Below are 56,185 nucleotides of genomic sequence, written 5' to 3' on the forward strand. Positions count from 1 at the left end.
TTTGAGGTTACCCCGAGAGGTCAAACTGACTTTCACACCCCCCGCCATGTAAAAAGCCCAGGGTCAAATGCTGATAAAGGGGAAGAGGAGGATGGACAACAACCCTGGATAAGCGCTTTAAGAGATAAGTGATGAATCTGCTTGTAAATATGCGGCTTCTTGGGCTTTTGTTTTTTTGAGGGGGGGTGCAGTCGCAGATATGGACAGATGAAAGTGTCAATGCCCCGGCAGATTCAGCGTACGCAGCTTGTTGTCTTATCAAGCCCACGATTAGAGATTTTAAAAGGAATTTTTCTTCCCCAACTGGGCAATTTTACGACATTCCTTAATCCAAGCCCATCCTTACCTCCCTCCCTCCCTCCCTCCCCCTCAGGAGAACACAAAGTGTATTTTGTGAGACAGGGACACATTGTCCCGACCATTGTGCCTCTAATGGGTCATCAGAGGGTTGTGTGAGAGAGAGTGTGTGTTAATTTGAATGAAAGTCCCTTTAATTAGGCCTCTGTGTCTGTTTATTGTCACTTCTCGTGTCGGCAAAGATTAGGCTTGTCAAATAAAGGGTGCTTGTAAAGGACTGTGTGTGGAAGAAGATGAGATATCCAACTGGGCCGTTAATCAATACTTTTGTGTTTCGACAACCTTAAATTCACACAATCCCCTCCATCACTTGTTTAGTTTTAGTACAGATACAGTCAAGTGGAACAGTTCTATTTTATTTTCTTTTGTTTATGTACCCCAAATACAAGATGTTAAGGTTGTTGTGTGTGTGTGTGCATGTGTCATGTTGTATTATAGTCTGTCATGAAATGGTGCCAACATTATCTTTGTCCAGAGGCCACATACAAGCCCAATCTCATCTCAGGCTGGCAGCACAAGTAAAGTGATGATATACAAACCTTAAATGACTTTGAATACATCCATTTGCAGGTCACAAAGTCTCTTATTTAATCCTCGCTTTTCAAAACCTAAACTGGTTGACATTTTTAAAGAACAATAACAGCAAAAAGCCTGTTCCTCCTCAGACAGCATGGATCCTGCAACTTTCAGCAGGCATGCTTACACAGTATCTCACAGCATAGCCGCTAATCCTCATACCACGAAGTAAAATAACCTCTCACTACGGTATTCAAATGCTGATTTATTTGACTGTGGTTTGTGTGATGCACAGTGACGATTCCAGTAACAACAGCGAGTTTTGGAAAAGTCTTTTGTGATTTTTGTAAGACCATCTCATGGGCCAGAACACCCTCAGGTGTGACCATATGTTTGATACCCCTGCAATAAGGGTTTGACTGTGTCAAAACGCATTTTAGTAGAAATTGCTTTACTCTAACTACTTGCAATTCTACATTCACCCCACATCCACTTTGTAAGACAGTAGATGACATCATACAGTTTGTGCAGTAGCCAATCAAGCAGTTATTTTACCTTCATTACATGGTAGAGGCCAAAAAAAACCCACAAGATTCACAGTTTAGTTGTAATTTAGATAACTAGTTGGCATGCGTCAGCCGGGGGGAAGTGTGTGTGTGTGACTCCCTTTTTACTTTAACAAGTTTGATAAAAAAAAAAAAAATGTAAAAAACAGATGCTTTGCATGCCTTCTGTGTCCACTTCATTGTGCATGTCTGTTTTTGTGGTACTGTCGGGGGCAGGAGTGATGTGACCTTTGACTTAACAGTCAGGAATGTGGTCACTCCCATCGAGAACTCCAGAAATGCAAGCGCGGCAAAAAATGCCTGTCAAACTGCCACTCTCACAGTTTAATATCACACATACACCAATACAGAAAGCAGTAAAGTGCAGCAATGTAGCGGCAAGTTGGCGCTCAGACAAAGTGTCCAATACTACAACATCAAAGTACTCACTACCCTTGAGTGTCGCCTGAGGTTTATTAACAATCTGGAGAAAATGGGTCCCCTTTGTTATGTTTTTTTTGTTGTTTTTTAGAAAGACACAACTGGCCGTAGCTTTGCAGCTTCTCCCGTAGTCAGCTGGGATCAGCTTCACCACTAAATGTTCCGATAGAGATTCTCAGTTCATTAATGAATGAGGTTTGTTTGAAACGATTGTAGGACAACTGGTCCACGGACGAGATTTCAGAATTTTTTGCGAGAAAATAAATCCTGTACACTGTATTTTTACATATAGATATATATATATATATATATATATTTTCAATTTTCTTTTTATTTGAAAAGCAAAACATCACAACTTTCATTGCTTCTTTATTTATTTATTTGTTTTACAACAAAGAGACTATATGTATGAAATAAAAACTGGAGCAAATCCTTATCTCTCTTGCCTTTCGAGTGTTTTAACATAAGTCACTAATTTATGAACACAAGAACAACCAAACAAAGGGAGCTTAACATTTGTGATTCTAGCTTCATTATAGAATGCAGATAAAGAGACTGGATTACATTTTTTTTGGTGGGTGGTTCTACTTTCAACCATTTCCTTTTTTTTACTTGTTGTCAAAAGTACAGCAAGTAGTTTTTTTTGTCATTGTTGTTCCAATTTTCCAGTATTATGTCCCTCAAAATAAATAGTTTCACACCGATAAAGGGATGTTTCCACCAAATACATTTACTTAAATGGTCATGAACCTGTTCCCAATCATTTCGGATGACCTGGCAAACCCAGAGTACATGACAGTGGTTAGCTTCATTATTCCCACAAAGTCTCCAACAACCATCACTGGAACCTTGGTTGTGATGTTTCTTCTGAGATGGTGTTTACATAATTGTAATTGATATTGTATATATGTTTCATACATCTAGTATATGTCCATATATATTTAGTAGAGTATCAAATGGCTTTGTTTCTCGCAAAGAATGGTCTTCTTTGCGCACGTGACCCCCCCCCCCCCCCCCGACCTGAAACTTCGGCACTTCCGTGTGCTGCACATGCACGTTCCACCTCGCTAATGACGTTATCAGTCATATTCTAATCGTGTTTATCCAGTGACGTTGCTACTGTGTGAGCCCCGCAGCTCGTTAATATGTTGGAGGGTGCACTTACGTGATGCACCTGAACGCATCACTCAAAGTTGGCAGCTACGTAAATCAGTCCGTTGTCCGCGTTCGGCAGGTTGTCCGCTCATTAAGGTGCGTTAACAGTTAAATACCTCTCAGTGACTGTACTTTGAAATCCAAGCCTTCAAATCAACAATGCTGAAAAAGCCATGTGACGTCACTACTGTATGAGCCCCGCTGGTTAACGTGTGGGAAGGCGGGCTTCCGACACGTTAACGAGCACCTGAACGCATCACTCAAAGCCGTCATCTATTATGCGGCGTTTTAACATTACGGCTTATTTGTTTTCAGAAATACATTTCTGAAAGTCGTATTTGTGAAGACCGCAACTGAGCCGGTGCACGGTGCGCCCCTGTTGAGTCTGCGCTCTGGGCAGCTGCCAATGTTTATGTTTTTGTGTCAAATACACTTAAATAATCCTTTCCAAATGTGTCAAATATACTTTGAAATCCAATCCTTCAAATCAATAATGCTGAAAAAAATAGTCGTGGACGAGTTGCTGCAGTTTTGGGGACGACTTGTCCGTTCACCGTTTGAAACAGAGACATCTGAAACATGCTGCGCTCTCCGAGACCAGGATGGAGGAAAAACTGGCCTGTGCACCTAAATCAATGAAAGTCAAGAGAAGATGGGGAGAAGTGTGTCGTAAATCTGTGAATACAATCTGCAAAGTTTACTGGGACCTGGTGTGGCTTTCTCTTTGTTTTGAATACGGCAATCATTGGCTTATCTTATTATGCTTAAACAAGCATGTTGAGTTCATGTAACACCAACAAATGGGAATAACAAAACAATGTTCACATCACAAGATATGCATGTACACGATGGTTTGTCAATGTGTGTGCGTTTTTCTTTTAGTTTACCAAAATGACATTCTTCTTCAGCAATCTGTAGCCAGCAGCTGGTGGATCTACAGTGTGATGGACTTGAAACACACAACATAACCGCAAAAGCTTGTCATTGACCTAAAGGTGCATCTTTGTTCAGCTGGCTGCGTCGCACTTTATTGGGGTGAGAGGTCTCCAAGTTGGTTGTGGATCAGGAGAACATACTTACCAGGCCGTGGCTGTAATTTGAAACCTTTCTTTTGAGGCTGAGCGTGCCCGATTGGGATTGTTGCACGTGAACTACAGCTCCGTGGAAGTTGGAGAACGTATTGGTTATGATTTGTTTCGAATGCGAAAATGGTGACGCGGAAGATGCAAAACAGTTTTTAATTTATGACTTCATGTTTTCAAATGTCATATCCCCATGTATCTTCAAATATGTGACCTTAATCCTAAGATTATTTATTTCCCGTAGCTTAAGCTTCCCGAACGTCTCAACAAGTACTTGTCCCCCTTTGGAGATCAGAGCAGATTCAAGGTTCTACTAGTTATCAACATTCTTCAGTCATCTTTAAGCAATAATTGCCAGAGGTTTCTTAAGCTTTGCAGGCTGTCCATCCCATTCAGAATCCTGTCCGTCAGAGTCTGAATCATCCGAAGATTTCTCTCCAGGTCAAACTGTCAGTCTGTGATTGCAGGATGAGTTGTTGAACCCATCATATTGGTATCATTAGACGGGGCCAAACATGAATCACACAGCTATTGATTCAGTTACCATTTCAACTACTCGAGTTAACCTTTAATGCCTAACGTTAGTCCGGTTCTCCCCCAGAGGCTGTAATTCAATCTCAGGGTGTTAGCCGTGTGCGCTCAACTGCATCAGCATATGGAAAGTAGGTCTTTGCTTGAAGACCTGAGGCGCCGGCGCAGTCTTCTCGCGAGTGCCGCGTTTTCATCACGCTCCGACGGCCGTCAAATGTTTAGACTTGCGGTGACAGCTTCACCCTGAGACCAGGGTGACCTGTGACCTCTGAGGAATGGACAAGCCTGGTAACAAAAACAGAGGCCTTTTGTGCGGGTCAAAGGAAAAACATCTGCTGTGTTGAAGACACAGAGAGAAGAGGGGGATTAACTCTTGGGTATTCATCATTTGGTCTTTTCAGCCACCTTCAGATGAGAGGTGGCCTGGTGGGAACGTGCAGAAAGCCACTGTACGTGACATCATTACAGCCACAATCCACCTTATTTTACTGAGTAATGCCCGTAGCTGCTTCTTGGCTCTGCAGGAAAAAATGATTAAAGAAAACACGGATAAATACAATATGGGGGTGGGGGTGGGGGTGGGGGTTCTTTGATATGAATGCTGCAGTCTCTCTTATCACATCTCTGCAGGAGATACTAACCGCAGCTCGCCTCTCATTTTTAAATTAAATTTGAGTTGGAATAAATGATCTGAGAGGATTGCAAATTCATTTGAACACTTGAGTCGTTTGATATCATCGTGCATTGTCATGATAAATGAGCATCTGAATTTCTTAACCCCGCTGGAGAAGGACTGTGTCTTTTCGATTCAGCCTGAGCTGGGACTACAGACAAAAGAAAGCCTGGGTTAACTCACTGTGCACGTGCTGTTATGTAGCGCCTTATTGTTTATTTGTCTTTGTTCCGTGGTGGCTGAGTAAGATATTTACCACTTCACATTGCTCTCCTCTGTGTCCCTCAGCACAGAGACCTCTTTCTTCAGCCCAGCCACCTGATACAGCGCACGGCCGTTATATGAGTAACCGGATCCTTCAAAGCAAATGACCTATTAGCCAAACATCTCTGGAGGGAAACCTCATGGTGTCATTCTGTTTATTGTCATGCAGAATCTTGCTCTTTTGTAAAAGCACACGAAACGGTAAACTGCGATCAACACTGGGGTAAACATTAAACACCAAGATGGAATTCTTCCCTAAATATTTGCTATTAAGGGGAGCCTTAGACATTTTAGGAAGTGCACTTATTGACCAGTTGCCAGGCAACAAGCAGATACTCAAGTATGTTACTGCTCCCAGCTGACACATAGTCTGACATAGAAGCCACACCACCACCCCCAGAAAACTGCAAATACTTTCACAACTTGGCATCACTTGGATTCAAAACCTTTGCGATGTGATAATGCAAAACTGACAAACTTTTGTTCATCCGCACCAAAATATTGGTCCAATGTGGATCTTAGTTGTGGAGAGGTTAAAGCAAACGGAGATGCCAGCCTGGATTTGACTTCATCACATGTTTCCCTGTTCATACAAACGAGAGCACAAATTTTCAAGTGAATTCAATCAATTTATTTTCCCCTAAGGAGCAATTCAAGGCACAATGAGCAGCAGAAAACATGCTAGACATACTGGATACATAACAAACCCAACATATATTCATAAGAAACAATCAAACCACCATATAAAGTGTATATAAATGATAATATATAAATATGGAAAATAAAAAATACCTATGCATAATTTTCTCATCCATTCTGTCGACAGTAGCTGTCTACTTTGATTATCCAGGACATCAGTCCATCTTCTACAACTCTTTCTCTAATTCAGGGTGACAGGGTTTAGATACAATATTTAAAAAATGGCCTTTTGTACAACATCATAATGACTTTGAAATGAATCATTAAAGATGTTCTCAGTGCAGCCTGTCAGTTATGGTTCAGAATACCATATTAGAAATTGATCAATACGGGCTGCCACTTTCTTGCTCAGTTTGTGCTTTCACAGGCCAAGCGTACATGAAGAGGATGTAGAATAAAACAGAACTACTTGATCAATCCCTGGGGAAATTCTTTGTTGCATTGCCCCATACACAGTATGAATGTATAGTATATTAAGTGTGAACTGCTATGTGGTATCATCAAGGACACAAATTAGCAGCTTGCGTGCCATATGTGTTCTCTGTCTGCAGTTTCTGTGGACCACTACATCTCATTGACATTACACAAACTGCTGAATGTATTTTGAGGTGAAAACTATGAAAGCCTTGCATGTTGATAACATAAACTAAAGACATTTGTTTTGATGAGCTTAGTACCTATAAATCACCTCTTCACTTGGTCCATCGGGTTAAGTCTTGAGTGGTGGTCGACTCGTGTTTGAATACCAGTTGTGGCAGGAAGGACATTTGCTGTAAAAAAAATGATAAATCTTCAGTGTTTGTTTCTATGACTTTATGTGGCGACCCCTGTGAAAAGGGCGCAGCTGAATACACTCATCAGCAGCAGCGATAAATCACACAAAATATTTTTGTGGTTGAAGTGTTCGGGTACAATTGAACCTTGTGGTAGTGAGCAGGGGAGGGGTTTTTTTTTTACTCCCCCCCCAATGATAATCAACATTACCTATCCATGCTGCAAGGTGAAAACTATGATTCAGCAAATCACAAATACATTTAATTAGCACTTTTGAATACAATCCACAACACCTCAAAGTACCAGAGTGTGCCAAGCTGCTATAATTATGATAATAATACCAAACACATCACTGACGTGGCATCATGTCTGTAGCTGGACTGAGATAAGTTTCAAAGAAGTGTAAGATGAACAGCGATCTGACTGTGGCACTAACCTCTGAGGTGCCTCCTGATATGAACATTCAGTCTGCTCATGATCTATAAAACGAAAACACTTTTTAAAGGAGGTATTGATAAACAAATGTACAGAAAACAATCCACTAGGATAATATTTTCCAATGTTTGAAGCATTATCCAGCGGCTACTCCGGGGTAACCGGAGAGTAATTACCACAAGCCAACGAGATGATTTAAATAGTTTTTCTTGTCTTTTCACCAAGTTACTTAATCATTCTTCTGTCATCTAAAGGTGCTTTTTAAAGTTTTCTAAAAAATATTGCTCAGCCTTCCCAAAGGGGTGTCCCAGTGTGCAACCAGGAAAAATTTAGCTTAACTTAACTAATCACAACATGCCCTTCATGCACAGCGGAGACCAATTCAATGTGATTTGAATCAAAGCCCGGTATTTAAAGGTTCAAAACTCACTTCCCTCGGTCATCGCTGCCCCTGTCACAGAAAGCTTTCTAAATTATTTTAGAGTTTGTAATTTTGGGATTTGATTTCTTTCCCACAGGTCACCATACTCTTAACAATCCCACCGACAAACTATTCAGCGTCACCTTTTACCTTCATAAATGGAAATAAACTGGAATACCCAGTAGAACAGAAAGGATCCCAACTCTGGACAAATGTGTGGCCCCTACCTAACTACCATATATCCAAATCTCCGCTGGAAAGTGAACCCGTGGCTCCCAACATGTTAAACTCTTTCTTTAAGAAACAGAATAGGTCCTTTGTGTACCTTGACCTACAAGAAGAAACAACACACATGAACAAACCAAGAAGGTTACATTACTGTGTGACGGTTACATGATAGCATGTATTAGTGAAGCTCAGTTGAATTCAACCAATCTAAATGCACATTTCAGCCTGGCTGAAGGTTAGTTTACATTTTTCATACTTTGGTTGTTTAAAAATTCAAGATCACAGACGATGTAAGAAGCAGTCCATCAAACATTGACTAACCTGATCAAAAGAACAGAAGCTATGAATAAGTAAAATACCAGTTTTTGACATGATTCGTGCTGCTCATCCCCAGCAGCAGTAATTATTTTCACAGCTGTTTATCATGTCCTTCATGTGCTTTCATAGGATTATTGCAATATGTAAAGATCACTTTCCTTTCATATTATTCTCATATAGTCATTCTCTGCAATCGTCAATGGCTTTGTGGCTGCAGTGGTACTCATTTTCCACTAAGTGGCACTGTGCTCCATGATTATTGCTGTGTGTGTGTGTGTGTGTGTGTGTGTGTGTGTGTGTGTGTGTGTGTGTGTGTGTGTGTGTGTGTGTGTGTGTGTGTGTGTGTGTGTGTGTGTGTGTGTGTGTGTGTGTGTGTGTGCGCGCCTGCGCCTCAAGCGTTGCACTGACGTTGTCCTCTCACCTTGCTGGGGGTAAAAACGATCCCTTAGATGGTTATTTCGTTGTTTAAAATATGACTACAGGTACTTTATTTTACATGATGAAGGCATCAATTTTACGAGCTGCATTTAACGTTAAACTCAAGGTTGCAGATCAGCAATTCCTCCTATGCAAAATCTGTCCATATACATACGTGCATATTTCAGTTGACTACACCTGCTGCTCATTCAAATTCGAATTCTTGTGTTTTTGGCAACCAGGTAGTAGATCTCAGTAGGAGTTTTTAGGATTCTGCTGTGTGGGTGTGTGCAGTAGTCTGTTTCAAGGAACATAAGCAGGTTCTAAGGTCTCAAACAAAACTGAAAGAAAGAAGCACACATCTTCTTTCTCACTTTAAAAGGCAATCAGTCATATTTTAGCTTCACTTTTTGTAGTTCTTGTAAAACCGTATAATTTTCTAGCTGCACATAAACAACGAACTAAATGCAGGGAATATACAGTTAATTTTCAAATAAACCCAAAGCAAAAAAGAATCTCAGTGGAGTCTTTGAAGTGACAGGAAACTGTCTCTCAATACACGTTTTGGTTTGTTTTGTGTGTGAACTCATTCATTCGTCTGTCATCATAGGTGACCAGCAGTGCTTTCCCTGAAACCGGCCCCCTCTGTTAGACCTGCATAACCTCGCTTACAAGAGAAGATGCTGCTCCCTTACAGTAGTCGCTGGCGTGTGGAAGCTGATGGCTAAGAGTCTGTTACACACCCATGTGGGCAGCCATTATTAATACAGTATAAAGGTGATGTTGTCATAAACAGCCTGTTAAAATGAGCTTTAGTAAAGTGGCACAAGAAGTATATCACATGGATGTTTCATATTATTTTGGGCCATCCTCACCCTGCCGAAACCACATCATGAAACTTAAACTCACACACTGCCTTATAACTGACGTGAATTATTATGTGTAATCCTTTATTGGATTGTGGATTTCTTAATATTTCATACAATATAAATAATAATAGCTATAGACTGGTAAGAGCCATACGACATCATTTCTTCTGCTGCTTTTTTCCCCGCTGCTTTTTGAAAGGCTCAACTTCTCTTTATATACATACGGTGTGTTACAGAGTGCGACATATATATTTACATATCTTATCATTTTGATGAATCTGAAGTTAAAAAGATTTAATAGTTTTACTATACACTTATTTCTTTTATGACTTCTCCAAACGTAAAGGGAAAAATATCCTGCTGGAAAAACAGTCAAGACACCCCCCGTGACCCAAAGATCTTGTTTTCTGTTTTGTTTTCCCTCCCTGAAGCTCTCTGTTGTGAATCACTCGCATGAAACACAGATAAGTGTCGTGGAAAAACTTACACTTACAAGGAAATAATCCAACTTTTTTTTTTTTTTTTTTTTTTAAATCTCAGCAGACATTTCCAAACCTTCCATACATTTCATTTTGAGATTTATTCCTGTAGAACGTTTTAATAATTGACATGGATTACCTACTTCTGAATTGAAAAATCATCTGCCTGCAATTTTGTGTATCCGTCCCAATATGACGTGACGCATACAAACCAATAGAAGCCATTAAAATGGACTGACAGCATCTTTTACATTTGATTTGTTTATTGATTTAATCATTCATTGAAAACCATCTTCCCCTCAGCCATCGGCCCCAAACGCAAGCTTTTATTTATTTTTAAGTCTTTGTAAATCATTTTGCTATTACATCTGCATCAATCTGAAGTTTTTAAACAGGTGAGTAGATTTTTTTCAATATATCTCTAGTTGGGTTTTGTTTCACCTAAAGGACCTCACCGAAGGATTTTCTCATGTACCACAAAGGGGAAGGTGGAGCATTAGATATCTATTGTTATTCCCTATCTCAAGGATCTGCAACCTTTATGACCAAAAGAGCCGTTTTTGTCACTTTCCATTAAATCAAGTTTAACTGGAGCCACAAAACATCTTTAACCTTCAAAATGAGGCTGACACAGCTCAAGTTTCATACATAATTTTGATATAAGAACACAAACTGTGTCTTATGTTGCATTTATGAAGTGTCAATTACAATTTAGAATGGTAAATATGCAAAAACAAATAAATATAAATTAAGCTTTTTGTTTTGGAAAGTCTTGTCATTTTTGGTATATTTTGTTGTGGTTTTTCTCCCCCACCCCCACCCTTTTTTCCCTTTTCTTTTCTATTTTAGGTTTGCCTTTTAATAAAGGCCTTTTTTAGCCAAGCGTTAAAAGTAATTCTTAAAATGACTTTGTGCCCATAAATAAAATGAAAACAAGATCAAATGTTTATTTAGATATCATTTTGCGAAAGGTTCAGGGAGCTGCAACAGAAAGGCCAAAGAGCTACATGTGGCTGCAGGTTGCAGACCTCTGCCTTACCTCTTTGTATATGTTGATCATCATCAAGAGTACATAACTGATACTAGATATTATTGAGGTACAAAATATGCATCTCATTGGATAAGATTGCTTTTTGAGATAGTTAACATCATTGTTCCTGCAGGAAATAGACCCGGTGTCTTAGCATGAAGATTACAAGAATCCACTTTAGGATTAAGTGATTCAACAGTGGGATTGCTTATCTGTACTATTTGCCTCTGATATCCTGTGTTTGTTGGTGTTTTTTTATCAAGAAATCTTGTCCACAGAGTTGCGACTGGTGTGGCCACCAACAATACCTCTATGAATTGTTACTTCCTCTCATGATGAGGCTCAGCATGTCAACAATGCCTGGCAGGAAAAAGATGCGAATGATGCTGTCAGGCGGTAATTTCACATGGTGTGTGTGTGTGTGTGTGTGTGTGTGTGTGTGTGTGTGTGTGTGTGTGTGTGTGTGTGTGTGTGTGTGTGTGTGTGTGTGTGTGTGTGTGTGTGTGTGTGTGTGTGTGTGTGTGTGTGTGTGTGTGTGTGTGTGTGTGTGTTTGCGTAGTGGCACAGAGGGAGGCTCACTGACGTCATCGTGTTGGACTGAGAGTCGGGGCATCAAAGAGCCACTGACTGACAATTTCTGAAGAATAACATGAGCCATTGTCCTCCCGGCCTGCTGCGTACCGGAAAATCCCATTCATGATCCCATAAAAAATGTTTTTGGCAAGTTTATGGAGGAGCTGCTCAAGGGGGGGTCTGGTGAGGCCTTTATGACTCACAGGGATCAACAAAGAAAACACAAGTTTTTCTGGGTCTGAATGTGACTTTTTCATGACAAAACTGTTCAGCAATAACTACATGAAACTACTTTTATGAATAATTAACTTTCCTAACTTTACACTTTAGCCAAACAACTACGACATGGACCTTTCTTTTTTACAAATGGGTATAAATGCTGAAATCTCATGCTCAGATTATCATTATATTTTATAATAATATCTCTACGAGTGTGTGTATGTGAGAGTAATTGAACTGTACATTCAGGCATGCCCGTTGGCTTGGTTTACATTAATCAACTTGGGAGGGAAACCAGTGGAGACAGCCGATGAAGGGAGGAGACTAAAACTAGGACCACTTCCCATCATGGGAAATGTGTGGCCAAAGGAGTTTATAAACTCCTGCCCATGTTTATAACGAATCCACAATTTTATCAATTCTCACGTTATCAGTGCTGCAGAGAGGAAACGTCTGGCCCGTGGCTGTGGTGTTTTATGAGAGGAAGGGGCAGAAGCTTTTCAAGAAATGGACTGTGAAGTCTGCTGGCTGGTCTGAAAACATCCAGCATTGTTTTATTTGCTCATTGAGCTTGCACACCTCCAGTGTCTTTGTTCTGGTTCAGAGATGAACTTGGTTTGAACTTGACTGACAGCTTGTAGTATTTCGTAAACTTTGGATTCTACTGTAAACCTTCTCCCTCCACCTGCATCATGTACAGCAGTGGCTATTCGCAAGTCTCCCGATACAGCCCTCCATCCCAGAAGAAGATGCAGTACCGCTCAAAAGGCAAGAGTTGTGGCTACTACATGCGGATCGTCTTCTTCTTCTCTTCGCTCATACAGTCCCTCATCATAGTTAGCCTCGTGCTCTTTCTGGTCTATGGTAAGACGCAGGACTCGGCATCCACGTCACGCATCCAGGACCTGGAGGAGAGCTTCAGCCGACTGTCCATAGAGAACGTCGCCCTGAAGCAGCAAAGGACAAACCTGACCAACCTACTCAACGCCACCTTAACTGAGAAGGCTCGTAATGACTTTGACCTGGTCAAGCTGCGCTTTGTGAGCAACATGTCCATTCTCTTTTTCGAAGAGTATGAGAGAAAGCTGGTAAGAAGCACCTTTGTTCTTTTTTTTTTTCTTTTTTTTTTTAAACACATTTATTATGAATTACATTGACTGTAATCCTTTTAAATTGAATTACTCACCTTCCACCAGCAGTTGAAAATTATATTTATTAATAATGTGCTAAAATGGTTCATTAGCCTGTTCTAGGTCAGCGGTCTGCAACACGTTGCTCTTCAGCCCCTTTAGTGACTCTCTGCAGCATTCAAGAAGCAGTTATTTAATTTTTTTTTTTATTATGTTGCACTGCAAGGTACTTTTCAGAGACACTGTTATTTGATCAACTAAGATAAATAAAGTAACCTTCCTGCCACCTTTTTATACAAAGAGTTTTTAATCCAATGTGAATGCTCACAGACGGGTTTTCTTGATTTCTCCTTACCAAGTTCTTTATTTTTATTCATAAAACATACGAGATTGTTTTTTTTTTTGGCTCAATAGCAAAGCTACATATTAATGTTTACATATTTGTCTTTTTCATTTTGTATCTTCATTTTGAACTTTAGATCCAGACGAGTTAGATTTGATTAGTAGAAAGCAAAAACGCCTATCTTGGTAAGAAAGCTTGTAGACCCCTGTTCTAAGGGAAACGTTGACATATTTGTGATGATTTGGTCAAACTGATTTGTTATAGATTTTGCTGTAATGGTGTCAGAGTGTTCATAAACTGAATCATTTCATAAATGACTGATCACTGACAATGTATTTCAACACCAGACGTAATTTGACCACGTTATGAAGTTTTTATAGATGGTTCAAAACAACATTGTAGATTTTTACTGAATGATTCTTTGTGTCTAATACAGGGAAAAATATTGATACTTTATTTGCTCTTTGTTAATCTGAACAGCAACAGTGCAAGGGCGAGTTGTTGGTCTCTCAGATGGGAGGCTATAATAAATGCCCACAAATAGGTGAGTATATTTCTTCATTCCAACTGAAGACAGTAACCAGTGACAATGAATTCAATATTTTGGCTACAACTGACACTTTTATGTTAAACTTTGACAAAAACAGCATCAATGCCCGGTAACTGCAACTGCGGACTGCTGGCTCAACAAATGCAAGCCAATCTGGCGCTTGCTCAGTCTAACTTCACCCAAACAGTGCAGAGGATGAGGATGGACATGGACCGGACAGCCAAAGAGAGAGACAGCCTGAGCTTGGAGACTATTCGTCTGAGGAGAGAGAAATCCAAGTTTGAAAAGGAGCTGGAGATTTATAGGCAACACTCAAAAGATGGGTTTACTCACTCCTTGAGATCTGTCTCCAATGTCTCCCGGGCTTTTCTACTGAAGATCGAGTCCCTCTTCCCTTCTCACATTGCCTTCCAGATCACCTGCCCAAAACAGAGAGAACACCTGGAGCAGATTCGCAACAACTGCACCAGCCTTTCCCGAGAAGTTGAAGACAAGCTCCAGCGTTACCTGGATGTCGTGGGAGACCACGTAACGGGTATCCAGGCTGAGAACATTCGTCTGAAGGCAGAAAACTGGCGACTGTCCGAGGACTACCGCTGGTGTGGCCAAAACCGCACGGGAATGATTGTGCAGCACAAACAGAACATGGACAGGCTTCAGCAGAAGCATGACAATGACAAGGAGACACTCCTGACCGAGAAGATGAACCTGATTGGAGAAATTAAGGTCCTGGAAAACAATGTCATATATAAAAGTAAAACGGTTGATCATCTGACAGAGCAAATTAAGCATCTCAACATGTCATGCATGGCAAAGGTGAGAAGAAACTTTCTTGTCTAAGCTCTTTAGTAAGTTTTTTTTTGTAGCTTATGATTAGGTAAAATTTTATTTATTCTGAATAAATATGAAATACTTCAAAAAATGCAGTTAAAGAAAGAAATGATGCAGATAACGGTAAATGGGGTTTTTGCCCTTTGTCAGAGTCGTTGTATTATGATCTGCATATGCTTGTGCAAAAGTCTGTTAATTTTGTGTGCAGATTTTCAAATTCTTTTGTAAATTATATTTTCTGCAATTGTTTATTTTACTCTAACAACAGAAAAAAAAACCTCAAACAGAGCAAAGCCTGTGTGTTTTTGTTTTGACATAATGTGGTCCTACACAAGATATACAAGGTGAAAACAGCCTCAATCAAGTGCGCAGGAGGAGATGAGAAAAACGTATGCCAGTAACCAACAAGAGGGCAAAAAGGTTAAAGCTGGTAGATACTTTTTGTATCTGTTATTCGTTAGGTGTTGGCTTATCAATTTTAAAACAAAATGTGAGCTTCTACAATGTTCTTCTAATTAAGAAAATATATTTCAGTGTCTATATGTGTTCTATTAATTCTAAAAGGCTGTAAAAAAAAATAAAAAAATTTTTTTTTTCTTATATTTCAGGCAGGACCAGGTGGAAGTGGATTTCCTGGTCTTGTGCCCTCGCGATCAGGCACACAGAGTCAGCCTGCTTGGGACTCGATTGGCAGAGGTGGATCCAACTCCTTAGGTCGGGCAAGCACAGGTGGATTTGGGTCAAACTCGGGTTCTTCCGGGTCATCATTCAATAAGCCTTCAACAACAGGAACTGGAACTGGCTCATCTTTCTCATCCTCTGGCTCAAGCACAAGCCTCGGCGCCTCCGTGCCGGGGCTCAATAAGCCAGCGTCATCCGGTGGAGCATTCTCAGGTTTTGGCTCATCATCCTCAAGTACAAGCCATAGCACAAGTGTGTTTGGCGCAAACAAGCCAGCAGTGGTTCCGAAGAGCTCTACATCATTTGGGTCAACCTATGGGTCAACAGGGTCAGGTACAAGTCTGAGCTCGAGCAACACAGGTTCAAATAAGCAGACGTCTAGTTCCGCCAGTTCCTCTGGATCCTCTGTGTCAGGTACAGGTTATGGTTCTACTGGATATGGCTCAAATAAGCAGACATCAAGTAGTGGAAAAAGCAGCTCACCATTCGGGTATGGGTCATCATCTTCTGGGTCAAGTGTATCATCTTCATCAAGTGGGTCACCCTCATCAAGTGGTTCAAGTGGGACATCAGTTGGGTCAACCAACAAAGGTGGATCAAGCAGTACGAATTGGTTTGGGTTTGGGAGCAGTAACTCAGGACAAAGCAAACCAGGAAGTGTACCAGGGAGATCGCCATCAAGCAGTGGAGCTGGTACATTCAGTGGAGGAAGGACAAATGAAATGGAAGGTGGAGGTGAGTAAAAATAACTGAAGTAGTTATTTATGATGATGTGTGGTTTTTGCTCTTCTTGTTTGGACGTTTTTGAAAAATTCCTTCAGATGTCGCTGACAGGTTCCATCCATGCACACAATTTAATTTTACATGTCAATGTTTCGGATCTCTGATTTATTGTTTATCATCAGATTTATTGTTGCGTTTTAAAAGGTTTTAAAGCTACTGTTAAGGGTTAAGGGAGTAACATATAAAAAATACAATCAAATAGTACATTTTCGCCTTAGTTTTCTCACAGCCGATTGGCATGGTGGTGCAGTGGTTGGCGGGTTGAATCCGGGGCATTGCCCGGAGCTCAGTCTTCATTCTACTGTGAAGAACGACATGCTTTGATAGGTTGATTTGTGACTCAAAATTGTTGTGTAGTCTGGATGTTGGTGTCTTTCTATGTTGGCTCATTGATCCATCATTTTCATGGTGAACCCTGGACTTTTAACAATGTTTTCTGGTATTGGTGCCAACTGTTCACTGTCTTAGTCTGGATAAAGCAGGCGTAAAATATGTTTGGAGGGAGAGATGTTGCAGCTTAAATTGCATTCACTTTGTGAGCAGCTTATAGTTCAGTACCTTTCTTCCAAGGACAGTTGGACATCAGGCACCGCACTCCCAAGATTACTAACTCGCCGACTTGAGCCACCTTAATCTCTGCTTAGAGATGCGTTTTAGTGTTAATCAGTTGAAATCTAAGAAATTTTACAGCACTCACAGGCAAACCAATGAACCAGACTCATGGAAAAAGCAATAATGCCAATTATGTTTTCTCATGTTTTATCCACCGTAGGACTCACTCGTCACATTCAAGAAATAAAGCTTCTGATCAGCCCCCCTGGCCCAGAGTAAGTACATACTACTGTATCGTCAAGATGAGAAAATGCATGTATTTTCTGAACAGTAATGTGTGCACAAAAGAAATGTGCTCTTTTCGTGTTGCAATAAAAAACTTGAAAAAACACTACATCCACAAATATTATCAATTATTATCGATAAATCTATATATTTAATGAAGAAAATGGAAAATTTACTATTACTGGATTAGATAGATGTAAGATTTGTCAAGCTAAGGTTAAATGTAGTGGTAACAGTGGATGATCAATTGATCACCCCCCCCCCCCCCCCCCCCCCCCCCCCCACACACACACACTGACACACAAAAATGTTCCAAAAATGAGTAAGAATCCTATTTTTTTTGTATTCTTTCTTTCTCTTTTTCTTTTTCTTTGTGTCTTTCTGCAGCAGCAACAAGCAAGATGTCTCCTTCATGCTTGGATAGTCGATCTTCTGAGGGGGAAAACACACACTTTTATATTACGCCGTATCTTTTACACAAACGTGACTGAAAGTTAATGTGTTAAGTTCACATGTTTATCAAAAAAGACACTGTATAACATATACTGGTTTTAAACGCAATAGTAATTCTACTAACTTTTGCACTTTTGAATGTAAAATGTATGTGTCTTATGCATGCACAAATGTCAATATTTTGACCCTCCAAATACATGAAATAAAAGTTTTTAAACTTTAGCACAGTAGCAATACATCTCATTTGTTGTTTTGGTTCTTTATAAACAAAGCTATTTAAAATATAACCCCATTCAGACCCGGAAAGGACTGTTTGTCCCAGTGTGCGTCACCTATTGTGTGGCTAATTGTCGACAGATGACTTTCCAGCCCCTCCAGCAACAATTTACTGGTGACACAGTTTTAATCCTTCTAACATGTTTATGTTTACCCGCCAACCTGTCAGTAGGCCGGCAGGGACAGAATGGAGCAGCCTGTGATAAAGCGCGTGTGTCCACCCTGTTCTTAAACTGTGTGGATCAGTCTTCACCGCAAAAGAACACGGATATCCATAATCTAAATACAACCTTAAAATATCTTTGATGAAGAGTACTTGAAAGGAGGGAAGTTGCGGCTGGAGTATCTGATGACAATTGCCCAAATAAAACAATAGCAACCACATTTCATCTCCAAACTTTGGTAAACATAATAGAAATAAAATTGTTGGGGGGGGGGGGGGGGGGATCTCCAATGTTATGAGCAAAGAATAGAACCTTCCTCTCATGTCATTGCTCCATATTATCACATTGCCTGATGTTATTGACAACTTCAGGACTGCTTCAACATGGAGCCAGAATGGTGGGAGAAGGATAAAAAACCTCTGTCATGAGATATGACAAACATCCTGTCCACTGCACTGAGAAAGGATGGGTGAGCACAGTTGAATGAAGAATCTGAAGTGTAGTTGTACTGATGCCAATTAATAAATAAATACAGCACTTAGACTCAAGTGAAGTGATAGCCCCTTCCTGTCTAAAGGATATCCTTTGTTTAACACCAAGTGTTTTTCCACATCTGGAATGTGTGGCTGCACTGCAGGAGTAGCTGTGAGGATATAAAAGGTCAGGTGGTTGGATGCTTCTGGGAGTTGCTTTATTAGTCGGCCTGAGACACAGGATGCGTTAAAACTACTTTACTGGAAAAGTCATCTAGATGATACTGGTGTTTCCTGTCCTCCAGGCTCATTTTTCTGTCAGCTCGCGCAGTTTCTGTATCCCTCCCCCACATACACACACACTCACATGCATAAGTGGCACAGTTCACCACTAAACCAGGGTGAAAACCTGCACAGTGGACAATAATGATCAAATTTATAGAGAAAGTGAGTTGAATTTAGGGGGTTTCTCTGAGTGGTTTAGGCGTTCAACAAGAAAAGCAAGATCACTACAATATGATCATTCTATCCAACCTGAAAAATCAAGTTTAAAACAAATTAAAGACGTTTTCTTTTTAAAAAAAAAAAAAAGATATTTTCCTGAATTTCTTTCAGCGAAGCTATCAACCGCATAAAGTTATACTGAATTGAACTGTATCCATGAAACAATACATTTCTCATTTATTTTAATGGGCAGGCTTTTGTTTTGAACATCAAACACATCAGAAGTGATAAGCAAAAGTCTGAAGAATGTGTGCACTTGAAACATACACGTAACGTGTAAGTGATGGGTTTCTGGGAGCAGTGACACCAGGCTAGCCTTATTTTCATCATTCGTCTCAACTTTAATGATTTTGATATAAAGGGGTCACATAAGTCTTTTGGAGCAAAAAGTTGAGCTTACTAAAAGGTTTAAAATAGAACTTAATATTGCAAGCTTCCTTATAGAACTGTTGACAGTCATTTTTGATGTCTCTATGCTTGATTGATTTGTCTACTTTTTTATTTTAAAATAGGTCAGTATTTAGGCCATACAGCCACTGGGATCAAACTCTTCTACTACATGGTCACGCCAAGGATAAATGACTTCCATGCATGATTTAAGCCATTACTCAGAGTTCTTTGGGGATCTCAATCCTTGGCATTGTAAAGACCACATGCGACAAGTTGGGGCCATTGGCCTATAGTTTGTCCTGCCTCCTCTCTCGACCTCCCAGGGCAGGAAATCGAAAGGGTGGTTATGATTACAACCTCCTTCCTTGGCTGGAGCCACGGGACTGTGACCCCTTTTGTCTGTTGTCACTAATGTTCCTGCTTTAAAGTGGCTTCTAATTGCGTTTCCTATCTGTGGGGCCTCCCTCATGGTCACATCGCTGCCCAGGCTGGTGAAACCATCATGGGGCAAACCCCGCTCCCTTCATTGTGCTGAGTCCGAAGGCGGGTAAAAGTGCTGGAAACAGCCGGAAGATAAAATGTCCCCAAACACTTGGCATCCTTTTGTTTTGAAGTCAGAGTGCAGCATTGACTTTCACCTTGACCTCTCTCAGAATTGCTGTCTAAAGGAAAGCATGGATCATTTTAAATGCTAAAACAATATGTGTTTGACTTTGTGTAACCTGCGTTTGACTAGCCAGGCCTGTTAAAAACAAGCCCGTCGTGTTTATGTGAGCAAAGCAAAACACTGTAGAATCACAAAGACGGCTTGGTTAAATCGTGATTCCTGAACCTTTATACTTTCTGAACTTGAGTCCCGCCGCCGCCCTAAAAAAAAAAAAAAAAAGGTATTTGTAGATAAAGATGATTCACTCAATCATCACAAAGCTTTTCATTTATGTCCTCCCTTGGCATCAGAGCCGAGCTCTGCTTATTTTAAGATATCATCTTGTCCATTTTTGCATCATTGTTCATCCGTCTCTGATAGGTACTTGTCAGAATTCTTGGATGAGTCCTTTATGTAAAATTCCTTTAGTGGAAGATATTCACTGACATGTACTTCATGTTAATTCTCCCCACAACATTGCATGACTGACACCAAACAGTAGCAGGATCTGCCGGCAGTGAATAAATATGAAGGCGTATGAAGGTTTCTCAACCTCTCTGCTCTCACCAGAAATAAATCCCTGTTCTTTCAAAATAATTTCCAATAACTTTTTTTTATATCTTTATTGTTATCCCTAATTGCAAGAAGGAGACGAGGAGGTTTGACTTTCAATGGTCCCTTAAGGGTCAACACAGTGGATCATGTCGTCCATGTTTGATTCTGGGTGCGCCCAATGACTCAACCTGAGCCTCTTCAGTGACCCACAGGTATGAACTGTCATCAGCGTCATTCAGACCAGCAGACTTCCGGTAGCAGGTTTCCCATCACTGCCCCACTGCCAACATTTCAAGCAGAGATTTTTTTCTAAACCTGTGGCATTGATGTGCCACCACCAATCCAAGGTAAATTCAGACTTGGTGAAAAGTGAAGAGCAGGTAAACCAGTTTTGTTGACCGCGGTCACTCTCTAATGTCAGGCAGAAATACACTATGTGTCACACAAATTTGTCTGAAAAACTATTGAAACATAATGCCAGATTCTCCAAATGTGTATATATATATATATATATATATATATACCTACCATGGGGTCAAATGTAAAACTATCCTAATTACACACAAAATCCAAACCTTCTGACAAAAGTATTGACTTTATCATTGTCATTGATTAACCATCGCCTGCTGAGTCTCCCACAGGCAGGGATATTGGGAGATTACCAATCATTAAGTCTGCTAAGATGGGGAAACGGAGTTAAAGCCAGTGTCGCTACAGTATCTGACCTGTTCATTCACACAAATAGACACCACTCCTCTGCTGCGTGAGCATATCGAGAGCGCTTATGGTGTGTTTTTCCATTCTTTTCACATGAAACAGAAAGTAGAATCAAAAGAAGATAACTGCGTGTTTTAAGTGCTTTAATGATTTATAGGGTGCCTTCAAAAGGTCATCCAGCTGCTTCCTGTAGAAATGATAAAAACAGCATAAGTCCACTGATTTGAAACAATCCAAACGTTAATAAAAATCTTGCTTTTGACTCATTGATGTATCAATAAGTCTTATTTTATTCTGCATTCATATTTTTCTTATTCATTTTCATTTTTATTTTTTTTGCCTTCAAATGTTTTGCTAATGGAACAACAGTTTTGGGGGAAAAAAGAATCCCTATCTGGCCAGTTCACATTCATTTGTAAATACCTGACCTGAATCTGAAAACCGTAATAAAATGTGACTCACACAATGAAGCCTGTGTGACTAAATGTGGTTTATTTGCCATATTTTGGTAAGAATGATTTAATCTAACATTAAAAAAGTAACTGGTTTGACTGGTACCAATGCTCTTTATGCAACATGGAAAATGTATTATTTATAGTAAGAAGCTTGTTTTAAATGTGAGGGACTCTTCACAAAGTGTTTGCTTGTATGGGCTCCAGTCATTTGTATTGTTGGTCTGGATAAAGTGTGTACTGAAGGTGGGTGGATTCATGGGTGTGGATGAACAGTTGAAATGAAGAAACAATTTTTGGTTCATATCTGAAAAGGAAACCTGAACACTGAATCCTTGATGATGTGAAACATTAGACTGTGTGCTGCTTCCATCTAGTGTCCAGAGTTATGTATTGCCCCCGCGGTGGGAAGGAACAACATGTACCCTGAAACACACACACACACACACACACACACACACACACACACACACACACACACACACACACACACACACACACACACACACACACACACACACACACACACACACACACACATATTTAAGACACTGTTTGCTAACATCATATGTTGTAAATGAGACTCAATGAGAGTGTCACAACAGTGAGAAATGTATCTAAACGTATCTAATGTATCTTTAACCTAGAAATTGTAAGATATGTCGGATTTTTGGTGAGTTTTCCAGCTGAGTGTAGGATATATAATTAAGACAAAAAAGAAAACTCAAGAAGGAAAAAGGTGTAAAAAAAAAAAAAGGGGGGGGGGGGGGGTCAGTGGAACTGAACCAGAGTACCCACTAGGCACTACCTAGTGAAATCCACACATGAACAATGAGAACATGCAACCTCCAAGCAGAAAGATCCCAGAGCACAACATAGATTAGAACTGGGGATCATCTTGCTATGGGGTGAGAGAAGTGAACACCTATACCACTGTGCTTATCGAATGCACTGTTGGTACAGTTAAAACTGTCTGATCAACAGCAAAATAATACATTTCAGTCAGCCTTGCTTTTGGCTTTGTCATAAAAAGAAAGGTCATCTGCAGTCATTATTTATAAAAAAAAAAAATTTGCTTTTATTCTTCAGGTTCAGTGGACAACCACAGCCTACGACCACCACTATCTGCCTCTTAGTCTGACAGAGACCATCAATGACTTGTTTAACCATTAATGCTTGTCAGTCTTTTGTTTCACATTCAGATGATATAGCTGGTAATCATCTTTAGAGGTTTAGCTCCCTGTGATGAATAACAGGGTCATATTTTATTCTCTGCAGATTTGTGGACTGCACGGCCACAATTGAAATCTCCCGTTCCACCATTTCTCAAAGATCTCTGTTGGATTGGAATCTTGTGTCTGTGGAGGCCATTTTGAGTCCAGTGAAGTCACTTTGAAGAACCCAGTTTGAGGTGAGCTCACCCCTGTTAGATGGCGCAGGTGCTGGAAGTGGCCGTCTGAAGACAGACCCAATGTGCTCATAAAAGGATGCACATGGCCGTCAACAAAAAAAAAAACAAGTAAACAACACTGGCCTCTTACAAAAGCCCAAACTGTACCAAGAAAATATCCTTAACTCTGTGTTGTCACATGAAGAATTGATGCTCACACAATGAATAGATGTGTTCATGTTAATAACAAATCTTGAACCAATAATCTAACCGATCTGTTAGATCAGGATCCATTTATCCTACTCAATTTGTCAATTTTGATAAACCTGTATACAATGTGTTCTCTCCTCTCTCTGATTTTCTGTATCTGTGGTTTGTGCCGCCTCTCCCCAGAATGTTGGCTTTGTTGGGATTACTTTATTATCTGATATTGCCTCTGAACGTGATTCTGCTGGAGGAGTTTTTCATCATTCTTCAGGCACTATTAAGCATCTAGGTATTTAACCAGACTGGTGCTTTGCTGCTGCTCACAAACAGAAGGAGCAGAGGTCAGAGCAGCATTGTTTCTAATCTGTCCACAACATTTTGGGTAAATTAGTGTCTGTGTGAGGTTTGTGTGTAATTGTTTACACTATTACATTTAAAAAAAAAAAAAACAGTGAGAAACATTTTCATTCATCATTTTTCTAAAACAGAAGAGCCATTCATTAAATTATTTTATGTTTATATTTCAATTTTATTATTCATATGTCCAGTAAGAGAATAATTATTTTTGTGGTTGTATTTCGATTTTTACATACATGAATGGATTGTTTTCTTTAAAGATGTCATTACTGAAATATATATTATTTCTTTACCACTGATTTTAAAATAGATTTTTTTTTTTTTTGGTCTTAAACAAGAATTATTGACTGGGGAAGCTATCTGAATAAAGCTCTGGTTTTAGAGTGATAATTTGTTAATAAACTGATTTTTTTAAGCATACCTATGTGTGTAACAACCAATAATGTAATAACAAAAGTAACATAATAACTGTCAGTAATAATTTTGGCCATTCTGAATGTACAAAAGCTGATCATGTAAGACGCTGCCAGTAATGTAATAACATAATAAAATATTTCTTAAAATCATGATTAAGTCAATGTTGCAGAGTCTGATAAGCTAAGAGATTAGATAAAATAATCCTTTATGTGTTCCACAATGGGTTTATTGGCATTGTTGCAGCAGCAAGTGGTCAGTAATGAGGGTAGCAAAAGAATATGAACAATAATAATAAATATTAAAAAACAATAGCAACAGTAACAATAATGTAAAAACAATATCGTAACCGATATTATTTTACATTCTTGCATGATAATGTTGGGGATTGGAAATGTACCATAAATTATGTTATTATTGCACAGAATAAATAGATTAATAATTTATACTGCACACGAGGGAACTATCCACGTTCACTTTTACTTATAGACAAACTACACAAACCTGTATAAAAAGGCAATAAATATGTGTCTACCTGTGTATTATTTCAATACTGGCTAAAGTTTTTACATTTAGAGAGGACTTTTTGTTGCTTCACTCATGCAATGATTTAATAATAATAATTTGGCAAAATGTATTTTGTAACAATGGATTAAATATGTTATAACACGACTTTAATACTTTAGAAAAAAAAATCCCAAATTATAAAATGATTGGTTGTTACAAGGACGCATACTTGGCATAGGAATAGATTATAAAACAGCTGAGCTCTACATGTGAAGCTGTCATGCACGTGCGTGTCATCTCGGAGCTGTGGCCCCCGCGCGCGGTGTTTCCCTCCACTCTGTCGTCACGCAGTCACGACTGGTGTGCGTAGCGTGTAGATGCCATGATCAACATGATCCTCCTCCTCCTCCTCTTCCTCCTCCACTCCCTCCTCCTCCTCTTCCTCCCCAATTTTCAGATACAGTAAGGTGATCCGTGTATGTTTGTGTGTGCGCGCGTGCACGCCACGGCCATGAAATAAACGCAGGCTGCTCGTGCAGCGTGCGGTTCCACCTGGTTTCTCGGTGCGTGGCAGCAGCATGCAGCAGCAGCAGCAGCAGCAGCAGGCGGCCACCGCAGCAGCGGGTACCGACGGTGGCAGCAGCGGCACCGCAGACGTCGACTACAGAGACGGGACAGCGGGGGAGAGGATGGAGAGGACGGTGCCGAGCGAGCAGGACCGGACCCGCAACCAGCAGCAGCAGAAGCAGACGTCTTTATCACCGTCCGCAGTGCTCGGTGAGTTATCCCGGTGAGATGTTATGATTGCAGTTTTTATTATTTGAGTATTTATGCACTGGACCCCCCCCCCAAAAAAAAAGGATGATGGAGATGAAGGGGCTGTGCACGTACAATATGGTGCAGTAACTGATGCTTCATAGACCTCCGGGAATGAGTCACGGGAGATCGGACGGGTCCGTGATGATTGGGGTTTTTTTTTGGTGCCGGTGCGTCTTTCCTTCACGGTGCACGCATGAGGCCCGGGAAGAGTCAGGCTCTGTGGTCCACAGGTGCATCCTGCAGGAAGGTGGACGTTCCGGTGGGCTCTGCTCTGCTCTGCTGTGCCACGCTGGACCTGGAGAGATGAGGTGATGTGGTGCAGGCTGGGTTTGTTTGGTCTCAGGTCTTCAGAGGAGCTGGCTGCTTGGAGAAATCCTTCAGTGGTGAGGAAGGACATTTCTCCATTTCTGGAACTGCATGGTTTAAAGCAGCGTTGAGAAGAGTTTCTTGTGCAGTTTTACCTAAGATGTGTGCACGCTAAAATGAATGCGTTATATAATGGTCGGTTTCAGGACCCAGTCAGCCACTTAGGTCCTGGTCTTGTTTGTTCCCCCACCTGCTGAAGACTGAAGGGACGGTCAGGCCTTCTCGTCATACAGTTGTTTGCTGGACTAATGTCACTGCAGGTATTGCTTTGATTTACACTGCTGTCAAGCCAAGCAATGTCAAAACTATTGAAGAAAACCTCCCAGATTCTGTAATAATCAAATCAGGTGCCATATGGTCACTAGATACCAAAATGAGCTTCAAACAAAATCCTTCACATATCTGAACTAGTGATGTACAAAGTGATACCAAAATAGTGGCTCGTCAGGGTGTCACTTTTTTTGTTTTTGTTAAAAGATAGATATTTACTTTGTAGTTAGATAAATGTGTGTTTTTCCATCAAACTGTACCGTGATTATGCTAATCAGGTCATATTTCCTGCTGGTTGGCATAACTTCTTCTTCCATGTGTTATTAATGATGATAATATGGCCCCACACATGCTGGAGCTCATGTCAGAGACTGCGATGTGTTCAGATGAAGTCTTTGCTCAATCGCAGTCTTGTTTGAAGCTGAAATAATTGATAACAAAGAACACCGTTTGTGTGTGTTTCTTAATAGATATAAATAGAAAGAAAAGACTTTCAACTCCTTTCTCTTGGCATAAGCCTCACACGTTAGGCTTCTTGACAAAACATTGGTAGAGCATCAGTATTGGCAATACGGCTTTGGTTTTCTGAAGAGCAACAATCTTTTTATCCTCTTGATGCATTTTGACACCACTTTATATCAGTTGATAGGAGGCATAGTTGTTTTATTTTGAAGGTTGCCAGATGTGTTTTGGGGGAGTCCCACAGTTTTTACTGTGCAGCTGGAGTTACCTGTATTTGTTGGAGAACTGGGCCTTATGGCTGCCTGCCATTACCTGACGCATACACGGAGGTGAACTTTGTATCAAGATGAAGGTTTGTTTGCTGTGTTACCTTGCTCTTGAAGGTTGTAAAAGATTTGAACCTTGCACAGAGATGGATTAGATTGATGGCCTTATTCAACCATCCGTGGACGGTGTCGCCAGTCCATCACAGAGCCAACACAGACAGTCTCACACACACACTATGAGTCATTAAGAGCCGTCCAATTAACTTCTGTTTCACCCGGATCAGGGGTGGAGGGAGCTGGAACAGATAGCGGCTGGAATTGGTACAATTAAAGTAGGAAAGTTGGCGAAAACATTTTATCAGTCGTGGGATATATTCATGACGGCGGCGCATCATGGGATCAACACAAAGAAAAACATTTTAATGTACAACTTGTAATATCACCTCATTATTTCATGTAAGTGTTGCTGAATACATTCATCTGGACTTGTGGAAGAGATTTCCATATCAGAAGATCTCCAACATGGAAGATGTTTCACATATTTAATGAGCAGTGAAGTCACTGAGAACCAGGGGAACAATTAGTCTGAAGGACTTGGACGATGCGCGCAGGACAAAGAAGGAGCAGCCAGCGTCTGGGATGTCGCTTGGCTTGCGTCATTTGTGCTACCCTCAAAGTCAAACACGGTCTCATCTGCAAAATCACCTCGACATCCCATCATATTAAAAAAAACAAAAAAAAACAACAACATCTGAAGATAAACTCACTCTTTGATGTGCAGGGCTGCCTCACTGACGAACAACGCTGTTTGCCTACGCTTTAAGTGCTCATACCAGCCGCAGTTGGTGATAAGGCTGTAGCACTGCTGGCTCTCGGCACTGAAAGGATGCGATGTGATAATGCAGCCACTCTGCAGAATGTGATTTCCTCATCACAGACATTGACTGGGAGAGTGTCACAGTATAATTCAGTGAACAATGAGGAGAGCAGTCAGTCACTGCACGGCTGAGAGTGGAAGGCCAGGAAAAGCAAAGTGTGAAAAAGAAGCAGCAAAAGTGATGAGTTCAGACTTCACCGTTTTTTGTGTAATAATGCACAGTGAGATGACACGACTGGGTTGAGTTCAGTGGCTGAACAAGACGTGCTCCAGGTCGTAGTTTGTTTTGTGGGTGTAAATGCACACCAGCCATGATCTCATTGTTTGCTGTTTAGAATGTTTACTCAGAGTCAAATGACCCTCCGCTGCAGAGCAGAAAACCTTCATGCTGGCTGAATCATTATTTTGGACATTTGTCTTATTTTGACAGGATGACAGAGCAAAAAATAAACAAATAAAAAATGGGGGAAGCAGAATTCGCTGATGAGTAGCAGAGCGATACTAATGACTAACCTGTCATCTGCATCCAAGATCACACACAAGACAAAATACGACCATCTGTCTATCTGCCTTTTTTATTTCCTCTTAACATGCTGGCACACGCTCTTTTACTTTAAATTTGAACTAACACACCCAATGTTACTGACTCAGTCTCACTTTTTCCTCTTGTCACCCTTCTCCCCTTCATAGATAAGCTGTTCGGGAAGCGTCTTTTGCAGGCCCGACACTACATCATGTCTCGGAAGTCCTGGTTAAAGATGGTTCCTACTGAGAACTGTGATATCCTGATGACATTTCCAGGTACCGAAGGCTCACACCTGTCTTTGTTTGCCTAAAGAATAAGCCCTCGCTGCAGCGAAAACTGCTCTGTCAATGTCTTTGGAAACCGTCCAACCACTTCAGCTATCTTTTTCCGACTTATTGTCTCTGTGGACTATTTCATACTATTCAGTAATTCTACCGACCATTTTGATCTGCAATGTCTTGTGATGGTGCTGTATGTGTGCAAAAGCTGCTTATGAAACAAAGCTAAACAAATGCAGTTTAAAAAGTATCATTCTCTACATTGATTGGCCACAATAAAATACTACCTGCCTCCTTGTGAAGCCAAAACATTGCTGACACATCAACTATGGAGCAGATTCTAAAGGGGTGAAGTCTCTGTGGATTAGACTTGTTTCAACAGCACATCCTATTTAAGCTTTTTTTTGTAATTTGTATTTGGAGACCAAGTCAACATTATAAGCTCTTTTATCATGTTACCTGTTAATGGCTTTTATAAGGTATATAAGGCAGTATAAATAGCTTTAATATTCAAAAGAGTGCACCTTGTTGTTCAGATTCGCGTTCACATTTTACATAATCTAGTCCAGCTTTTGTAGCGGCATGAATGTAATGTTAATGGAGGTAATGGCATAATTTAAACTCCAATGCACGCGTTCTAACTAAATGATGTCAAGCGCTTTCAGCTTTACGTAAGTGATGGTTTCATTTGTGTAAGAGGCCAGAGATAAATTGGTTAATTAGGACATGATAATAAGTAAGCAGTCAGCAGCCGGATTCAGGCTGGAAATAGGTCACAGTCGGCTCTGTTGACCAGCAGAAAATGTTTATGATATACATCAACAGGAGTTATTGCCCGTGACCTTTTACTGTCGCCATCTCCCAACCGCTTCACGGTAATGACTTTATGTGGAGAGTAGCTCTCGTTCAGGCCGGACGTGCGGCAGCGCAGGTTACTTCCTCTCTCGTGAATTAACAAAAAGTCAGTGTCTACCTTTAATAGCAATAGCCTATAATAAACAGATCACCATTAATTCTGGATATCTTTTCTCCGCTTCAGATGCAATAGACGACCACACTCTGCTGTGGCTCCTCAATCAGATCCGTGTTGGCATTCCCCAAGTCAGCATCCAGGTCCGACAGCATAAACACACCCAGGCAAACGCCTTCTTCATCACGACGACCTTTGAGAAGTAAGACACAAAACTCATTCGCACTCTTTTAATTTTGTATTTTACCAGCTGTCTTTATTTCAATACTTGGGAATACTTCATTCATGTTTGGTACAGCATATTTAAAGGTACAATATGTACTTCACATAGTACTTCAGCCTAAAATCGATAATGTCAAGAGTCAAAACAACAATGATGATTTGATTTCAAGAGGCGATTTTTAGATGTGTTGCTGATATACTTTAAAAAGTCATGACGTTATCCAACTTACCCTGACCTGTTGAGTCTTGCGATACAATTTTATACCACAATGCCGGTGCATTGAGTCACACAAATGTCACGGCAGTATAGTGAGAATGATGCAAATCTCTGAAAGCCAATTAACTCCACAATCCTATCTATTGTTTGACAAAATAATGACTCAAATTTTACACAAGGATAGGATGTATTTGTAGGGATATCACAATTTAACTCAAGGTTGTTTTGTATTTTTTTTATATTTCTTATTTCTGTCTGTTAAAAGGTTTAGCAAGGTAATATATATATATATATAACAGTTGCAAGATACTAATATATTTAAAAACACATTGACGAATAAACCTCAGTGCAGTATTTACAGAAAATCGTGAATTCGAGGCAAAAATCCAGCATATCTGTCCAACTTTGAACAGAACTCTTACAGATGGCTAACGAACACATGTCCGTTGGGTTTTCTCTGTAAAGCTGCCCTGAAATGACATTGTTGTATTCGGCGCTATATGAATAAAGTTGATGAAATTGAATCGATCGTTTGGTGATGTGAAATGCACACTTCTCATGTGTCATCAATATGACTGTTCCGTATCTTAGAATAGGCTCCAAGTCTTCATATCCCCGCCTGAAATAAGCATTTTGATATAAAAGGCAAAGGATCATTGCACACATCCGTCATTGTCCAGTTTTGCGTGAGACTTGCTCATTAGTGAGATATAAGCAACTTTGCAGTTTTTTTTTTTTTTATTCTTCAGACATTTTGCTAAGCTCAGATAAGCTAATTAACCTCTGGCACCGACTCAAGCAAACGCACACACGCTCATTTTTGACTTGTGTTATTCCCCTAAAATATTTAAATATTTCTTTGAGAGTGTCTGTCATTGCAGATTTGAAGTGTTAGTTAGCGTTGGCGCTCTCCCGGGTTTATTGCCGCTCGTTCACACTCTCTCCTCCCCGCCAGCTTACTGCGAGGAGCCGAGCAGATGGGCATGCACAAAACTGTCAAGCCACAGTTCGGTGGCGGGATGCGGCGCTTTTGCTGCGAGGAGGACAACATCTACGAGAACATCGAGAGCGAGCTCTGCTTTTTCACTTCGCAGGTTGGAAGATGTGATATGAGTGCATGTCAGTGTTGTTTACGTCGATTGATGAATCATGTCCGAGCAGGTGACCCGTCGTCTCGCGCTGTTGTATATTATTACTGCTTTGGTTCTGTATCTGCTCTCCAGGAGCGTCAGAGCATCATCAAGTACTGGCTGGACAACCTGCGGGCCAAACAGGGGGAGGTGCTTCACAACATTCACTTCCTGGAAGGACAGCCAATCAGTATGCGGCTTTTTATATGCAAACGCTTTTCAGAGTGTCAGACATTTTTACCTCTTCTTCTCTTTTTTCTCCAAAATCGATTCTCTGGAAGTCTTTTAAAATGGCTTTTGTTTTATATCATTAATTCTTGTGTCGGATCGTAAAGACAGCGCTTAATTTCAAATATTTTATGCTTTCTAAAGGGCCTCCATTGGTTTCATATTGTCGCGGTATATAAGTTTCACCACCATGTGTCTTCTTTAGTTCCAGAGTTGGTAGCTCGAGGGGTCATCCTCCAAATGTTTCCCCTTCATGAACAGAGGATACTTAACCAGCTGATGACGTCTTGGGTCCAGGCTGTGTGTGAGAGCCAGCCCCTTGGTAGGAAACGTCACCGCTCACAAGTTTGCAAAATAACAGTAACTGACTGCAATAAAAAACCCTTTTATGGACTTTTTAATCTGTGTTTGTCAGTATTGTAAATTAAGTCTTCTTAACTGAAGCCTGAAGTGAGTTGTTCACGGTTTTGTCCATTTTGCAGACGATATCTGTGACTACTTTGGAGTGAAGATCGGCATGTATTTTGCCTGGCTGGGTTTTTACACCAACTCCATGCTTTACCCTGCAGTCATTGGCTTTCTGCTGTGGATACTTGCAGAGGCGGATCAGGTACATGAAGTCTTTCATCCAACTCTCCATGTTGTTTATATCATTGTATCCAGTGTGGGATTGCTCGGAGCCGCAGCCGATCATTGCTGGCTCTTGGTGATGAAAGCAGGATATATACACCCTGGAGAAGTTTTAATGACTTTATTAAAAAACAAATTTTTACACCTGAATTTGTTGAAAGTGCAATGGGAGCAAGTTAAAATATTAAGTTTGAGTGTGCGCTACCAGATTTTTCATCATTTTGGGGAGTGCTTTAATTTAAATAAGGCGAACTCGTCCTCCCACACCTTGAAACTCCCTGTATCATTTGTAGATTAATGGGTATTTACGCATGAATTTTTGTTTCTTTTCTGTTATTTATACTACAACTGCCATGTTGATTTGACTCTTTTCCATTATACCTGCTTACAAATGTTTAAGTACCTCACACAGCAAATCATAGTATCTTAACACTGTGAATATAAGTGAATAAAACTCAACTCTGACGCAGATAATCTTGTTTTCAGATTCAGATGTAATGATGATCCCATTCACTCTTTTCCTCTCCTCACCAGACCAGTCAGGATATCTGCTGTGTGGTTTTTGCTCTCTTCAATGTTGTGTGGGCCACGTTGTTCCTGGAGCGCTGGAAGAGGCGAGAGGCCGAGCTGGCTTACCGCTGGGGCACTCTGGACACACCGGCAGAGTCTCTGGAGGAGCCCAGGCCCCAGTTCAGGGTAACCATTGTTTCTATTGCACAAATGACACATTTACACAGAATAATAAGGTACGCTGACAGAGTGGGATTTAGTTTGTTTTTTTCTGAGGCACTTGTTGACAGCAGTTAATCCAAGCTCAAAGGAAAGTGAATTTTACCAACAGTCACGTTATTTCATCTCAGTGCATCGTTTCCGCGGTTTTCCGGTTTGTGGTTTAGTGCTCTCAGCAATCACTTGCACAAGCACCCGAGCAACTGCAATGACACACAATACCAGGAAATGTGATCTGCTTTACACAAGCGTGTCTTTCAAACCCCACGTGGTCTGAGAGGAGGGGGAAGTGCCCCCCCCCCCCCTCCCCCTCTCCACCAACTCCTCCTCTTCCTGTTGTGATGAATAGAGGCCTGGGGGGGATGGACATGTTGTAAACGGCATGCCAGGAGGTGGAGACCAAGCCCGGCTAGCTCAGTCGGTAGAGCATGAGACTCTTAATCTCAGGGTCGTGGGTTCGAGCCCCACGTTGGGCGCAAATCTTTTTGAACAGAAACATATCATGTTTACCGACGATAACGTTTCACAACCCCGTGATTCTCAACCAAGGGGGCCCAACACCCGTCAGAGTTTGCAAAGCCGTCTACTTTTTAAGCGGTGTTATAAGTTGGGGTTTTTTTTGTCTTAGATGAGTCAGCATTTAATTAATTTATGTAAAAAAAAAAAAAAAATACATTTAAGTGTTAGATTACAAGTGGATTTTTTTTTTTAAGTCAAAAATATACAATTTCAGAATAGCACAAGGATATGAACTTCCTCTCTGCATTGTACGGGGAGAAGAAATGGCGGTCAGGCTGAATTGAAAAGTAAATCTATCAAAAAGAAAAGGTAATACTGAGAGAGTTACATAGAATATGGCGACATAGGAGAGATTGACAAAATCACAGTTGAATGCATCTTTTGCGCTGATAAACGGACACATGAAAGTTTGAAACTGTGCAGGAAGAAGCAACGCCAGTCCACCAAACACCCAGAGACAGCATGCAAACCCAAACTGTTCATCGTCAGAATAAAAGGTACTCATCAGTGCAAGATTTAATAACAAAACTGAATTTCACATAGAGTTGTTATGAGGTTGCTTCAGTGTTTTTTTTATAACTGTACAGAAGGGTGGGGAGGAGGTCACCTCGATCTATAACAGTGAAATTTGGGATCCTCAAGAAAAAAAGTCTGAGAACCTCTGCCATAACCTAAAGCGATGGTTTATACATTCTTCTTGACCTCCCTGTTTCCTCACCTTCTGTTACCGCTGCAGGGTGTGAAGCGCTGCAGTCCCATAACAGGCTGTGAGGAGTTTTACTACCCGCCGTGGAAAAGAGCTCTGTTCAGGTGGCTGGTCAGCCTGCCCATCTGCCTCCTCTGCCTCTGCTTCGTCTTCCTTGCGATGCTCCTCTGCCTGGAACTGCAGGTTAGGTGTAATCAAAGCAGGGATTTATAAAATCCAATGGAAATGGGACCTGTTGTGTGTAACACATGTGTCAAAAAAGATCTCCACCACTTTTATTGTCCAGATTTGCTGTATTTTATAGATATAAATCTTGTTTAATAACCAATTGTTTTTTTTAGTATTTGTTTCAAACTGGTCTTCAATAGCACTTACTTCTTAGAAAGAGCAGCATTGTCTTTTTCACAGAATGAAAAATTCAGATATAACCTTCCTTAGTTCAGAGTCACTCAGTGGCCCTATAAAAATAGCCATGGGACTTGAAATGTGAATGAATAGGACTTATTAAAAATGGATGATGCATCTCATTCACCTTGCAGGAGTTGGTGATGGAGATTCAGGAGCTACCTGGTATCACCAGATTCATTCCTAAGATACTACTGGCAGTCACTGTAACCGTTTGTGATGAGGTATATAAGAAGATTGCCTATTGGCTTAATGACATGGGTAAGAGACACAAATATGCTCAAGACTGTGAATTATTAGCTGTGCGATGCACAATTGCAAGCTTACTGTTTTAGAAATAAATTCTGTTGATGGAAGAAGATTCTTATTCCAATATTGAGTAGAGAGGTGATGCGCTCTGATGCTGTGGTGCTTTTAGCCACGCTGAGTAATACTGTGGTCTTTTCTGTGTCTTTATCCAGAGAACTATAGACTTCAGAGTGCCTATGAGAACAATCTCATCATCAAGATGGTTTTTGTAAGTCATTCTTCTGCTTTTGTTTGGAGTGAAACAGCAAGTTTGTATTTAAATGTCTTGTCATGTCATGTGTTTTCCAGTTTGAATTCATCAACTCTTACCTGAGCCTTTTCTACATTGGATTCTACCTCAAAGACATGGAGCGGCTGAAGGAGGTGAACGAGGTTTTTAAAGGAATAGCCAGGGAGATTGCCGGGCTATAGAATGAGAAAATGTACATTTTGCTTTTTTGATTGGCCTCTCTGAGTGAAAGTCAAATCGCACTGTTCTCTGAAGGCCTGTCAGACTTTCCACTCATGGCACATAATGCTGGTGAAGCCGAAGTTGGCATGTTTCTAGACTAAAAGACATGAAAAGGTCATCGGCCACAAGTTAAATGTAGAATTTAGATCAACAAGACGTGGACATTTAGGACTGATTTACACAGCTTAAAGGTAACATTATGGGCATAGTTTGTACTGGAAATTGCTGCATTCAAGGATTAAAATTTAAATGACTCTGAGAAATTAAGAACTGATGCAGAGCAGGAACAGCAGCTCCTCTGAAACCATATATCAAACTCCTTATTGTTAAAAATGTTCACATGGAGCAAAACTGAAGTGAATTTGTGGCTCAGCCTTCAACATTAGTCCAAGCATTTCACGCAGCCCACCCCAGCTCTATATGTACATTGTACCTAATGAGTGCTTGTTGAATAACATCCACCTATGTTACAAAATATTGAAATGCAGATTATTGATACAGTCTCATGCTCACTGCTTCAATGTGTAAAACATCTCAAGTTTGGCTTCTCTGCTGTTCAAGTATAACAGCCTATTCATTTCTCTTTTAATCTACCTTACATCGTATTATTCTCAGCTCCAAAAGATGAATAGTCTTGGTTTGATTCTTGTTTTGTTCTTTGTTAACACACAGAGTAATAAAGTAATCTCTTTCTCCCGACAGATGCTAGCTACCCTGCTGATTTTCCGTCAGTTCCTCCAGAACATCAAAGAGGTCCTCCAGCCTTATCTGTATGAGCAAAACAAGCTGGGTGTCTTCACCCCAAAGGTGCTGTGGGAGCTGCTCCAAGCCATCATACTCAAGTACGGCCGCCTTGCTTTGGGAAAGGCCCAAGCCTCAATGACATCCTATTCCTTTCTCAGTCCCAGAGGAGTCCCTGTCAGTCGCACTGCGAATGCCCACCAAGAGACAAAGAGAAGAGGGGATTTGAAGGCAGGATTCAGACTGTCAGAGGAGGAATGGGACATGAGTGACAGTGCCTTGAAGCAACGAAAAGTCAGCTTCACTGAGAAGGTCGACTACCAGGACGTCACGGCGGAAACGCAGGCGGCGGACGACAGCTTCCTAGAGGACAGTCCCACGCTGGTAGAGGACGGGATGGATCCATCCTCTATTTTTGACAGCTGCGATGAGGATAGTGATTGTGATTCGCTGGCTCAAGTATGTTCTGTGCCCGTTTCTCATTGTTCTCTCCCCTTTGTGGTGGTATGATTGTGGCCTCTTCATAAAAACCTCAATGTCACTTTTGCTTTGTTAATCAAGTAGCTACAATCTGGCATTTTGCATATTCAATGTCATTTTTCTTTCAACAATTTTAAAATGTGCGCATAGATTATTTCATCCACATAGTTCACTAACAGGTCACTACACTTTCCACTGCAATGTTAAGTAACTTAAGTACTTAGTACTCAGGTTTCCTACCAAAGTTCAAAAACACGACTTTGAGGTTAACTTGTGACTCTGAAGCCTGGAGATGTTGAGGTGCCTGTGTACTCTAGCTCCTCCCACACTCAGCTCGGAGCCCGCCACCCTGAGAGGAGTTACTTCAACATAGAAGATTGAACATATAATCCAACTGACATTCATACAGCTGCTCTTAAATGTCACTCACTTTGATCCTGACAAAAAAACACCTATGAAAGAATAGTAAAACTGTTCAACGGTGTAACTCTGAAACTACGAATGTTCATCACAAACTGATAAGGTTAAGGTTAACACTTATTTAATGTCGTGGGAGACAAACCTCTGAATTGACTCAGCTTTAATAAACATCTCAACAGGAGACCAAGGACAATGCCTCTCTCTCCTCTGCAAAGGAATCCGACGCTCTCTGCCTTCGAAGGAGAAATGTCGAAGGAAGAGAGGACAAGAAGTCCTGGATAGATCCTCCAGAAGAACCCAAAACTGTCAGTCTGACGCAGGCTGAGATTGAGAGCTGCATGCAAACATACGAGGTGGGACTCCTGATACTTCCCCCGTACTCAAACGCACAGCAGTGTGCATGAGTATAATATTGTTGGTTGTTGATATTTGACCCAACAGGACACACTGCAGGACTACCAGGAGATGTTCATTCAGTTTGGCTACGTGGTGCTCTTCTCCTCTGCGTTCCCCCTGGCCGCCATGTGTGCCCTTATCAACAACATCATCGAGATTCGCAGCGACGCCCTGAAGCTATGCACCGGCCTGCAGCGGCCTTTTGGTCAAAGGGTGGAGAACATTGGGCAGTGGCAGGTGAGTGTCGGCAAGTCTTTCCTGTTTGACTGCAGCGAATGCAGCATCTGGTGACACCGAATTCTCTCTGTCTGGCTGTTTCTGTTAACATCAGACTGCAATGGAGGCCATGGGCTTGATAGCCATTATAGTTAACTGTTACCTGATTGGTCAGTGTGGGCAGCTGCAGCGCTTGTTCCCGTGGCTGAGTCCTGAGATGACCATCATCTCCATCGTCTTACTGGAGGTATGCAGCACAGACCGCATGTATCCCCAATATACATTTGTCTTTTCTTTTTTTGTCCTATACTCCCAAATCCATAATGTAAAGTCACAGCTTTTAATCCAGGTTCATTACTGGACACAAAACCTCACAGGGGTTTTTGCTACGTGTGTGAGATTTGTCTTTAGCCATAAACTAAAGAACGGTGTTATTTCTCCTTGGTGTGATTGCTTGTTGAGCCTGTTCCTTTGTGGTCTTGATGGTTTACAGCACTTTGCAATCCTCCTAAAGTACATCATCCATGTTGCCATCCCTGATATCCCCGGCTGGGTAGCAGAGGAGATGGCCAAGCTAGAGTACCGACGAAGGGAAGCTTTCAAGGTATAGCCGTGTCATAGCTTGAAAGACCTTCGACCTCTGTAAGGCTTGCTGGTGGCTGTACTTAGTGTCATTGATCTATGTATCCATTAGTGTCCTGTGGTCTCTCGATGTGCATTATACTAAAGTATACACTAATGTGGCCTCTTTTTATAGATGTCAGTCGGTACTCCTACATGTTTATATAGTCTGTGTTTATCTGTGTGCTCTGTATACTGTTATATCACATCACAGGCTCTTAACTTGGTGGTGTCACGTCAGAGTGAACGCATTAAACAATGGTCAGAATAACAACTTTGCATTAAAATGTAATCCTAAGGCCACTTTATTTTTTCCGTGCGTGTGCCTTGCTTTAAGCAATGCTCGCCACTCTTTCTATGTGATGTTTTACTCTTGTATCCTGTTATTTTATTTCCCCCAAAACTGTGTACCAATTAGAAGCATGAGCAGCAGGCACAGCAGCACTTCCAACAGCAGCTCAGACGGCGGCGGGAAGAGGAAGAGCTCCAGCGTCAAGCTGAGCTGCAGGCCGAGGCCCGTCAGGAGAGCGACTACCACAAGGCAGACTCGCAGCACCAGCACCACCACGACAAAACACAAGGAAACAAGTCGGGTGATAAGCCCAAAAGACCCAGCTCTCTTCTTGGAAATAACAATGTGATGAAGCTGAAGCAGATCATTCCGCTCCAGGGGAAGTTCTCCTCTGGTGCTTCACGCTCCCCAGCCCAGTCCCCAACCGGAGGTGAAGCCAAGCTGCCTGGGTTCCTCAAGTTCTTGAAGTCGCCTGAAGTGAAAAAAGAAGCAGCTGGGGCAGCCACGGGATCAACAGTGACTTCTACAGTTCCCCCGAGTGGCCAGGAGAGGTCACAGTCCCCCAGCAGGACTTTCAGTCCAGGAAAGCTGTTCAGTTTTAGCAAGTCGGAGGGTACAGTGGTGTGTGCAAATGGGACACAGCCACCTACCCATGCTGCAAATGTCCAGCCGAACAGGGCAGATCTAAACACAACCCCAGAAGAATTGCCCTCCAATGAGTCCGACAAAGGGGATGCAAGACAATTGAATGATGTAGAAAACTCAAAATCTTAATAAGCGCTCAGTTGCAGCTACAGTATGTAACACTGTATCTGGAGAGCAAATGTACAGGAAAGACACTAATGCACCTGCAGTGTAGGAGACCAAGTTAGTCACAAAGACCATATGTAAGGTCAGAGTTTAGACTATTAACTTTTGATGCAAATTATGTCTCACAAAGCATCACACTGTATCTACTAACTCTTGATTGTCTCGCTTCCATGTAAAAATGTACAGTCAGTGTATCTTCTTGAATGGGGCTTTCAACAACCTTTACTTGGGGTTCAAACTTTGCATGACTCAAGAGCATCAGAACCGACGTGAAGGATCTCTCCGCAGATCCACAGCTGAGCCCTTTTTATAAGTTGTTCATTCCTGGATTGTTCCCTCTCACTGCGCAGATGCCCGTATCGAATGCATGCTGCATCGCGTGCATGCATCATCTGTCACTCATGTCTCACTTTAGTTGTTAAGCACTTTTGAAGCCATCATATTCTCCCGCAATAGGTCAGATATAGTCACTGTGACCATTAAAAAAAAAATAAAAAATTCTATTTTTCTTAACTTTGATTTTCTATGAATTATTTTACTACATAAATTAGTGAATGTACTTCAATGATGCAACTAAATCTCACTTGAAGAAACATCCATCGAGAGATAATGCACAGGCTACGATAATAAAAACCACTACATCAGAAATTGTGCTGCTGGCTGGATTTGTTTCCTGGGTTGGGCAATTTAGACCTAAAACACAAGCATTCCCAGATATAGACACCACTATATCCGTTTTTCATCAGGCGACAGCTTAATGAAACCTACATCATTACCGGCATACATATTTCAACATTCACATATTGCGTGAGAAATGAGGTGAGACCGTATGCCTTAAGTTATAGTCTTTTATCATCTATACAAGAATAGGATCCGACAATGACGTCACATTTACACAATTAACTCAAAGCAAAATAAAAAACCAAAAGAACGACCATTTTAATTCACACGGGATGCAGGCCATTTGCCAAAAGTTAAAATCGCAGGCTCTTCTATGATCAGACTGCACGTCTCCCTTGAGGAGTTTACATTACCGCTTGTGTTAAACAAGACAATATGAATGTACATTTCCAAACTCGCAACCAACAGACTTCAGCAAAAACTAAAAGGAACTGTTTGCGTTCTCATAGTGTTCCCATGCCGTTTCATCATAGTTTGGCCAAATTGTGAAATATTAATGTCATCTGCACGTTTCAGGGAATCATTTGAGGACAAAGGAAATATTGTGAAATCCCTTTGAATTAGTGGATGTCAGCGCATCATGTCCAGGAACATCATCTCAAGGAAAAGACACTAAAACAGCCAGCGAGCTAAGAAGCGACATGAGGTGTAACTAGAAAATAAATAAGAACATTCCTCTAGTGACATCCTACAATGTATATGTAAAATCTTGGTTTATGAGTCCCCTCAGAGGAAAAATATTTATGCTGCCAAACTCTGGCCGGTATGACTCCATCGAAATAAAAGTTCAAAGTTAACCTGGGGGAAACAATATCAAGAACACGCCTGTGTTGTTACACGATGAAAGTTCAGACCAATCACAATATACATACTGTACAAATATACAAAGGTTTGTGGAGAGCTATGATAAGTCAAACACTTGACATGCAGCAGTGTGTGCTCAGCCCCATTGTTGAAATCTTATTAGTCCAAATACCTCAAAAAAAAAAAAAACTAAAAACAAAAAAAACAGACAAGAACCACCTATTGAAGTAAGTGTAAAGGACACGTTTACAGCAACACCACCGGTCATCACGAGGCGCTAATACACTGATAGAACTAAAGTGTACGTTCACCTGTATTTATCACTGATTCCAAAATGTGTCAGCCTAGCAAGTGATGCTTATGAGGTGGTGAACTTTTAAGTATTGAGCAGAAAATTAATAGTATGGCTACAAACCCCTGCAGGTCACACTACGCAAAAAGAATCTGCATCCTCTGATTTGATTACGGACTAAAGTCTGCATCCATTCGACTAAAGTAATTCATCTTCCTGAAACGAAAATGTAACCCAAGGGGCACGCTAAGACATAGTGAAATAAAAAAAAAAATAATAAAAAAATCACTTCCATTTAAGGCAATGAACAAGAAAGGAGAAAATTAACATTTCCATGAGTGCTTCAGGCCTTTTTTTCTGCAGAAAAGTCCTTAAAGAAACCCTGAATCGACTTTTCAACCCAATCCACCACTCCAAAGCACATCAACTATTGTAATTACAGTCAGCCTGGATAACATTAGAAGGACACCAAATTCTCAGATGGATAAGACAACACAAAACATGCACAACTCAGAAACTCTATTGATTACTGTATCTATGGCAACAGAGAAATGGAACAATGGATTTACCCTCAGCTTATTCCAAAGAAATCTGCATGAGCATTTAGTAAGTACAAACCAGAAGGACTGATGCTACAGAGGTAGATGTATGGTATTTTCAAGACAACACAGACTACAACTCTGGGACAGAAGTGTAGCTTCTTGGAAGTGAAGGTGCATTGCGACCGCAGAACGCTAATTGAGGAAAGAAGGTTTTGATTAAAGAGGAAATCTGGACTAAAATATGAGCAGTAAGACCAATGTGACATCTATGGTCTGAAATGTATCCAATCGTGAGTGCTTCAGTGCCAAGGCCTAGGTTTGCAAACAGATGGTCTGCATCGCTGTGTGCATTTCATTGAGCAACCAAGTCTCTGCTGCGTGCGCATCCACAGCCCCGCTCCTTACGAATCCTCATTCAGCTCCCGACTGTCTGTTCTGGCTATTTTTCGTGGAGGTGCTGTGTTCTCCCCTTCCGCTTGTTCCTGTTCTCGCTTTTTTGCTGCATTCTGGTAACAGAAAAGAGAAAGCAGAGATGATGACATGAGAAGTCTACTGGCAGACGTCTCATTTCTACTACCAGATTGATATGAGAGGATTTTGCTGCTGCATCATCCAAGATAAGAAGCATTAATGCTGAATGTTGTGTCAGCAGCAACTCTACCTTTCACTTTTACATTGTAATGATCAAACACCTTTACCTTTTTGTCCCACTGCTGATGAAGATATCGCAATAGAATGTTTGTCTTCTCTGTTACTATAACTGTGGGGAAACAACACAAAGACTGACAGGATCACGCGAGACACAGTGAAAGAAACAGAAGTATGTCGCTCTATGTAGAGCTTTTTATGGTGGTTTAACTTGATACTTACTCTGCTCTGATGGATATTCCCGGGTTGGGAGATACACTGATGGTCGACGGTTCTATAAAACAACATCGACATCCACGTTTTGGACAGATCAACAACACATAACATGACTAGCATGAAAAGTTTAGATGGACATTGGAATGCATGATTCGTCGCTCACCGATGCTTTGCACACAGAGTCCGCGTGAAACCTGCTGAAGTTGTTCTTGTTGTAAACTGGCAGCCCTTTCAGGAAGTCCCCCTGTAAACCGAACAGAAAAATAACGAACAAATCGATGAGCAAGTGCGTAAACATCAACACACGTAAAGTCGAAGTGGCGATGGACGCTCGTGACATAAAATACACAACACGTCAGCGATATGAGACACCATTCCACGTGCAGGTACAGTTACAACATCTTTCAAAAGCAGAATTGGTGAACCCACCCTCTCCATTTCCAAACAACGGGAGAGCCAAAAACACCCGATGCTACTGTTAGCTAGCTAGCTAGCTACTAAGCCTTGTTTGTCTTTGACGTAGGCACAACACCGGCTTGTTTACCCCTTCGACACCTATTTATGACCGCCTTAAAACACAAACTGTGCCAGATGTGATCCCGCCGCGTTAATCCAACCAGCTAGAGAACTACCGCTCGTGTAATTACGCAAAAATAAAACTGAATCCAGTGTCATTTGGTCGCTAACTTGCTACGAGTTCCCAACTCCATTTTTGTTTTTCGTCATTCCAAGGGGCGGGGCTTCTGATGAATTCAGAGCTTCCTATTGGTTGACCCGCTGGACAAGTTGGGAAAAGAAAAATGGCGAAAGTAAAACGCTGATTGGTTAAATTATGATTATGTAACAAACCGGTCTTCCGTAATGTGTGTGATAGGTGTTGTGTGATATGAAGAGCCGGGGAAAACAACATAATGACTTTTGTATAGAATAGAATGGAGCTCAATGACGGGGTGTTTAGTTAATTATGATTCATTCAATCATTTTTGGGGATATTATGCAGATAGGAACTGCATTTAGTCGAGAATTTTCCATTTGATCCATTCCTATACTTCCACTCACTATTATTCAGACAGGAACACTGCACGTTTCATTTAACGCTGTTGAGATTGTGAGTTCTAGATTCACATTTAGATGTGGCACACTTTATAACAAAGCAAACATACAAGTAGATTAACACATTACATTGCTAAAAAAAAAAAAAAAAAGAAATAACCTAGTGGTTTCAAATGTATTTTTAGACTCTGACATAAATTATTAATTAATGGTATAGTGGTTTGCATCCAGGGTCTGACGGTGGACAGTGGGGCCTTGATGAGGGCAGGATTGTAAAATCAAGTCTGCAGCAAGTGGATCCGCTTAACTTGACGAAGCTGCTCTGAATCTGTTTGTTGCTTCTTGCTCTGTCCTTGCCCTATCCGTTTATCTTTCTATCTCCTAATCACAATCAGTACAGCAGAAAGCCACCACCTCCGAGTGAATGTAGTTTTACAGGTTTCTTCCCTGCAACTTTTTTATTTTTCAGCTTGAACATATCAAAGAGTAATTCCCATTGATATGTTGTTCATTTGAAAAACAGTCGCACCACTGGCAGAAATGTGTAACAGCTATCAAACTACAGGCAAATTAGAAAGTGGATAACATAAATCCAACGTTTATTCCTGTACAAAATGAATGAGCTTGACTGCACAGGTAAATTCATGATTACAATCCAATTGTTGAAGATAAGCACGACAAACAAACAAACCCATCTGAAACATGTTTGCTTATGCAGTGACGTCCTGCCCTCCCCCTTCCTCAAATTGGCTCCAGTACCCCATTCTTTTTTGCTATGCCTGTAACTCAAGTACATTGGGACTCTCGTCCTATGCTTTGTGAAAAAATACTTTGATTAGTGGTTGTAGAGCGGGTTGTCCTTCAATGTTCTCCATCTCTCACCTCATTCATGTATTGAAGTCTCCTTGGGTAAGACACTGATACAATAGTGTGCAAGAACGTTCACCTACTAAACAGTGAGCTCCAGCAGTTTGAAATGCTGGTATAGAACAATCACAGGGATTTTGAAAAGTATTTTTATTGGAGACACGTTTTATCAATAGAGACGTCCACAACAACCAAGACAAAACAATTTGCCAATCAGTCAGGTTTCTCTCATCTTGACATTTATATTATAAGAAATCTGCATAATCCAAACCACACCTACTAGTGACATACAAGTCCTCCTGCTGCAATCTCAGCACCCCCAGCATTTCATTTGGGGCATTTCCAGTTTCTTAAATGGTCTTACAGGTTTTGCCACATGGACTCTCAATGGGTGAGTGATTTTCGGCCTTTCAGCATCCGCCGCAGTATGACTTCAATGCCACCTTGGGTGCTGATCCTCTTGATCCACCCGTGGGTCCTTTTACGCTTTAGATTTTTGGGCTGATACTCCATCCCCCTTTTCTTGGTGCGGATTTGTTGGAACTGCCAGGGCACCTGCTTGAAAACCCCGGATCCCTCAGCTTGCGACGAAAGCGGCCCCGACAATCTGGAGAGTGCAGAAGTTGCAGCTGCTCCGGGTGCAGCAGTGACAGTCCATCCGCTGATCGACCTGAGGTGAGGAGCTGCGAGGTCTGCTGCCCTGCAGGAAACAAGAGTTGTATCAGCATTAAATGATGCTAAAGTCAGACATTACTCTCAAAATGTTATCCATTCATCATCCTGCAGTCACTGTGCAGGGTTTAGTATTATAACCATCGTCTCCTTGAAATTAATGTGATGGCAAATAGTTAATTCAATTAATAGCCGCTAGCTAGCCATCGTGAGTTAGCCACACGCTTTAATTCTTCAGGATTAACAAACTTCCGGGTTGTATTTGTCGCAAAACGTGATCCATCTTACCCGCTCAAACGTGTTAATCCACGCAGTAGGGAGAAATTGGACAGAATAATGTTCATTTTTGTAATATTTAACGATATGACACGAACATGCGAGCAGTGAATGTCACTGGTCTGCCAGCCTGACTACAACAAGCTCGCCTATTGGCTCAGGCATCAGCCAATGGGAATGCCTCTTGCTGGATTTGCGTTCTATTTTTTTCCCCGATGTTTGTTTTCCAGGTTAAACCTGCGACGATGTTTACGAACCCAATTCTTCACAAATAAATCGGTTAACTGAGAATATTGGCGTATATATAATCAAAAACACCGAGTAAGTTCCTGCTGCTCAATATGTTCAAAGATTATTGCCGGGTCTTATGCGTGCCGTAGCCTGATTTGAAGAAAATAGCTGCCTGACAGAATAAATTCAGGATTTAAAAACACATTTCATAGAGTTCACCATTTCATGAAGAAGTCGGTACAGTTAGAACAGGTAGATAATAATTATACAATATGCAGCCCTCCACTCAATTTATGAATCACAATAGCCTCGGTAGTTGTGCTAATAATATCTCTGCTGAAATGTTTTCAAACCATCCCTTTTGAGAAAAAAATAAAATCATAATCACACAACACAACACACTTGCTCCATACCGAGAAGGTCATAGGTTCATATACCAGCCATGCCCTTCGGTGTGGTTTGCATGTTCTCCGTGCACATGCATCCATTTCCTCCAGTTATTCCTCCCACAGTCCAAACACATGCATACGAGGTTAATGGATGACCTTAAATTTCTCATAGGTGCAAATGTTGGAGTGTGTGGTAATCTGTCTCTGTGGTTGCTCTGTGATGAACTGGCGAGGAGGTCAAGGATGGTCTTGGAGTAAAAATTGGCCTCGTCTACAGTGCAAGTTGTAATAACTTGCTGTGGCAACTCCTATAAAAAGGAGAAGCAAGATTGGCTATTTATACTGTATTGCAATTTTTAAAAATGAGTCAGTAATATTGGGCAAAAATAAAGAGCAATAAATCAGTAGTTCTTCGAATGCACTGTTTAACACTGGGCTGAATACTGAAGAGGCCTACATGACTCAGGAACCCTGGAAACCTTCAGCCAGACATAGATTGACTACGTGCTGACGCAAAATGACCAAGAGACAGAGAACATCATACACAATACCAAAGAGGAACCGAGTCACTGACCTAGAGGGCTCAATGAGCACATGACCACCAAACATTACTGTTGCAGGGCACACTCAAGATGTGTTTCCCCTCCATGACAGGGGAAACACAGAGTGTTAGTGACACATATTCAGACATAAAGACAATTTACACTCACAAGTTAAAACAACAAACCTATCTTTTTATGGGAAAGGAAGTTAGAATATCTAGCAAAAACCCACTCGGGCTTATAGAGAAAAGCATTACACTTTAACACTTACGATGCTCAAAATTGTACACAAACTCAACTCAAATAAACAAACAATGCTCAGATAGAACACGATATAGGCCTTTGATAATTGAAACCTATTGTAAAGATATATACAAGGTAACATCTGCTCTTTCTTTCTGTCTGTGTATTTGTTCCCTGTGGAATTATTGGGGGTCTTTGGCATACACAGTGTGTGCCTCAGAGTCTCTACCTTTAAAGTTCATATATGCAAATATAGGCTTGTTTCTTATCTCAGTGCAAGCACTGAAACGATTTCCATGATGATATCCAGTTCAATTCAATTTTGTTTATATAGTGCCATTCAACACAGAAAAAGGCAACAATTCCACATGAGCAAGTATAATCAACAGTGGAAAGGACAACCTCCTTTTGAACAGGAAGAACCTGCAGAACCAGGCTCAGAGGTGGTCACTTTCTGCTGTTCCGGTTGATGTTAGGGGATAAAAGGAGAGAAAAGGACAGGACAGAGAGCAAGAGCCAAGCGGACATAAATCCACTTGCTGCAGATGAATGGAGGCAGGCAGCTCAAACCACGAACTTCCAGAGATCCTGCAGGTATGTAGACAGAAAATATAGAGACATAGCAACACCTTTCAATACTAAAAATTACCTAATGACGTCAGAGTCCAATGTCAGTTGTCCAACCTAAGACATGAGGGCCATTTGTGGCCCATGAACCATTTTTAATCGGCTCCGGGCAAGCGTTATATACAATGAGCCCCCCCATTAAAAGATGTGAATACTTATATGTACTGTATTTAATGTGACGATATATAAATAAACACAATTAAATAAACTCCTATCTTTAAAATACCCACTAAGCGATATACTCTATGCGTCTTGTCAGTGTTCTGACACTATACACCTTTGTATATATTTCTGTGTGGCCATCCAAAAAGTTTGACTATTGTTTAACAAAAATGCCAGCACAGTGATAATGGCTATCTTTGGTCAAATATATGGCACCAAGTTGCTCATGTTGTTTCCCCCTCCAGGTGTTAAAATGAGGAAAAAATTACTTTCAGTGAGTGATGTTATTTGAATGTTTTACTCTGCCCATTTAGTTTACGATCAGTCCCGTGATGAAACACTGAATTGTTCATCCAAACCTCAGAGCATGCCAGGCAATAAAGCAATATGTGTCATTTACATCAGCTGCTACACAGCAACAGAGAGTACTCATTTGGCTCTCTGCCCCATTATAGCCACAGTAGGCTGTTCAGTGACTGGCACAGCACTGCTCCAGCACATCCAATTTGTTGATGACAGTTCAAGGATAACATCGGGGGACAAGACTTTTGAATCCATTAGATAAAATTTTAAAGGTCATTTTCTCTGTTCAGTGACGCAGGCAGCTGCAGGTTTTAATGTGTAATGATGATGCAGTGGAGATGGGGTTAAAATCAGATGTGCATTGGTCACACCGTGCAGGTCTGATCGTGGCCGTGTGCAATCTAATTTAGACAATTAGCCGGACCATCGTTTCATCATTTGAGTCTGACTCCCTGACCGCAGGCAGGGACGCACACACTGTCCTGTCAGCCTTCGCAACAAGCCAGCACGCCTCTCCCATTGGCCTCCTCCCTGCACTCATCTCTCCTCTATTCGTCCTGCTTGCTGCCACTCAGCAGCCCGAAAGCTGCGGTTCCTGCTGCGGATTGATTCAAGGGCAGTGGGGCTGGGTAGGGTTCGGCCTTGGTGCGCAGTGGCTGGATGGGTGGATGAATGGATGGATGGATGCTGAGGAGAGGAAAAAACACCGCCGCTTGTTTTTATCGTAATGGGTGAATTATTGAAATGTAGCTGGCATACATTTATGCATGCATGCTTTGTTTTCTACATAAGCCCCGCCGTGTTCTGCAGTGACAGCCCGAAAAGGCCAATAAGGAGCGTCTACTCTTTTGCAGCATCTCTGGCGTAAACAAATTGTTGCGCCAAATGCAACGTTTTTCTCGGTTCCGTTTCCTCGGCCCTCGACTGTCTTCATCCAGTTCAGCTTTCTCGTCACCCTAATCCTCAGTATTCCTGCAGGTAAGAAATCGATTTATTTATTGGATTACGTGGTCGAGTTAGCAGGTGTTAATGGCGCATCATGTTATCGATAAAGAGCTGCAGACCACTGCATGTTAGTGTCCTGTGACAGTGGATAAATAACAGACCCATCAATAATATAAACGTTGCAATCATGGGCCTGCACATATAACTGTCACGAGTGATTCATCTGAAAGATATTTGGTTTGCGACGCATTTAATGAGGCCTGTTAATGATACTTGAATAAAAATAAAAATAAAATAAAAACCTTTCCTGCGCATTTGATTGTAAACAAACACGACAGGCTGGAGAATAAAGTATTCATTAATGAGGTTGTACTGTGGAAATAACTTGTATTTTTCAAAATATTGTGTAAGATCCCACTAAAATTCGAGACATTAATGCATTGATGCGTTTTTTAAGTCTCTCCCGTTTGTGTTTTAAATGTATTTATCATCTCATGCATTTTGTTTTTGCATAACATAAAATCCCAATTGCACTATATTGTCAGACTGGATCATACCCAGACCTTTATTTTGGGGATTGAGCAGCACACTGTGTACCAAATGTGTGTTACTTTAAGTCTGGGTAGACATATCAACCTATATATTCTGCAATGCAGACAACTACATCAATATGACTGGGTAACCTTCTGCCTTTTGGGACTAAAGGGTTTTTGGTATTGAGAAATCAATCCACTCGTCCGCTTTGATGTATTGATGGAGAGTAGGTCAGGAGGAGAATCCCTCATTGAAATGTCAGGGCTGCTGCTGAGTGCTGTTGTTGTTTTGTGCTACAGAGAATGCATCCAGAGCATTTGCTGAGTGGCTGAAAATACAATAGATCAATAGATAAGCGTTCTGCATTGTGACATGTTAACCGAGCTGTAGGCTGGACTCTCTGTCTTCCCCTGTCATTGATTTTATTTTGATGTTTGTGAAAGATAGAGCTGCTTCTTGTATCAAGATAGCCTCTGATACCCTGACCTTCAGACCGACAGTGACACGTTTTGCACAGACACGTGCATTTATGGCTTCTCTTGTGCAAAAGACACCGTATGCAATTATTTTGATATTTGTGCTGAACTAAACGCTAAATCAACGTGGCAAATTAATGGAGATTGTCCAATGAGGAAAAGATTATTCAAAAATGAATTCTCACTCATTGCTAATGTACATTAAAAATATTTTTTATAATATACTTATTAGGCTATTTGCACCACACAATATTGTCACCCAGTGCATGTTTGAAGTGCAGCTATGACCTGCTCGACGTTGCTGTTTGTGAGTGGTCTTCTCTTTGACCTGGAGGCAGGAATGTGCACGTTTCAAATTGTGCACACTTTCACTTTTAACCAGGAAACAATAAAACCCTGCAATTTGCTGTAGATGTCACTCCTCCGTCTCTGTTTCCTGTAGATAATCAGAGTTGGTGATTATCTGCAGTAAAAGTGAGGCGTATCAATGTTTTCTTTGCCCTACTGCAAAACACAGCCCAGCTGTGACGTGATCCGAGCAAGAAAACAAGAGCAGTTTTTGTTTTTGTTTTTGTCATCCACAGTGGACAAGCCGTAGTTTGGGAAAGGATCACACTGTAATGAGACACATGTACGAGTCACAGACATGCACACAGTCATACCCCGTGACCAGTGTTTTCTATTTATACACATCCTGATTCTGACCAATGTGAAGTAGAAGGGTTCAATAATAGCGTTCGCCAAGGTTGACTTGTGAAGTGTCAGTCTTCAGTGAGACTCTTCCGAACAAGTATGGTTTGTGTGGCTTTCAATAAATGTGGAATCCCATGTTGAGTTGCTTCATCACCAGGTAAGTCGGGGTCTACACCCTCCCTGCTCGAGTGTTTTTCATCTCACTCAACACTAATGAAAGGATAAGGAAAACCATTTCAGTGTAGCTCTGTTGCTAGGAAACAGCTTGGATCCAATTTTGGAGGAATCAAGCTGAGCTCTGTTTCTTCCTGTTGAGCAGTTGACATTTGCACGCATCTATCTATGTTGCTTGAGACAGTGAGGGAAAAGGCTGGTGGAAGCAGGCTCGGAGGTTCCAGAAACCCACCTGCATGTGTTTCTAGTAAACCTTTTTAATGACCATTTGTTCTCTGTGCGACTTTCTTCATGCAGGGAAGCACCATGCTGACCAGCATCACTGAAGGGATCCTCTGCTGCTTGACTGGGAAGGCTGCCAGTCTGGTTTTGCCCCTGGAGTCATCAGAGCCCTCAGATGGTTTTGAGTTTGTGGAGGTGAAACCTGGGAGAGTCCTGCGAGTGCGACACATCATCCCAGAGCGTCAGCCCGTACAAACGGAGAAGGAGGTTGCAGGAAGGGAGAACGTGGACTGCAATGATGACAGCCACTCTGAGGATTCTCATAATGACACCGACACTGGCAGCAGTGTCCACTGCAAGAGGAAAATCACAGTCTACCGCAATGGCCAGCTGGTAATTGAGAATCTTGGGGATGTTTTGCACTCTGAGATCCTGCAGTGTCAGGATGGGGATTTGGAGCCCTGCAGCACTGTAGAGGTGGAACTGGCTGACTACAAAGAAATGGCCTCATCTCCAGACCCTAACCCAATCCCTCCAGCAGTCCCACCTCCAGCTGGGGAACAGAAACCTGCCCCTCCTCCTCGCCGCAGACGTCGCAAGCCCAAGCGTACTGTGCTAATCGACTCAAAGAGGGACATCTCGAGCTGCAAAGGAACGCACTCGGATGTAGCTCTTTTCTTTGTGCACGGTGTCGGAGGTTCTCTAGACATTTGGAGCAGCCAGCTGGACTTCTTTTCTCGGCTCGGCTATGAGGTCATTGCACCGGACTTGGCGGGGCATGGAGCGAGCACCGCCCCACAGATTGCAGCAGCTTATACCTTTTACGCTCTGGCAGAGGACCTTCGTGCCATCTTTAAGAGATATGCTCGTAAACGCAACATTCTCATCGGCCATTCATATGGGTGAGGATTTGGATTTATCTTGTAATTATTCTTTCAATTATTGTAAAGTAAGCATAAGCTCACACTGAAATCCACTTTTCATCATTCATTTTCTAGTGTGTCATTTTGCACCTTCTTGGCCCATGAATATCCTGACCTGGTCCACAAAGTGGTAATGATTAACGGAGGCGGTCCTACAGCACTGGAGCCGAGCTTGTGCTCTATTTTCCAGCTGCCATCTTGTGTCCTTCACTGTCTGTCACCTTGCCTGGCCTGGAGCTTCCTCAAGTAAGAGCTATATTATGTGATGTTAAAACTGATTTAAAAAAACAACAACAGTCATTTTTGTCACAGAATAAAACATGTTATGGCTTATTGATATTAAGATATCACAACTTTATGTGACGTTCTTTTTTTTTTATCTTCCTAACTTAAAAGAGCTGGATTTGCCCGTCAGGGTGCCAAAGAAAAGCAGCTGTTGAAGCAGGGCAATGCCTTCAATGTGTCTCCATTCGTCCTGCGAGCCATGATGAGTGGCCAGTACTGGCCTGAGGGGGATGAGGTCTACCATGCAGAGCTCACTGTGCCCATCCTCCTGGTTCACGGCATGTGTGACAAGTTTGTGCCCATGGATGAGGACCAGCGCATGGCAGAGGTAACCTGCAATTTGAAATATGGACATGAACAAAAGCGAATTTGTAAAATTTATCGTGAAAGTTTTTTTCTTCTTTGTGCTACAATCTGTTTCAATATTTGTTATTTTGGCTTTTGCTCGCAGATCCTTCTGTTTGCATTCCTGAAAGTCATTGAGGAGGGAAGTCACATGGTCATGATGGAGTGTCCTGATACCGTCAACACCCTCCTCCATGAGTTTTTCCTCTGGGAACCTGACATGTCTAGAAAAGACAGCTGCAAAACAGACACAGAGAAAACAGTTGCTGTCAATGACCGTCTTCACACACTGAAAATGAGTCGACCTCTGGACAAATAACTGACAAATCAGAGTCTAGTTTTACCACGGAACCAAGCAGAAAGCCTTCCCGGCAGTTGGCATGTGTTCTTAAGGCTCCCCGGCTGTGAGCTGTTAGAAACAGGGCCACATCTTAAGGATGCGGACGACCTCTGGTGCTCTGGAAAGAAAGAAAGAACACATGAGAAGAGGAAGTGATGCAAATATGCAGTCACTGTCTGCTTCACTCTTTGGTTCCTGTTTCTGTGCTCCATCGCACCTTGTTTGCAAAGCGACCCAACACCTGGGCGTTGAAAGGACTCTTCATACTGGGTTTGTGTGTGAATTGATGTTTGAAGAAGTGATCACAACATGCATTAGGTATAAATTCCATTAAAATGGGGATGGAATATTTTCAACTTTATCTTAAATATTCTGTAAAGTTCAGCAGAGATACTATGCTCTCTTTCTTCAAGTGGTTAGCAAATGTTTGGATCCACTCTAGATCTGGTTGTCATGGAAATGGGAGCAACAATTATAAAATTAGGAATCAGTAATGTGATCTGGTGGTAAAAGACAGGTTGGTCATAGTTCTGTATTTTCACAAACTGAGCGATCGGAAGTGTTAAATGGGCCAACGACATTGAATATATGCCAATGTACATGCAGGATGTATTACTAATTGCACCACATGCAAACTTAAATTATATTATGACTGAGGCATAATTATTCACTTGCAATTCTGCCACCTAATAACCATATTCATTACAATGTGCAGTGTATACCACCGCAAACCTGAACGCTCACAATCACAGCTGTTGTCTCTCCAATAGACTGATAGATGTCCAATTTGTAGAGGCGTTTTTTATCATATGCTGCACTCTAATACTAAATCCCAATCGTAAAAGCTACATGTCAATGGTAAGCACAATATAACCAGCTCATCAATTTATCGCTGCATGAAACTTAAGTGAAGTTCAAAAGGACATTTGGCTCACAAAATGTTTGCAGAGACCAACTAAAATAAACATGGAAGCCAGATAATTATCATTTTTTATGTTAGCAGCCATTTTTAAATCTGCTATTTATACTATCCTAAGGATACTAAATGTTGAAGCCCTGCATGAGTTCAGAGTGTAAAACAAGTGAGGGTTGTGAAGATAATTGCAATATATCACACAGAAAAATTCCACCGGTGTATTCCTCTCCACACAAATGGGTGTTTATCTTAATGGGCAAACATTAAGGACATTGTCATTATTTTTCATTCTACTCTAAAATAACAGCAGCTGTCATCACAGACGGGTTGTTCTGACCTTCACACGTTGTTGTGTCTCAAGTATATAAGTGCAAAAGAAAAGTGTGATACTCCTCAAGTTCACCCTATTTAATCTATTTGTATCAGACTGAAATAACAAACTCAACATATAACTAACTGAGAGACATTCATTCATGGATGCTACTTTGTCTCATAATGGGACAGTAAGGTGTGTGTAAAAGCACAGTCTAATATGCCCATGGACAGTGCTTATCTATTGCCTGGATATTTTCCTGCTTTGAGTAGCACGGGGTGTGAAAAACAATGGGTTTGAAAGTGGTTGTTCAGTGCTTCTGGTCAAATAGAAGTCAGCCAAAGGAGACAGTGGTGCTCACCGCACTGATGTGTTATAGACTGTGCGCCTCCAGAGAGAATGTTGGATGCAAACGTGACTGGTTTTATGCAACTGGATCAAAACAGAGAGAAATAGAGTTCAAATAAACAAAACTGACCTAAAACATGATATATTCTCTATGAACTTTACAAAAACCAACAAGTGCTGCTGATGCAATGTACTGTGTGTCTCCTATGGTGTAAAAGGTCAGTGAAATTGTATGGACTACAGGGTGCACATGTACTTCCTCCTATGCTAAAAGTGTGCATATACACATTGTCAGTGCTCATATGTGCTATATCTTTTTGTGGTTAACAAAATGTGTTAATGTTATTGTTGCATTTATTCTTGGGAATAATATATGCACTGCCTGAATGTAGATGCATATAACATTATATAGCCTATCAGAACCGTTGGATTCAGTGTTTGGATGTGCCTTCCCAGGCAATAAATAAAACAGATCTCCACAATAAAAGTGTGTTTAGTTGTTTTTCCTTTCTTTCGTTGGTTTCTCTGAGCAGTAGAATCAGGTCAGCTGGACTTGTTTTTATTTATTGGCTTGATTCAAAAATCATCTTACCTGAGAACATGCAGTCACAGCTTTCGCTTGTGTTATTTGTAATTGCAAATGGTTCCAGTTCAAGAAAACAACTTGCATATAACTTGTGAAGCATTGTTTTGGGGCCCACACATTGACATAAGTCCTGTGATGGTCTGAGGACATGTCCAGGGTGTATCTTAGCTCGGCCCGTAGTCAGCTGAGATCGGCTCCAGCACTCCACGACCCTGAACAGGATGAAGTCGTATTGATTGATGGAGTGATGAATGAATGAATGAATGAATGAATGAATGAATGAATGAATGGACATAGACATAAGTCCTGTACTGGCTACCTATCTAGAGTGTACCTTACTTTCTCTCAGATGAACTGATATTGACTCCAGAACACCACAGCCATGTGCAGAATAAAGTGGTAAAGAAGCTGAATGGATGGATACATGGATTTATGGATAAATGTGGAAAAAAACTTTTTTCCACCCAATGTCAGCTGAGGTCCCTTCCAAGGCACTACAACCCTAACTGGGGTAAAAGAATTAGCGTAGGTAGATGGAATAGATGCTTACGTTAAAATGGAGTTCAGCTTAATTCCATGCTGAATGGTGCAACAATCTGAATAGACAGCAGAGCTGGCTGTGGACATCAGAAACAATGCAGCCCCACTCTTTGCCCTCATACTGTAGGACGCCTCAGTCTCCACTGTGAAGTCATTCTGCTTCCCGGTTACAACCATCACCCAGGACCTCAGGTGGGAGCTGAACATCAAGAAGACCATGCAGGGAATGTACGTCCTGAGGCAGTTGGAGAAATCCAGCCAGCCGGAGTCTCTGAACACTGCTATCACTGAGTCCATCCACACCTCTTCCATCTGGTACCATACGCCACAGCCTTTGCAAATCAGTGTCTCGTACGTTCAGGCTTGTGGTCCATCCATCAGGACCAAAACCTCCCTCCACAAGAACAGGTCATATTTTTTTTCCTCCATCAGCAAAAGACTTAATCAAGAAGTCCCTGTCAAAGCCCTGGCTTTTAACACCATCACCACCACTCTCAGCCAAATAATGTTTAAAAGTGTATAAAATGCATCTAAATATGTTGCTTGTAAATATATCTGTATGCTGAGAATGTTTTTGTTATTTGTATGTTCAATATTTTGTTATTATTAGTATATCTCTTATGGTGCTTTTTGTATAACTGTGTGGAAATCTTATTTGAATATACAGGATGTAAGTGTATATGTCTTTATTACCTTCACCAAAGAAAGTTGGGCGACCAACAAAAGTTGATTGAGAAAGTTTTGTTTTCGTCTACGTGTTTATATTACCTAGTGATACTAACTCGGTTCCGCAAACAAATGCGGCGTTGGGGAAGGTATGTACTCTACCGAGTGCCCGTTCTAGTCTTTCTTTGCATTAATAACTTTGTTATGACAATCAGTTTGTTGTTTTTTGCTTGTGTCACACCCTACCCAAACCAGGGTTTGAACCCCAAGCCCCTACCCAAACCAGTAT

At 41.2% G+C, this 56,185-nt stretch overlaps 4 protein-coding genes across 6 annotated transcripts; 3 read left to right on the plus strand and 1 right to left on the minus strand.

Moving 5' to 3' along the window:
• The first annotated feature begins 12,409 nt into the window (after positions 1-12,409).
• plvapa (plasmalemma vesicle associated protein a) lies at positions 12,410-18,624 on the plus strand. The gene is made up of 6 exons (XM_080493045.1): positions 12,410-13,114; positions 13,980-14,043; positions 14,147-14,865; positions 15,489-16,296; positions 17,117-17,171; positions 17,569-18,624. The coding sequence occupies exons 1-6, from the start codon at positions 12,719-12,721 to the stop codon at positions 17,603-17,605; spliced, it is 2,079 nt and encodes a 692-aa protein (XP_080349171.1). The 5' UTR covers positions 12,410-12,718; the 3' UTR covers positions 17,606-18,624.
• Positions 18,625-25,035: 6,411 nt separating this feature from the next.
• On the plus strand, positions 25,036-39,687 carry ano8a (anoctamin 8a). 2 transcript variants are annotated; one of them, XM_080462599.1, is made up of 18 exons: positions 25,036-25,463; positions 28,437-28,547; positions 29,590-29,722; positions 30,915-31,053; positions 31,183-31,279; positions 31,523-31,639; positions 31,800-31,927; positions 32,482-32,643; positions 33,932-34,084; positions 34,441-34,567; positions 34,768-34,823; positions 34,904-34,978; positions 35,769-36,266; positions 36,887-37,060; positions 37,149-37,340; positions 37,435-37,566; positions 37,813-37,923; positions 38,359-39,687. In XM_080462599.1, exons 1-18 carry the CDS (start codon positions 25,265-25,267, stop codon positions 39,004-39,006), a joined length of 3,252 nt encoding a protein of 1,083 aa, XP_080318725.1. In that variant the 5' UTR covers positions 25,036-25,264; the 3' UTR covers positions 39,007-39,687. The 2 variants fall into 2 exon arrangements, with proteins under 2 accessions (XP_080318725.1, XP_080318726.1); XM_080462600.1 differs by having other exon boundaries at positions 25,132-25,463; positions 36,923-37,060.
• Positions 39,688-39,873: 186 nt separating this feature from the next.
• LOC308111193 (DET1- and DDB1-associated protein 1-like) lies at positions 39,874-42,964 on the minus strand. The gene is made up of 5 exons (XM_080466004.1): positions 42,655-42,964; positions 42,389-42,469; positions 42,232-42,283; positions 42,060-42,121; positions 39,874-41,867 (listed from the first exon to the last, which is right to left on the minus strand). Exons 1-5 carry the CDS (start codon positions 42,661-42,663, stop codon positions 41,763-41,765), a joined length of 309 nt encoding a protein of 102 aa, XP_080322130.1. The 5' UTR covers positions 42,664-42,964; the 3' UTR covers positions 39,874-41,762.
• Positions 42,965-48,208: 5,244 nt separating this feature from the next.
• abhd8a (abhydrolase domain containing 8a) lies at positions 48,209-54,605 on the plus strand. Of its 2 annotated transcripts, none has more exons than XM_080459475.1 (5): positions 48,209-48,568; positions 50,710-51,536; positions 51,633-51,803; positions 51,954-52,170; positions 52,294-54,605. In XM_080459475.1, exons 2-5 carry the CDS (start codon positions 50,719-50,721, stop codon positions 52,504-52,506), a joined length of 1,419 nt encoding a protein of 472 aa, XP_080315601.1. In that variant the 5' UTR covers positions 48,209-48,568; positions 50,710-50,718; the 3' UTR covers positions 52,507-54,605. The 2 variants fall into 2 exon arrangements, with proteins under 2 accessions (XP_080315601.1, XP_080315602.1); XM_080459476.1 differs by lacking the exon at positions 48,209-48,568 and adding an exon at positions 50,309-50,395.
• Positions 54,606-56,185: the final 1,580 nt, after the last annotated feature.

Source organism: Lipophrys pholis, assembly GCF_963383615.2.
Source record: "Lipophrys pholis genome assembly, chromosome: 1".
Taxonomy (NCBI): domain Eukaryota; kingdom Metazoa; phylum Chordata; class Actinopteri; order Blenniiformes; family Blenniidae; genus Lipophrys; species Lipophrys pholis.

What these genes read in the sequence shown, in the direction of transcription:
- LOC308111193 (XM_080466004.1), bottom strand. An exon ending in GGAATATCCATCAGAGCAGA is followed by an intron (nt 42,122 to 42,231) that starts GTAAGTATCAAG and finishes GTTTCCCCACAG; the next exon opens with TTATAGTAACAGAGAAGACA. An exon ending in ATCAGCAGTGGGACAAAAAG is followed by an intron (nt 41,868 to 42,059) that starts GTAAAGGTGTTT and finishes TTCTGTTACCAG; the next exon opens with AATGCAGCAAAAAAGCGAGA.
- ano8a (XM_080462599.1), top strand. Translation starts at nt 25,265, where the DNA reads ATGCAGCAGCAGCAGCAGCAGCAGCAGGCGGCCACCGCAGCAGCGGGT. An exon ending in TATCCTGATGACATTTCCAG is followed by an intron (nt 28,548 to 29,589) that starts GTACCGAAGGCT and finishes TCTCCGCTTCAG; the next exon opens with ATGCAATAGACGACCACACT. An exon ending in AGCCCAGGCCCCAGTTCAGG is followed by an intron (nt 32,644 to 33,931) that starts GTAACCATTGTT and finishes TTACCGCTGCAG; the next exon opens with GGTGTGAAGCGCTGCAGTCC.
- abhd8a (XM_080459475.1), top strand. Translation starts at nt 50,719, where the DNA reads ATGCTGACCAGCATCACTGAAGGGATCCTCTGCTGCTTGACTGGGAAG. An exon ending in CTCATCGGCCATTCATATGG is followed by an intron (nt 51,537 to 51,632) that starts GTGAGGATTTGG and finishes TTCATTTTCTAG; the next exon opens with TGTGTCATTTTGCACCTTCT. An exon ending in AGGACCAGCGCATGGCAGAG is followed by an intron (nt 52,171 to 52,293) that starts GTAACCTGCAAT and finishes TTTTGCTCGCAG; the next exon opens with ATCCTTCTGTTTGCATTCCT.
- plvapa (XM_080493045.1), top strand. Translation starts at nt 12,719, where the DNA reads ATGTACAGCAGTGGCTATTCGCAAGTCTCCCGATACAGCCCTCCATCC. An exon ending in AAATGAAATGGAAGGTGGAG is followed by an intron (nt 16,297 to 17,116) that starts GTGAGTAAAAAT and finishes TATCCACCGTAG; the next exon opens with GACTCACTCGTCACATTCAA. An exon ending in ATCAGCCCCCCTGGCCCAGA is followed by an intron (nt 17,172 to 17,568) that starts GTAAGTACATAC and finishes GTCTTTCTGCAG; the next exon opens with CAGCAACAAGCAAGATGTCT.